At 42.9% G+C, this 57,378-nt stretch overlaps 3 protein-coding genes across 3 annotated transcripts; all 3 read right to left on the bottom strand.

The window, feature by feature from the left end:
- Window positions 1–4,951: 4,951 nt before the first annotated feature.
- On the bottom strand, window positions 4,952–5,890 carry LOC138768642 (olfactory receptor 5AP2-like). Its single transcript, XM_069946595.1, has one exon. It carries the CDS (start codon window positions 5,888–5,890, stop codon window positions 4,952–4,954), a length of 939 nt encoding a protein of 312 aa, XP_069802696.1.
- Window positions 5,891–21,707: 15,817 nt separating this feature from the next.
- LOC138768641 (olfactory receptor 5I1-like) lies at window positions 21,708–33,593 on the bottom strand. The gene is made up of 4 exons (XM_069946593.1): window positions 33,561–33,593; window positions 32,967–33,304; window positions 30,526–30,836; window positions 21,708–22,666 (listed from the first exon to the last, which is right to left on the bottom strand). Exons 1-4 carry the CDS (start codon window positions 33,591–33,593, stop codon window positions 21,708–21,710), a joined length of 1,641 nt encoding a protein of 546 aa, XP_069802694.1.
- A 10,376-nt stretch (window positions 33,594–43,969) lies between these two features.
- On the bottom strand, window positions 43,970–44,914 carry LOC138768640 (olfactory receptor 5I1-like). The gene has a single exon (XM_069946592.1). It carries the CDS (start codon window positions 44,912–44,914, stop codon window positions 43,970–43,972), a length of 945 nt encoding a protein of 314 aa, XP_069802693.1.
- Between the last annotated feature and the right edge of the window lie 12,464 nt (window positions 44,915–57,378).

Here is a 57,378-nt window from a genome sequence, read left to right as displayed (position 1 = left end):
TGATGAATGCCGCACTTATGTTCGGCACTTATCAGCAGACCGTGGCAGTAGGATATAAAAAAAAACCACCCTACGCCAAAAAGGAGGAGTTGCTGATTAGCAGCGCACTTTCGTGCGATGCTGATCAACACTCAGCGGCGATAGGGTGCGGAAAATAGAAAAAAAAAAAATTGGGAAAAAAAAATTTTTTTTTACTACATTCTGAACATCCCTGTAGTGGCTGATACGTGTATTACACTTATCAGCCGCTAGGGGGCAGCAGAGCGCAAGATCCGAAAATAGACGACGCTGGAGCCGGAAAAATACGAAAATAGACGACGCTGGAGCCGGAAAAAGCCGATCGGGACTCACGGAAGAAGCCGAAGATGAAGAGGACGCCGGGAACCCGGAAGACGCCGATCAGGACCCCGGGACAGGTGAGTAATGTACAAATACCTGCTCCGGACCCCTCAGCTACCTAGCTGAGGGGTCCGGAGCAGGTATTTATTACTTGTGGGGACTTTGATCGCCGTGAACGGCCGGCCGGCTGGCCGGCCGTTCACGGCGATCGGGACGGTGGTACCGTGACCACCATTACTTTTTACAGTAATGGCGGTCGGTGCCGTCCTCGGACAGCACCGACCGCCATTTTTTTCCGGGTCATCGGGCCACCTATGGCCCGGAAAGGTTCCGATCGCCGCTATGGGCTTATCAGCCAATAGCGGCGATCGTCGGCACGGGGGGGGTTAACAACCCTCCATGCCGACAGGGAGAGATGGCCTGCTATGTATTATAGCAGGCTATCTCCCCCGATCGGGACCCGGCCGGCCGCGGCGCCCGTTTAAAGGGATGACGTACCGGTACGTCATGGGTCCTTAAGTGACAGTGATCCATGACGTGCCGGTACGTCATGGGTCCTTAAGAGGTTAATGGATCTTCAATAAATTGTGAATTTTTTGGGGGAAGTAAGGGAATGTAGTCCTTTTCTTTGGTGTTACTATAAGAGTGGCTTATAAAATGTTATTCTCTTTAATATTTTAAGAATTTACAGTACAAGGGGGAAGGGGCCGTGCTTTGTATCAATAGTGCAGGAACAGGAACTCCAGGGCTTAAACAGCTCATTATTTCCTAACATAAACTTTTTACCTGACTCTTTTGACTTTCACTACAAAAGGTAAATCATAGACTGTTTACAGAACACACATTTGTTGAATCTTCTACTATCTATTTTAGTTAATTAGGTGAAGGCCTTACCACTTAAAGATTCTTAAAAGATGAGTTGACCTTGAGTACCGCCCATGAGGAACCAGTGAGTGTTTAGAATATAAAGTGAAGCATTAGATACTGCCCATTTGAAATAAATTTGAAATTGATGTAAATAACAAATGAGAAGCATCCTCTAGATAATGGACATCTCTTTGTAGAAGCTCTCCACTAGGATTAATAGTCTTAATTCTGAGAATTTTTTTGAAGAGTAGTGACTTACAAAAAAATTGAAAAATGTCCCACATTTGTTAGGCCAATGACAGAAATTAAAATAGAAATAAAGGGAAATACTTAAGAATCAATCATATATATTATTATTATTATTTTATTTTTTTTGCCAATATAATGCACCATCACTATTCCTACAATGTAATTAATTACATCTGTTTATTAGAAGCTGCATAACTGTATTGTGAGATTCTCTCTTCGCTTTGAAGATTTGGGCAGGTTCTGTTGGCTGAGAATGTGACCCCATTTTTAGAGAGAGAGAATTTTTTTTTTTTTTTTTTTGGGGGGTGGGGGCTGTGTCACCAAGAGATCAAATGATTCAGCAAGTAGGTAAGGTAATACTAGCTGATATGCCAGTAGCTAGAGGGCTTATTTCACATGTAAAGAACGGAAAATTTAATATTTACATATACAGTGATACCTTGGTTTAAGAGTAACTTAAGAGCGTTTTGGTTTAAGAGCTCACAGTTTTTCGAAATTGTGACTTGGTTTAAGAGCATTGCCTTGGTGTAAGAGCTCCCTGTACTGGGTGGGAGGGGGAGTGGGGGAGGGATATGGTCTGCATAGCGGGGTCTACAGCACTGTACTCTGACCCAAGAAGTCTCCCTCACCTTCCAAAGCATAGCAGATCCACTTCAGGCTGGGGCTTGCATCAGGGGACAGGACTGTAAAGGTAATCTCTTCATAGCTGTAACCCCTCTCTCCCTGGACAGAGAGCACTGTGTGTATGTGCCCACACATGTCCTGCTCAATCCTTCATGCTCCCTCCAGCCTCTGTCAGTCCTGATTGGTCCATGCTGGACACACACCCCTTCCCCATTGCAGTCATGTGACCACACAGACCTTTGACAGCAGCCCTCCTTCTCTATTCTAGTCTGTTGTACAACACTACTGCATTATGGGGATCTGCAGCTCCATCCTGTATCTACAAACTGCTGCTGTTTTTCAGGTTTATGCACATACTATACATTATACTCCACATGCTGGTTGCTATACTGTACAGTAACCTATAATATCACATATTCAGCTGTTTCTGAATGTTTGTTTCATCTGTTTTACATGTTATTCAGAATATAAAATCATTATTTTTGAGGTGTGGAACCAATTGTCTGCATTTCAATGATTTCTTATGGGAAAATTTGCTTTGGTTTAAGAGTGGATTTGGATTACAAGCGCAGTCGTGGAATGAATTATGCTCGTAATCCAAGGCACCACTGTAGTTAATTATCTATTATTTAGGGTGACAACCGTTGTTTAGAGGACACAAAAGGTAGGAACCATCTTGAAGTTGGTGTAAACATTGAAGAGTCTGAAGTTGATTGGCCAAGTTGTTAGAAGTCAGCCCTCCACTGATTCAATATTGATGGCCTTGAGGAAAGGCTATCAAGGTTTAAGATTGCATAACCCCTTTAAATGCTGCTAGATTAAATAGTATACTGTTTGATGCAAAAAAATAAATAAAAAACTAAACCCTTCTAGGAAGAGTCAGTACATGTACGTCTTTGTAGGAGGTTAGTTTCAGCACCAGGACATGTATTTACTGACCTGCTTCCGATGCTCACTGTGTTACACAAACTCCAAAACTGAACTGGTTCCTACAGAATTTCTGAGTTTAAAATAAAAAAAAAAAAAATCTTAAAATCACAAGGATTGGTAAAAGCATTTCAAAGTTCTCAATGCATAAAGTGACACATCTTATATTTCAAAAATTTGGCCATGTCATAAACGCCAAGGCTGGCTGTGTCCCTAAGAGGTTAATAAATTGTTAGCTTTTTTTTTTTTCCTGTTGCTGAATAATGGATTTTCTTTACTTGCATCTCCAGAATATGTACTTGATCATTTTACTTGCCTCTCCAGAATATGAAGATCAACAGTATGTATATATACCACATTCCCCTGTACTAGAATAGTATTAGAATTCTAAAAATGTTACCTTATTTTATGCCATGCAAAATTTTCATACAAATAGGATGTTTAACTGTTTCAGAGTCACACATCATACAGCATAAGACATGCACTTACAGTGCACTAGATACATGGAATTATATTGGGTTTATTAGACACTGGGGATACTGGAAGTCACCTTGGGCTTAATTTACACAAAGTCTATACTTTCTAAATAACAAACAGGGTATTATTCTAAGTATACACTAATATTCCTTTAATTACCCTAAAGACTAGAAGGTTACACTTACTATTTGAAATAGATATACTGAATTTTTTGTAAGACTTTAAAATGTACTCTTTTATTAAAAGGTTAACAAAGGATATATATATACTGTATATATATATATATATATATATATATATATATATATATATATATACACAGTATATATATATAATATATACACACAAATAACATTAAAAATAATCCTAATGAGAAGGATGAACCTAGTGCACTACTATCAGTTTATTATTATTCAGCACTACTTTTGTCAGCAGCATTTTTGAAGCATTGCAATACGCTATTCACTAGGTACTCCATTTCTTGACGCTCTGGGACTGAAGTTACCCGGGTCTTATGAATACCCCTGTGGAGTTGAGTACTGGGGTAATAACGCAGAGGTTACTGCATCTCTGGGACAGCTTCCACTAGTATCCTTGTAAAGTTTGTAAAAAAAAACACCAGAGAAAAGTCTTTATTTTAGAACTTTAGAAAAGTCCCCACAGCCCTCTTTCACCATTTTATTGGGGGGGGGGGGAGTTTGTAGATCTACCGGTCATTTAGATAGTTCACCAAATCTGACAGTCCTTTAAGATACCAGTATATTAAAAACAAAAATAGAGGGAAAAAAACTTTTGAAAAGTTCGGTTTGGTTCGATCCGGCGAACTTTCGTGAAGTTTGGATTTGACTTCTATGGAATCCCGGCGGAGTGTATAAACACAGTATACACTTCGACCAGGGTTCCTTGCGGTTCTCACTGAAAACTGACATGTCAGTTTTGTACGCCCGCTATTCATTGAATAGCGGGCGCACAAAATTGACAGTGCAGACAATGTAAAGTGTGGCTCCAGCCGCACTTTACGTTGTCAGCTATGTATAACTGGAATGTGGGCACACCCGAATGTGCATCGCATTTAAAAATAAATTAAGTTTATCCGTCCCACACTGCAGTACCTGCCGGCATGAACTTCACTGACACTGGCCGTTCATACAAAGTGTCTTAAAGTGTACCTACAACTGTGGCAGCAATTATTTTGGAAAAAAAAAACTTTTACTAATATGCATAACATTTGAATTCAGCACTAGAAAAAAAGTGTAGGGAAAAAGAGGCATTTGGAAGTATATTCTGGTGCCAAATTCAAAATGGATGCATAATAGAGAAATAACTATTGCGTACAGTGCTTCAGGATAGTGTGGAGGTACACTTCATGTATTAGCAATAATTCTTTTAGCCTCTTTATTATGATTAGTTTACGAAAACATTTAAAGGGATATATAGGGGTCTTTTTCTCCTACCATAACCAATTGCCTCAATGAGTCAATAACACCACCATCCTGTTTAGCATTTTTTTCACAGCAGTTTTGAATTCCTTATTCCTTAGACTGTAAATGAAAGGATTCAATAGCGGAGCGATAATCGTGTACATAACTCCCACCAGTTTGTCCTCATCTTTACCATAACTGGAACTTGGTCTCAAATACATAAAAATAACAGAACCATAAAAAATAGTAACAACTATCAAATGAGACGTACAAGTGGAAAATGCTTTCTTTCTTCCAAAGCTTGAGTGAATGTTGAAGATTGCTGATATGATCTTAATATAAGAAGCAATTGTCAATATTAGTGACCCTACTGTCATCCCACCCCCAAAAATGAAGACGATAAGCTCATTGAGCCAAGTGTCCTTACAGGCAAGTTTCAGTAATACAGGAACATCACAAAAAAAGCTATTTAGTTTATGAGAGCCACAGAAAGGCAAAGAGAATGTAAATAACGTGTGGATTAAAGCATTGGTTGCCCCAATGGCCCATGACCCTGCGATGAGCTGAATACAGGCTATTTTTCTCATAATGACGGTATAAAGCAATGGATGACATATGGCATTATACCGGTCGTAAGCCATGGCTGCAAGAATATAGAACTCAGTCCCAGCCAACAGTAGGACAAAATACAACTGAGCCGCACAACCATAGAAGGGTATGGATTTATTTTCCGACAGTAAATTCACCAACATTTTCGGAGCTGTGGTTGAAACGTAAAAAATTTCTAAAAAGGAAAAATTGGTAAGAAAGAAATACATTGGATTTTGAAGAGCTGGGCTGAAATTATACGCAAGAATTATGGAAACATTTCCAATCAACGTGATAATATAAAAAAGAAAAAAAGCAACAAAAAGAAAAACTTTTAGTTTCTGGTTCTCAGAAAGTCCAACTAATGTAAAGTCTGTGCTTAGCGTCTGATTCGGCATTTTAAATTCTTTCCTGTGTTAAGAAAAACATAACGTTATAAGTAGTAGAAATAATAATAATAATAATAATAATAATAATAATGATAATAATAATAATAATAATAATAATAATAATAATAGAAAAACACATAACTTGTACTCACTTATATTAGTCCCTGTCCCAATTACAAATTCACCTATGTATATGTTTTGGAGTGGGAAGCAAGCCTACCCAAACACAGGGAGAACATACAGACTCCTTGCAGATGTTGGTGGTATGTGAACCCAGGGCCGATTCTGGGGTTTCTGCATCCCCCCCCCCCCCCGCAGCCAGCCGCTCACCTGTCCCACGTCGCAGCCGGACCGCGCTCTCCGCTGTCTCCACATCCCGTCAGGTCCCGCGATGTCACCCTGCAGCTGTCACGGACCTCCAGGCTGTGGTGAGTGAGTGGGGTGATCGGGTCGCGCAGGGCGGCCCCGTGCGACCCGATCACCCCAGCGCGTCCCCCACCGACCCCGGGCACTCACCACAGCCTGGAGGTCCGTGACAGCTGCAGGGTGACATCGCGGGACCTGACGGGATGTGGAGAGCGCAGGCGACGGGACAGGTGAGCGGCCGCTGTCATTTTTGTTAAGTGATACTTAACAAAAATGACAGCAGGGGGGACATAATGCCGCCCCCTGCCGGACCGCAAAATCTGCCGCCTGAGGCGGAAGGCTCATTCCGCCTCATGGCAGAAGCGGGCCTGTGTGAACCCAACATCCTTACCACGTAAGCATCCGCACAAGATGAGTTGATCTTAGGTACCGACCATGAGGAACCAATGGGTGTTCACAAAGAAAAAAGAAGCCTTTCACAGAGGCTGACCACTTGGGTTAATATTCTAAATTCTGGGAATTTTATTATAAAGGGACTTATTGCATTTTATAGGCCAATGTCAAGGCAAAAACCTTCTATCAATGCGAAGAAGCTTTAGTGTAATAGTCCTCATTTCTATGTATCTCTAAATAAGCTAAGAGACTTCTCTCTCTCTGGAAATTTTGTGTGGAACAGTCCATGCAACATCTGCTGTCTGAGATGGTGACCCTATTTAGAGCATGGAAACACATGTGATTTTAGCTCTCATGGGCCAACTGAATGAAAGGATGCCGAGCGTAATACTATGGAGAAAAAAAAAAAAAAAAAAAAAAAAAAAAAAAAATTATATATATATATATATATATATATATATCTTCATTAAAAAAAATATCTGGTGTATAATTTCGGGTGACAACATTTGTCTAGTACATGGGTCTCCAAACTGCGGCCCTCCAGCTGTTGCAATACTATATTTACCATCATGCCCGGACAGCCAAATCCAAAGCTTTAGCTGTTTGAGCATGCTGGAAATTGAGGTTTTGCAACAGCTGGAGGGCCGCAGTTTGGAGACCCATGGGCTAGTATCTTTGCCTAGATACAATGGTACTTGGTTTTACAACTGGAAGAATGGAATATCTAAAATAGCTATAAGGTGGATTACAGTAGTGGAAAAATCAGCCTTTACCACTGATGGCCTATCCTCAGAATTGCCCTATTTACTTGTGCAGAACAGCAGGAAATACCTGGCAGCACTGTTTCAAAGAGTATGAAATTAGCAAGAAGCATCCCCATTGCTTGCATCTTCAGAATAATAAGATAATCAGCAAGTTACAAATACCACATTCACACGTATAACCATACTACCTTATTTTATGCCCTGCACCTGTCATAACAAAATTATGTTATATAAATGTTACAGAGTCATGCATCACATATAGCATAACACGTTCCCTTACGATGCACTAGACGCTTGGGCTTATATTAGGTTTATCAGACATTGGGGATCCTGGATATTCTCTCTGGGCTTAATCCACACAGCCACAACACTTTCTAAATGACAAATAAGGTATGCCCCTAAGTATACACTAATATTTCTATGTATTTTTTAAATTACCCTAAAGACTAGAATGTTACAATTAAAATTATAAACATAAATTGCATTTTTGTAAATTTACTCTTTACAGCAGAAGTTCCCAAACGCATTTCCCTACCACACCAGTCAGTCATTTCTAGCAATGTGCTCTAGAGCATATGGAGTCTGTTCAGTTTAGTACCTGCCTCCAGTCCTAACAAATGTCTCTGCCAGCACCTACCGCTGCAGTAGTTGTTATACTGTAGATAGGCCAAAAGCCACTTGTCAGCCTGTGGCCTTCATAGCACAGAGGACCAGCTTCAGAAGTACTACCTAGAAGCACCTGGGGTTAATTCAGATGGGGCTTCTGGCCGAGACCAGTGTTCATGACTGACATATTGACACGTTTCAACACAAACACATATCCTGTGATGGGAAACTGCAGCAACCTTTATGTGTAGAGATGAGCAAACCGAATTTCATAAACTGGCATTCAATTAAAACTTTGCCAAAAATAGGTTTGTTACAAAAAAAACTGTTGGCCGCTGCACAATTTCCCCCGATGTCCTCCTATGGCTCTCTAATGTCCCTCACCAACTTATTTTGTGTATATATACTCATCACAACATTTTTTTGGTTCCAATGTTGCTGCTGGAAACAAAAAACAGCAACACTGGAACAAAAACATGCTGTAAATATACACAAAAGAAACTGGCAGAGGAGAACACAATCAGCATAGACATATTGAAAGTAGGGATGAGCGAACCCAACCGTTACGAACCAGATTCATTACAAACTTTGGAAAAAGTTTGGTTCGGCACCGAACCGAACTTTGAGAAAGATCGTTACGAATCTGGTAAAGATAACAACAGCAATGCAAAATTGTACTTTTTTCAAAAAATAGACCAGGATACAAGGGATTATTACTGCTATAATCCCTTGTATCCTGGTTTTCTGTGAATATCAAGATGTGTGACGTCACCCCTGTTAGAGTGAGACCTTAAAGGGAACCTGTCACCCCGGCACGGCTCCCGACCCCCCGTTAGAGCCCCCTATACTCACCTAATCCCGCCGGGTCCCGCTTCTGGAGGTGGTCGGGTGACGGAGATCTCAGCCGCTGCAGCCTGACGCACGCGCTGAGAGATGAGTCCAACACCCATAGAGAATGACAGGAGAGTCCAGCGCTCCGTCATTCTCTATGAGCGTTGGACTCATCTCTCAGCGCGCGCGTGGGGCTGCAGCGGCTGAGATCTCCGTCACCCGACCACCTCCAGAAGCGGGACTAATCAAAAATGTAATGTGACAGCTGTCTGTGAGTATTAACCAAGACGCATGAAAGCAACTTCAGTGTTCAAGCTTATTCATATCTTTACAATAAGGTTAAAAAAAATAGGAGAACCCCATTAAGCCACAACAACAAAAAGTTTTGTTTTTGTTTTTTTTTAAGTCCAAAAAAAGTCCCATCACTGACCGAGAAACCAAAAAAGTCCAAAAAAAAGTCCCATCACTGTCCGAGGAACAAAAAAGTCCCATCTGCTGTCCCATCACTGCACAGTTGTGTAGAAAAATATATTGGCGACTCATTGGGATTCTTGGTGTCCAAGACCGTGCACCCCAGTGCTGAAGTCTGGTCCTTTAATTATGGGCGAGGGTGGTACACGTCTGTTACTGCCCATTGGGTCAACATTCCCCCAGAAGACCACCAGAAAGTTAGCCCATTCTTGCCACTGTCACCTCCCTGGTGCTTTAGGGGGCCAGTTCTGTAAAAGTTCTGCCTCCACCAGCTTGCAACCATCCACCGCTTTGACTGCAGTCCAACCTGCCCCGGTGTCTTACCAACAATGTCAGGCCTGGCGCTCTCAGACTGTCCTCCATTTTTGAGCCTGGGTGAATGGAGCCCCAGTGGGCAGGAGCTCCTCCGGACCATCAGGGAGGAGAAGGAGATATATGAATGGCTGAGCCAAGGTCAATTAATGGTGGGAAGTGTTGTAGCCCACAAAGAGAGGAACATTGTCTCTGCAGTGCAGCAGGGAGGGCTGAGTCATACACCTTGTATGGCACATTAGATAAACCTCATAGTGCACAGGTTTCTTTGAACATGTCGTGCCAATTGTTGATCTCTTTTGAGGACGTGATTCTGTGAGCAGGCCTCAAAGACATCATCCCACACGTCCGTGTTCTTGAAAGTGCGGTGAACAACATCATCAGCGAGGATTCCCAGGCCACCACTCCAAGGCTGAACATTCTCCTCCTCCTCCATGAATAGTCTGTTCTCAATCATACTGGCCTGGGTGCAATCAGGTACTCCCTCCTCCTTCTCAAATAGTCTGTTCTTAATCTTACTGGGCTGGGTGCAATCAAGTTGTGCCGCCTCCTCCAGTAGTTTCTTTTCAACCATACTGGGCTGGGTGAAGTGCTGCTGCCTCCTCCTCCGTCAATGGTCTGTTCTCCATTACACTGGGTCCAATACAGTACTATTATTGCTGCTGGTTCCACTGTCAAATGTCTGTTTTCCACCCTACTGGGTCCAAGGAACTTTGTGTCCTATGTCACATGTAATCACTTACACCTTGGCTAAATTTTTTTCACTATTTTTGCACTTTGATTTTTTTCCCCTTTCTTCATTGTAATAGCAACTGCACCTAAACAAAACTATACCCTATCAGACTCCCACTATTGTAGCTGCAATTATTCAGCTGTTATAGCAAGGTTCGTTTTAGGTTTGGTTTGTACGAATCCGAACTTCGCAAAAGTTCGGCGGATCAAACCGAATCTTACTTTTCAAAAGTTCGCTCATCCCTAATTAAAACCAATCAATGTCAGTGCTATTATTGTGGTGGTACAAACACCTCTAACCCCTCCTGTATGGTATTCTGTTGTTGCTATCACCAGTGTAATATGACGATCTCCTTAATATAACTGTACTGTTATTTATATGGTGTACAGAACCTGTGTAGAGCTGAGTGTGTTGATGGCGTAATGGTCGATTGAGGGGGTGGGGGCCCCAATCAAAAGTTTGCTATGGGGCCCAGCCATTTCTAGTTACGCCCCTGCTCCCCAGCTGTTGCAAAACTACAACTCCCATCATGCCTGGATATCCCAGACATCATGAGAGTTGTAGTTTTGCAGAAGCTGAAGAGGCAAGGTTCACTACCCCTGTCTAATAGTTCTGCACTGTAGAGAGGAGCTGGGGGGCACTCTGCTGCATTGCCAGGGTGACAAGGGTTAATGGGGGGGGCACGGACAGGGACATCTCTAAGGAGCACCGTAGGCAAAAGCCGGAGGAAGCATAATGCATGCGTCTGTGCACGACATGCCTCCGGCGCTCCATTCACTTTAGTGAAGGCAGTGCCGAATAAAGAGCTATCTGTACGTCAGAACACTGCAGGTAGTGTTCTGACGTGCGGTCTGTCTGTCGGTTCGGCGGCATCAGTTGTAGAACGGATCATCCGAACTGTCCCATTAAAAAAAATGGGATCAGTTCAGAGATGCGTTTCCCTCCGGTGATTCTCTACTGCGCCGGAGGGAAACGCAGACGGATGGATGCATGTATGTAAACTAGGCCTTATCAAAGACAATCCCATGTATCAATACAAAATACATGTGTAAATGCACTGAGAAGCCATTGAATAAGGAGCTACATTCCAGAGTTCAATAAACATAATTAATTTGTTAAAATTCTTGGATATGCCTGTAAGTTGTAGTTGATGTAGTTGGATCCAAGGCTATCACACCTGTGACTCTAGTTTTGTGGTATACCTGATTAAATGCCCCTGCGGTCTTGGATACGTTGGGGAGACCACACAGCGCATCCGGGACCGCATTTCCAAACACAAATCTACTATACGATGTAAAAACCTACTACTCCCCATCCCCGCTCACTTCCATACAATGGGCCACACTATAGCACAATTACGGTTTCAGGTTCTTGAACATGTGGAGCAACCTAGGAGAGGGGGTAACAGGGTGGAACTCCTGAAACGGAGAGAAGCCTTTTGGATACACATGCTCCAAACCATCGAACCACATGGCCTACACCGAGCGTATGATAGGGTTTACAACATCTAAAACAACTAGAAACGTATACTTCACATATCATATGTATCTTTTACAGGTTCGAATGATTGATATACTTTACCTTTGTTTACCATGCACTGACGTTATCTCTATTATATTTTTCTAGGGTTAGAATACATTCCCTTGATAGCATCCTTTATACTGATATGGTAACTATGGTAACCGTCTATGTCCAGTTTCTGCCTGTTATCTCCTATTGTCTCCTCCTATTGTCTTCTCCCTATGTGTATTTTTATCTTACCCCTGACTTCTTATTCCCCCCCCCCCCCCCCCCCGTTTTTTCTTCCTTCCCCTGTTTGATCTGTCCCCTCATTTTTATGTTCCTTGTCTCTATTTATCCTTGGTTTGTCTTACTCTCTTGGCCCTTCCCTACCTCCGACACTCTCATCCCACCGTTGTATACACACACCTTGCTCCCATCTATCTTCATTTATTTTTTTCGGGCCCCCATTCGAGTTTTGACATTTCCTCCTTATTCATTACACTCTCCTTCCTGTCTGTCTTTTCAGTATTCCTTTGCCCATACTTATTGCCCTCAGTTCGGCCACATACAGCGTCATACACTCCAGTTCCGCCTTCTTCCAGCGTCCACCGCGCTGTGTGCGATGACGTCACGCGCACGCTCACACGTGACATGACGCGCGCCCATGTGACCCCGGAAGTGCGGCTCTTATAGCACGGCCGCTCCAGCTCACACTCCACCTAGACCACAGACGTATCCACTACTACTGGTGAGTTTGGATTTATGCGCTTACATTTTCCAGCACCTGACTTTCATCTCCTTCCCCCGCCTATTTCCTCAGTGCTCTCCATACTCTACCCAGCACATCATGACACTTGTCCTAGCATTAGTCTTCTAGCTCCTTCCCTCTCTCATCTCATTTCCCCAGCGCTCTCCATACTCTATCTAGCACATCCTTACACTTCCTCCAGTACTGGTCTCACAGTTTCTTCCCCCGCTAATCTTTTTCTCCCCCCAGTGCTCCCCACATCCTGACATTTCTCCCCATACCTATATCCTACTCTGATTTCCAGCTATGTATACCGTGTTGTTCTAGCCTCTAGATTCATGTTGTGATCTATATCTTACCTGCCCAATTTGGTCACTTCTCTGGGGTTTATGTACCATCTCCTCTACATGTGCTAGTTACCATCAACTTACCCATGCCTCTCTATACCTATCTTATATTTGTTTTAACCTATATGCTGATCAGTTAGTATAATCCCTCATCTGGATGCAATGGGTTAACTGCCATCGACTTGCTCCTCCGCATCTTATTGTATATATATGTAAATATGTTCTTGTCCTATAATTTGTTAGACCTCCTATCTATTATTCTAATTTGATTCGTTTTATATACTCCCAGTATCATTTATACCTTGGATTTATACCGTGTTCATTCATTACAGAGATCTACTAGCCTGAAGAAGGTCCGGGAAGGGCCGAAAGCTCGCTTGATAGTTATGATCTCTACTGCTTAAATGTTTCACATTGGTCGGAGTATACAACTTCTGTTTATCACTGTATAATAAGCCATCACTTCTGCATTATCTTGTGTGCCGTGGATTTTACTTCTTATAAATAGACTTATGACATGCACCAATAGAGAGACCACATTAGGCATAAAATGAAACTTTTACTGAATTGGTTCAGAGGGGGGCCGGGTGCTATGTAGAGCCCGGGACAACTGACAGCTGCATTTAAATGTATTATTTCCCATTTTCCCGGTTTTTTAGTGGGGGTGATCTCCCGATCGCAGAGGGGGAATCCCTTCTGCTTACCGGGCTGGGGCTCAGCGTCGCACTGACGCTGATCCCGGATCAGCAATCCATTTATGTGATCTGCTGAAGACCAAAGCAATACAGCAATGATCTGATTGATCTGTATTAGGTATACTGCAGTCACTGCAGTAATACTTAAAGTCCCCCGGGGGACTAAAAGTTACTGTATACTGTAAAAAAAAGTTTTTTTTTATTACTAAAAAATCAACTCGCCTAATAAAAGTTTGAATCACCCAGCTTTTCCCATTTTATAAATAAAAATAAATAAATAAATATACATATTTGGTATTGCCACATTTGTAATCACCCAAACTATTAAATTATAACATTCAGGATATCGCATGTTAAACGGCGTAAGAGAAAAATTCACATATATGCAAGTAAGGTACCGATAAAAAGAACAGATCATGGCGCAAAAACTGACACCTCAATTAGCCCCATAGACCAAAGGATAAAAGCGTTATAAGGCTGGGAATAGAGCAATTATAAACTCACAGTTTTTTTTTTAAGGTTTTAATTTTTAAAAAGCTGTCAAATAAAAGAAAAGTGATATAAATTACATATCACTGTAATAGCACCGACTTGACGAACATATACAACATGTCAGTTTTACTATCAAACAAATGGCGTACACACAAACCCTCTAAAAAAGAAAACTGATTCTTTTTTTTTTTTTCAATTTCACTGCACAAATATTTTTTTTTCTGATTTCACAGCATACTTTATGGAAAAATTAAGTCTTCCATTTCAAAGTACAATTAGTGGCACAGCCAATAAAGGCTCATGTTGGTCAAACAGGTGAATAAATGCAAGTGCTATGGCCTTTTAAACACGAAGAGGAAAAAATGAAAACTCAAAAACGAAAATTAGTTTGGTCCTAAAGGATTTAAAAAAAAAAAAACACTGTGGTTTGACAATTAATGGTTTCTCCCAACCACTAACCATGAGTGAGGAAAAAAGTTTTTGTGTTATCATTAGTGATGAGCGAGCATGCTAGTCCGAGCTTGGTACTCGATCGAGTATTAGGGTACTCGATGGTACTCGTTACTTGGACGAGCATCTCGCAATACTCGAGAAAATCTCATCATCCGTTTCCTGTAAGTTTGGGCACTATTTCTCAGCCAATAAACATGCAGGAGACTCTTTGGTACATCCTGCGATCACGTGGGACCCATACATGTCGATAGCATCGATTGGTTGACCAGATCAGATGACCCTGTCATATACAAATTGCGGCCGGTAGTGCTCTCTTCAGACGTATGCTGTGAGAGATTAGGGACAGAGCTGCTGCTGTTCAGGGAGAGTGTTAGGGAGGGAATTAGCATTCCAGTAGGCAGGGTATATACCAGCAATACAACCAAACAGCCCTTGTAAGGGCTTCAAATCATTTTTAAATTGTATAACTACAGACTGCTGGCTGAGACTTGCAGAGCAGCTACCACGATTTCAGCAGCACACTGTGGTGATCGGCTGCTGGCAGAAAGGGGACATTAGGTGTTGCATACACACCCCTAAGAAGTGCTGAGTACTCTTTTATGATTTTGTGTCTGGTGCTGCTGCTGTCATAGATTGTATTGCTGTGATTTGTAGTACACCTGCATAGAACTTTACTGCTCATTGTCCTGTGTAACAGGTGCCATAGACCACAGCCCACCACTTACACACAGACCCTATAGACAGCCTCCAAATACTAGTGTGACACTGACCACCAGTATGTTTGCTGATTTCTGTATTTCTTACTCAAGGCATATCTAAGCTCACAAGTGATTGCACTGTGTAAGGGGTTGTCACACAGTGTATAGCTGCAACCACCAACAGATTGTAAACTACAGCCTCCCAAAAACTATTGCTACCTTACTCACTTTTATTGGTTCTCTGTGTCCTCACTGCCATGCTGTGTGTGGAATAATTTTTGGGAGGATCACCTGCTACCACTTCTACCTTGGTCACTCTGTCATCTCCGCCATGCTGTGTCTGGCATAATTTTTGGGAGGCTCACCTGCTTCCTCACTCACTTTTATTGGTTCTCTTTGTCCTCACTGCCATGCTGTGTCAGGCCTATTTTTTGGGAGGCTCACTTGTTACCTCACTCACTTTTATTGGTTCTCTGTGTTCTCACTGCCATGCTGTGTCAGGCCTAATTTTTGGAAGGCTCACTTGCTACCTCACTCACTTTTATTGGTTCTCTGTGTCCTCACTGCCATGCTGTGTCAGGAAAATTTTTTGGGTGGTTCATATGCTACCTCTGTTTTAATGGTTCCCTGTGTTCTCAACCCCATGCTGTGTCAGGCTAAATTTTGGGGTGCTTCATATGCTACCTCTGTTTTAATGGTGCCCTGTGTTCTCACCGCCATGCTATGTCAGGCAAAGTTTTTGGGTGGTTCATATGGTACCTCTGTTTTAACCAGGCTGTTGCCTATAATTTGGAATAATGGTATGATTAGGAAGCCTCAGAGACATCCATGCATGCTGCCCCTGTTGTTTCCTGTCCATTTCCGTGGTGTTTCCATCATTTTCTGAGGTTGACAGGTTTTAACACGACCTTCCCTCTACCGAACTTGGGTCCCCTGCAAAAATGCTCGAGTTTCCCATTAACTTCAATGGGGTTCGTTACTTGAAACAAGAACTCGAGTGTCGGGAAATATTCGTCTCGAGTAACGAGCACCCAAGCATTTCAGTACTCGCTCATTACTCATTCATATTCTGTGAAAAAGGACAAGAAAGTGGAAATTAGGCTGGGGTATATAAACTATTCAGCACAACTCAAATGTTGAGGTAATAGCAAATATATGTCATTTTATTTTTGTTACATGTTTTGTGTTAGCCACATTTATTTGGTTTTCATATCTGTTTTAATGTTATTGAATAAAATCACATTTTATTCCAACATTTTATTTTATTTTTTTGCTTTCGTATATCCATTTTCTTTGCTTCTGATTACATTATTTATAGGAGTTCTGTTCTTTTCCTATAATGCCTTAATGAGTCAATGGTGCCACTATTTTGCTCAATATTTTTTTCATTGCTATTTTAACTTCCTTATTTCTCAGACTGTAAATGAAAGGATTCAGTTGTGGAGCAATAATCGTGTACACAACAGATCTTGTCCTCATTCTTACCATAACTTGACTTTGGTGTCAGGTATACAAAAATGAGAGGACCGTAGATTATAGCAACAACTATCAAGTGAGAACTACAAGTGGAAAATGCTTTTTTCCTTCCAGAGGATGAATGAATGTTCAAAATTGTCGATATGATCTTAAGGTAAGATATCATTGTAAGTATAAGGGGCGTCACGATTATCCCACCCCCTACAGTGAACTCAATAAGCTCATTGAGCCAAGTATCTTTGCAGGACAGTTTCAGTAATGCAGGAACATCACAAAAAAAAAGCTATTGATTTTATGAGATCTACAAAAAGGCAAAGAGAATGTAAAAGCCGTGTGGACAATAGCACTGGTGGCTCCAATGACCCCCGACCAAGCGATGAACTGCATACAGACTTTTTCGTTCATTATGATGGTATAAAGCAATGGATGACATATAGCATTATATCGGTCATAAGCCATGGCTGCAAGAATATAGGATTCTGTTACACCGTTGGACACAATACATCTGCACCGCAAAACCATAGTACGCTATGGTTTGAATTTCTGACAAGAATTTTACCAACATTTGTGGTGTTGTAGATGAAATGTAAAAGATTTCCAGAAAGGAAAAGCTGCTAAGAAAGAAATACATTGGATTATGAACATTCGGGCTGAAATTATATGCAAGAATTATATGCCTCACAAGGGTTTTTTGCCTTCCTCTGGATCAACACAGGTTGAATTTGATGGACTTCTCAACTAATAATTGGCCTAATACCCCCAAATAAATAAAAAATTGTCCCTTTCCTCAACTAAATAGGAATGGCCGCCATTCCCATTAGAGGCTTGCCATGTTGCATATACAAAGCTCCTGTGCTGCCAGGACAGTAGAAACCCCCCACAAATGACCCCATTCTGGAAACTACACCCCATAAGGAATCTAACAAGGGGTGCAGCGGGGATATGGCCCCCTGGTGACGTGCACATTTGTGCTGTGAAAATAAAAAAAAGGGTATTTTTTATTTTCACAGCACATGTTCTACATATGTGCCTGTCACCAGTGGGGTCCATATGATCACTGCACCCCTTGTTAGATTCCTTGAAGGGTGTAGTTTCCAGAATGGGGTCACTTGTGGGGGGGTTCTACTGTCCTGGCAGCATAGGGGCTTTGTAATTGCGACATGGCCTCCGTCCTCCATTTCAGACTCTAAATGGCGCTCTGTCCCTTTGGTGGCTTGCCCTGTGCATAATGGCAAATTATGTCTACATGTGGAGTATTTTCGTACTCAGGGAAAATTACCCTACACCTTTTGCATTCATTTTCTTATTTTTTTTTTTAACTCAGTTTTATTAAAGTGTACATAATGGTATACACAAAGAAACGCATACCAATAGGTAAAACAAATCAGACAGCTATCCAAATCATACAACATTATACAACAAAAGATAGGTTACACTTTACAGATAGGTTAGGCAAACATAGGTAAGAAGTAAGTTCATGGGTCAACAGCTTCCTGTACTGTCATCATGACGATGATACAAAGCTCAGGTCTCAAGAGATCATCTAGAGGAGGTGTTTCGGCATCCCAGGGTGACACATTCAGATAAGGTCGGGTAGGTCTTGAGGGCAAACCATCGTCCGTGGCGACTGACACCACGCGTCCCAGATCTTGCGAAATTTGGTGGGGCATTTGCGGTGTTTATAAATAATTCGCTCGTACGCTAGAGCCGAGTTAACTAGTGCTATCCACGTTTCAACCGTGGGGGGCCGTCTGTCAATCCACCGTAGCGCGATCGCCTTCCTGGCAAGGAACAAAGTCTCCCTGAGGAAAATCACCCGGTGATGCGTCCACACCTCCTCGCACAAGGCACCAAACATGCATACCGTAGGATCAAGGGGCACCTGCATGGGACACATCTCCGTAAGTACCCGAACCACTCCCTGCCAGAATAACCGAATGTGGGGACAATCCCAGATCATGTGCCAGAAGTCAGCTGGGGCAAATTGACACTTAGGACACGATGGAGCCGGGATTCTGCCCATTCTATGAAGACGCACTGGCGTTAGGTAGCTCTGGTGTACTATATACAGTTGTGTGAGTCTATTATTTATAGAAGGAGACACATGCGTATGGGATTCTAACATGACATCATAGGTTTCATCGGACATAAATGGAATGTGGTCCCTCCATCTATCCACTGCAGGGAGTGGAGTATTGGCTGCCTTGTGCCGGATGAGGTGCGAATAAAGCAGGGAAACCAGTCCCCCAGGGCCCTGAGACCGAATTATGCCAATTAACGGGTATGAGGATATCGAGAGACCCTCCTCAGTGAACTGTGTCTGGAGCGCATGGCGCAACTGGAGATATCTATAAAAACTCGAGTTGGGCATGTCGCGAGTATCCTTCAGCGTATCGAAGGTCACCACCACCCCCCCTCGATATACGTCAGCCATATACAAAACCCCCCTGTCTCTCCAATACTGGGCGTCATGAAATGCAAGCAAATGGGGCAGGGCACTGTTGTCCCATAACGGGGTTTCCTCTGGGATGTCCGTATGGGATGTGATGTACTTGGCGGCCTCCCACACCCTTCGAGCAATTCATTTTCTTATTTAACCCCTTGTGGAAATAAAAAAAAAAAAAATCAAGGCTAGACCAACATTTAGTGTAAAACTTTTTTAATTTTTACACTAAATCATTGATCTTGTCTTGATTAATTCCTTTTCACAAGGGGTTAAAAGTTAAAAAAAATACAAAATGTGTAGAGCAATGAAAATACCCCACATGTGGACATAAAGCACCATGCGGGTGCAGGGTAAGCCTCCAAAGGGAAGGAGCGCCATTTGGCTTTTGGAGGCTGGATTTGGCTGGAATGGATTTTGAGGGGCCATGTTGCATTTAAAAGGCCTCTCTGTTGTCAAGACAGTTGAAACACCCCACAAGTGACCCTATTATGGAAACTAGACCCCTCAGGGAATGTAACAAGTGGTGTAGTGAGCATATGGACCACACTGGTGACGGGCACAAATGTGGATCAATGTGGCGTCAAAATGAAATATTACATTTTTTACACTATAATGTTGGTCTAGCCTAGAATTTTTAATTTTTACAAGGGGTTAAAAGAGAAAAAAACCACACAAAATGTGTAAAGCAATTTCACCTGAGTCCGTTAATACCCTACATGTGGACATAAAGCGCCATGTGGGCGCAGGGCAAGCCTCTGAAGGGAAGGAGCGCCATTCGGATTTTGGAGGCTGGATTCGGCCAGAATGGATGATGAACGCCATGTCACATTTACAGAGCCCTCGTGCTGCCAAGAGAGGGTAAAACCCCCACAAATGACACCATTCTGGAAGCTACACCCCTCAAGGAATCTAACAAGGGGTGCAGTAAGGATATGGACCCCTTGATGACGGGCACATTTGTGCCGTGAAAGTGAAAAAAATAAAAATTTTCCCTTCCACGTCACATTGTTATACATTTGTGCCCGTCACTTGTGGGGTCCATTTGCTCACTGCACCCCTTATTAGATTCCTTGAGGGGTGTAGTTTCCATAATGCGATAACTTGTGGGGGGCTTCCAGTGTTTTGGCAGCACAAGGGCTTTGTAAATGCGACATGGCCCTTGAAATCCATTCCAGTGAAATTCAGCTTCCAACAGACAATTGGCGCTCCTTCACTTTGGAGGCTCGTCCTGCGCCCGCTTGGCACTTTATGTCCACATGTGGGGTATTTTCTTACTCAGGAGAAACTGGGCTACACGATTGGTGTTTTTTTTATCCCTTTGTAAAAATGAAAAATTAAAGGCTAGAACTACATTTTAGTGTAAAAAAAAATTAATTTTTCCTTTTTCACGCCACATTGTTCTGAAAATCTGTTAAGCACCTGTGGGGTCCAGATGCTCACCGCAGCCACTTGTCACATTCCTTGAGGGGTGTTTTCTAGATGGTGTCCCTTTAGGGATGTTTTTTATGTTTTGGCACCCCAAAGCCTCTGCCAACCTGAAGTGGTACAGTCAAAAAGGACCAAATATAACGTAGGCATTGAAATTCACTACGCACTCCTTTATATCTGATAGCGCAATAGGGCCACATATGGGATATTTCTATAAACTGTAGAAACGGGGCAATAAATATTGGGTCGCATTTCTCTGGTAATAGGTTTACAATTATCAAAGATATTGGATTACAATAAAATCTCTGCACAGAAAAATACAATTTTTTGCTTTTATTTCTCTGAATCCCCTAAAGGGTTAAAAAAAAACTTTCTGGATGTGCTTTTTCAGTTTGGGGGGTGCAGTTTCTGAAATGGGGTGCTTTGTGGGGCTAACATACAGTCCCCTCAAATACACTTTAAACTTGAACAAGTCCCTAAAAAAATCTGATTTTGAAATTTTACTGAAATTTTGGAAAATGTTTTAAGCTTTCTAATGTCTAAAAAAAATGAAAGATTATTAAATGTCGCCAACATAAAGTAGACATGTTGCTAATGCTATTTAATTTACAATTTATGTGGCATAACCATTTTCTGTATAAGCAGAAGTTTCACAGTTGGAAAAATGCAATTTTTCACATTCTTCTTTTTTTTTTTCATAAAGATTCGTTATAAGTATTGACTCCAAATTACCAGAAATGTAAAGTACCATATGTCATGAGAAAACAATCTCAGAATCAGCCGGATAGGTAAAAGCACTCCCAAGTTATTAATGAATAAAGTGACATAGGGCATATTCATAAAATTTGCCTCAGTCCTTAAGGCCATTTCAGGCCCGGTCCTTAAGGGGTTAAATTGGGCACTAGAAAAAAAAGTGCAGGGAGGAACGAGCATTTGGAAATATTTTCTGGGGAAAAATTCAAAATTGATGCATATTAGAGAAATTACTATTGAGCACAGTGCTTCAGGATAAAATACTTGAGGTAAACTTTTTTTCTTTTTTCTCCTACCATAACCAAATGTCCTCAATGAGTCAATGGCGCCACAGGATTGTTTAGCATTTTTTTCACCGCAGTTTTGAATTCCTTATTCCTCAGACTGTAAATGAAAGGATTCAATAGCGGAGCGATAATCGTGTACATAACTCCCACCAGCTTGTCCTCATCTTTGCCATAACTGGAACTTGGTCTCAAATACATAAAAAAAACAGAACCATAAAAAATAGAAACAACTATCAAATGAGACGTACAAGTGGAAAATGCTTTCTTTCTTCCAAAGCTTGAGTGAATGTTGAAGATTGCTGATATTATCTTTATGTAAGAAGCAATTGTCAATATTAGTGACCCTACTGCCAGTCCACCCCCAATAATGAAGACAATAAGCTCATTGAGCCAAGTGTCCTTACAGGCAAGTTTCAGTAATACAGGAACATCACAAAAAAAGCTATTTAGTTTATGAGAGCCACAGAAAGGCAAAGAGAATGTAAATGAGGTGTGGATTAAAGCATTGGTTGCCCCAATGGCCCATGACCCTACGACAAGCTGAATACAGGCTATTTTTCTCATAATGACAGTATAAAGCAATGGATGACATATGGCATTATAACGGTCATAAGCCATGGCTGCAAGAATATAGAACTCAGTCCCTGCCAACAGTAGGACAAAATACAATTGAGCGGCACAACCATAGAAGCATATGGATTTGTTTTCCGACAGTAAGTTCACCAACATTTTTGGAGCTGTGGTTGAAACATAAAAAATTTCCAAAAAGGAAAAGTTGGTAAGAAAAAAATACATCGGATTTTGAAGAGCTGGGCTGAAATTATACGCAAGAATTATGGAAACATTTCCAATTATTGTGATGATATAAATGAGAAAAAAAACAACAAAAAGAAAAACTTTTAGTTTCTGGTTCTCAGAAAGTCCAACTAATGTAAAGTCTGTGCTTAGCGTCTGATTTGGGTTGGGCATTTTAAATTGCTTTCCTGTGTTGAGAAAACATTATATAAAGTTAAAAAGAGTAGGCAAAATAATAATAGGAAAAAAAAAACACATTGCTTGTACTCAGTCTGTATATCAGTCCCTGTCCGAATTACAAATTTACCTATCTGTATGTTTTGGCGTCGGGAGCAAGCTTACCCAAACATAGGGAGAACATACAGACTCCTTGCAAATGTTGGTGGTATGTGAACCCAGGGCCTGAGCACTGCTTTTGGTACCTCAACAGTTCATAGTGCCCAAGCCATTGAATTTTTTTTCCCGCCAACTTTTTAAATGGTAACTCATTGGCATTGTTGAAAAAACAGAATCTTCCAATATTTCTATTTGTTTCTACAGTAAGGTGAATGGCCTTACCACGTAACGATCCTCAGAAGATGAGTTAATCTTAGGTACCGACCATGAAGAACCAATGAGTGTTCACAAAGAAAAAAAAGGAAGCCTTTCACAGTGGCCATTTAAAATCAATACGAAATTGGTGCAAATAACAGATGTGCATCATCCTGTAGAAGATTGACTTCTCTTTTAGAGGCTGACCACTTGGGTTAATATTCTAAATTCTGTGAATTTTATTATAAAGCAACTTATTGCATTCTATAGGCCAATCTTAAGGCAAATACTTAATTTTTTTTGCTTGCCCATATAATGCACACCTATCACCACTAATCCTGCTGTGCCATCCGTTTCATCCCAGCTCTGCTGCATTTACATTTTTGATTCCTGTAGCAGGGTCATTAGACCTCTGATCAGGTACAATCGTGACTTTCAAATTGCAAACTTTATCCTCTCTGTTTCAAACCTTCTATCAATGCCAAGATGCTTTAGTGTAATAGTCCTCATTTCTATATATCTTTAAATAAGCTAAGAGACTTCTCTCTCCCCTTTCCTTTGGAAAATTTGTGTGGAACAGTCGATGCAACCTCTGCTGTCTAAACTGTGACCCTATTTAGAGCATGGAAACACATGTGATTTTCAGTTCTCATGGGCCAACAGAATAAAAGGATGCCAGGCATATTCAGATAAATAAATAAATAAATAAATAAATATTCATTAAAAAAAAATGTAGTGTATATCTATAATTTCGGGTGACAACATTTGTCTAGTACATAGGTCTCCAAACTGCGGCCCTCAAGCGGTTGCAATACTACATTTCCCATCATGCCTGGACAGCCAAATCCTAGGCTTTAGCCGTCTGGGCAAGATGGGAATAGCCCTATTTACTTGTACAGGACAGCAGGAAATACCTGGCAGCGCTGTTTCAAAGAGTATAAAATTTGCAAGTAGGATCTACATTGCTTGCATCTCCAGAATAAGAAGATCATCAGTATGTTACAAATACCACATTTACACGTATAACCATACTACCTTATTTTATGCCCTGCACCTGTCATAACAATATGATGTTATATAAATGTTACAGAGTCATGCATCACATATCGCATAACACGTTCCCTTACGATGCACTAGACGCTTGGGCTTATATTGGATTTATCAGACATTGGGGATCCTGGATATTCTCTCTGGGCTTAATCCACACAGCCAAAAAACTTTCTAAATAACGTATGCTCGTAAGTATAAACTAATATCTCAATGTATTTTTTAAATTACCCTAAAGACTAGAAAGTTACAATTACAATTATAAACAAGATACAGTATGTTACATTTTTGTAAGAACTTTAAATTTACTCTTAAAAGCAGAAGTTTCCAAACTTATTTGCCTACCACACCAGTCAGAAGAGATGAGCGAACTTCTCAATAGTTTGTTCCAACCGGATTTTGGATTTCTTCGGACTTCATAGTTTAAAGCATCTATATGATACGGGGGTAGTGTATTTGGTTGAATTTAGGGCTCTACATGTCAGTAACATCATTATCTTTTCAATATTTCAAAGTCATTTTCTTTTTTTTTAGACTTCAATTAGAGATGAGCGAACCTCGAGCATGCTCGATTCGATCCGAACCCGAACTCTGGGTCTATGCAGGAAAAAGATCACAAATGCAGTGAAGGAGCAGCAGTAGTCATTGGAGGCCAGTGGAGGTCCAGCAATAGTCATTTGAGGCCAGTACAGGAGCAGCATTAGTCAACATGGAGACCAGGCAGGATCAACAGTAGTCAAAATGGAGGCCAGGCAGGATCAACAGTAGTCAACATGAAGGGCAGGCAGGATCAACAGTAGTCAACATGAAGGCAAGACAGGATCAACAGTAGTCAAAATGGAGGCCAGGATGGGTCAACATGGAGGCCAGGCAGGATCAACAGTACAACAGTAGTCAATATGGAGGCCAGGCAGGATCAACAGAAGTTAACATGGAGGCCAGGCAGGATCAACAGTAGTCAAAATGGAGGCCAGGCAGGATCAACAGTAGTCAACATGAAGGCAAGACAGGATCAACAGCAGTCAAAATGGAGGCCAGGATGGGTCAACATGGAGGCCAGGCAGGATCAACAGTAGTCAACATGGAGGCCAGGCAGGATCAACAGAAGTTAACATGGAGGCCAGGCAGGATCAACAGTAGTCAAAATGGAGGCCAGGCTCGGTAAACATGGAGGCCAGGCAGGATCAACAGTAGTCAACATGAAGGCAAGACAGGATCAACAGTAGTCAAAATGGAGGCCAGGATGGGTCAACATGGAGGCCAGGCAGGATCAACAGTAGTCAACATGGAGGCCAGGCAGGATCAACAGTAGTCAAAATGGAGGCCAGGCTCGGTAAACATGGAGGCCAGGCAGGAGCAAAAGTAGTCAAAATGGAGGCCAGGCAGGATCAACAGTAGTCAACATGGAGGCCAGGCAGGATCAACAGTAGTCAACATGAAGGCCAGGCTGGATCAACAGTAGTCAACATGGAGGCCAGGCAGGATCAACAGTAGTGAACATGGAGGCCAGGCAGGAGCAAAAGTAGTCAAAATAGAGGCCAGGCAGGATCAACAGTAGTCAACATGGAGGCCAGTAAGGAGCAAAAGTAATCAACATGGAGGCCAGGCAGGATCAAGAGTAGTCAACATCGAGACCAGGCTGGATCAACAGTAGTCAACATGGAGGCCAGGCAGGAGCAAAAGTAGTCAAAATGGAGGCCAGGCAGGATCAACAGTAGTGAACATGGAGGCCAGGCTGGAGCAACAGTAATCAAAATGAAGGCCAGGCAGCATTAACAGTAGTCAACATGAAGGCCAGGCAGGATCAACAGTAGTCAACATGGAGGCCAGGCAGGATCAACAGTAGTCAACATGGAGGCCAGGCTGGATCAACAGTAGTGAACATGGAGGCCAGGCAGGATCAACAGTAGTGAACATGGAGGCCAGGCAGGAGCAAAAGTAGTCAAAATGGAGGCCAGGCAGGATCAACAGTAGTCAACATGGAGGCCAGTAAGGAGCAAAAGTAGTCAACATGGAGGCCAGGCAGGATCAAGAGTAGTCAAAATCGAGACCAGGCTGGATCAACAGTAGTCAACATGGAGGCCAGGCAGGAGCAAAAGTAGTCAAAATGGAGGCCAGGCAGGATCAACAGTAGTGAACATGGAGGCCAGGCAGGAGCAACAGTAATCAAAATGAAGGCCAGGCAGCATTAACAGTAGTCAACATGAAGGCCAGGCAGGATCAACAGTAGTCAACATGGAGGCCAGGCAGGATCAACAGTAGTCAACATGGAGGCCAGGGAGGATCAACAGTAGTCAACATGGAGGCCAGGCAGGATCCACAGTAGTGAACATGGAGGCCAAGCAGGAGCAAAAGTAGTCAAAATGGAGGCCAGGCAAGATCAACAGTAGTCAACATGGAGGCCAGGCATGAGCAACAGTAGTCAACATGGAGGCCAGGCAGGATCAACAGTAGTCAACATGGAGGCCAGGCAGGATCAACAGTAGTCAACATGGAGGCCTGGCAGGAGCAGCAGTAGTCAACATGGAGGTTAGGCAGGATCAACAGTGGTCAACATGGAGGCCAGGCAGGATCAACAGTAGTCAACATGGAGGCCAGGCAGGATCAACAGTGGTCAACATGGAGGCCAGGCAGGATCAACAGTAGTCAAAATTGAGGCTAGGCTGGATCAACAGTAGTCAAAATGGAGGCAAGGCAGGAGCAAAATTAGTCAACATGGAATCCATGCAGGATCAACAGTAGTCAACATGGAGGCCTGGCAGGAGCAGCAGTAGTCAACATGGAGGTTAGGCAGGATCAACAGTGGTCAACATGGAGGCCAGGCAGGATCAACAGTAGTCAACATGGAGGCCGGGGAGGATCAACAGTAGTCGCCATGGAGGCCAGGCAGGATCAACAGTAGTCAACATCGAGGCCAGGCAGGATCCACAGTAGTGAACATGGAGGCCAAGCAGGAGCAAAAGTAGTCAAAATAGAGGCCAGGCAAGATCAACAGTAGTCAACATGGAGGCCAGGCATGAGCAACAGTAGTCAACATGGAGGCCAGGCAGGATCAACAGTAGTCAACATGGAGGCCAGGCAGGATCAACAGTAGTCAACATGGAGGCCTGGCAGGAGCAGCAGTAGTCAACATGGAGGTTAGGCAGGATCAACAGTGGTCAACATGGAGGCCAGGCAGGATCAACAGTGGTCAACATGGAGGCCAGGCAGGATCAACAGTGGTCAACATGGAGGCCAGGCAGGATCAACAGTGGTCAACATGGAGGCCAGGCAGGATCAACAGTAGTCAAAATTGAGGCTAGGCTGGATCAACAGTAGTCAAAATGGAGGCCAGGCAGGAGCAAAATTAGTCAACATGGAATCCATGCAGGATCAACAGTAGTCAACATGGAGGCCTGGCAGGAGCAGCAGTAGTCAACATGGAGTTTAGGCAGGATCAACAGTGGTCAACATGGAGGCCAGGCAGGATCAACAGTAGTCAACATGGAGGCCAGGGAGGATCAACAGTAGTCGCCATGGAGGCCAGGCAGGATCAACAGTAGTCAACATGGAGGCCAGTGAAGGCCCAGCAGTAGCCAACACGGAGGCAAGGGCAGGAGCGGCAGTAGTCAACATGGAGGCCAGTGAAGGCCCAGCAGTGGTCAACATGGAGGCCAGTGAAGGCCCAGCAGTAGTCAACATGAAGGCCAGTGAAGGCCCAGCAGTAGCCAACATGAAGGCCAAGGCAGGAGCGGCAGTAGTCAACATAGAGGCCAGTGAAGGCCCAGCAGTAGTCAACATGGAGGCCAGGGCAGAAGCAGCAGTAGCCAACATGGAGGCCAGGGCAGGAGTAGCAGTTGTAATGGGGTGACATGAGCAGCGGAAGCAGAATAATGAGGTCCATGGACAGGCGAGAGGTAGCAGGGCAGCAGCTGCAGCAGCAGGAATGGAGGAATGACCAGTAAGGTCTAGTTCACATACAGTATACGCCATAATTGAAGCAGAAGAGATCCTACATGTCAGTGACAACACAACCAAATCCTACTCTCTGGTATCAGGAGCAGGTGTCACAAAGTCCTTATCTATCCATGTGGCGTTCATTTTGATGAAAGTCAGACGTTCCACACTATCACAGGACAATCTGGTTCTCCTGGGACTGACAATATGATTTGCTGTGCTGAAAATTCACTCGGATGACACACTGCTGGCCGGACAGGAGAGTATGTCCAAAGCAAATTCATCGAGTTGTGGTCATAGTGAGCGAATAGTGAAATATTTGAATATTCGATATTCGTACGAATATCTCACTGATATTTGACTATTCGATCGAATATTCGATCCCATTAACGTCTATCCGAACAATTATTCGATTATTGAAAAACATCTATTCGACCACTTGGAGGTTCACCAAGTCCACAACGACACCTCAGGGAAAGGGAAGGGAGATTAGAACGCTTATCGAATATTTATCGAATATCCGGCGTACTATTCGATAATATTCGATACTATCGAATACCTTACTATTCGATCAAATATCTATTCGATCGAACAGTATTCGCTCATCATTAGTGGCCAGACATGTTAGGAACTTGTGATACCAAACACACAGAGACAGTGAGCCCTAAGCACAGCCCCGCCCACTGCCCCTACCTACTTGCCACTATCTGCCCTAAGATGGCGGCGAGCAACTGGGCAGCGGTCCCTGCACTGGCTAGGCGGAACACAAATACAAGACAGACAAACACAATGAAGAATAGTCCACAATACGGGTCACAACAGTCGGGCAGCAAAAGTACAAAATCAAGATCCAAAAGCGTAGTCAGAAAACAGGCAATATGATCAGGGGCAGGCAGCAAGCAAGGGAGGTCAAAGATACAAAGCAGGAGTCAGGAGATACAAAGAAACAGAATCCACTAGCAGGCAGAGACTAAGTCAATAACCAGCAATGATATCCCAGACTGAGGTTAGTTATACAGGAGGCCAGGGTTCTGATCCAGAACATAATTGGACCATCCCCCTGATCTCCAAGCACAGACACCTGAGAACAAAACAGAAGACCTGTCAGTCACAGCAGAACCAAAACACAGATTAACCGATTAACCCATAGCTGCACCAGGACGTTATTGAACGTCCTCGTGCCGCTATGGGAGTTCAGAGGGGGGTCGCGCGGCGACCACCCTCTGAACTGCCGCGATCCCGGGTGCCGCGAGTAGCCCGGGCTCGCGGCTATTAGCGGGCACGGTCCGATCGCCGTGCCCGCTAATTAAGTACTTAGAAGCAGCTGTCAAAGTTGACAGCTGCTTCTAAATACTTGCTGTTATACATGCCTGGTGGTCTAGTGGGGGGATCGCCCCCCTGCGGCGCGATTGCGGGGGGGCGATCCCTGCATCCATCCCGGGCCGGGGTCTGCTCCGTAATGGCGCTGATCCCGGCTCGGCATTCTATTGCTTTTGGCTGCAGCAGCCAAAAGTAATAGAACACCGATCTCATGGATTCATGCAGTATAACTATACTGCATGGATCTCTATGAGAGATCAGAGTACATATACTAGAAGTCCCCCAGGGGGGCTTCTAGTATATGTGTAAAGTAAAAGAAAAATGTATTTTTAATAACACAAAACCCCCTCCCCTAATAAAAGTCTGAATCACCCCCCTTTCCCCATTTTATAAATAAAAATAAATTAATTAATTAATAAACAAACATGTTTGCTATCGCCGCGTACGTAATCGCCCAAACTATTAATTAATCACATTCCTGATCTCACACGGTAAACGGCGTCAGCACAAAAAAATCCCAAAGTGCAAAATTGCGCAATTTCTGTCGCATCAAATCCAGAATAATTGTAATAAAAAGCGATCAAAAAGTCATATATGCGCAATCAAGGTACCGATAGAAAGATCACATCATGGCGCAAAAAATGACACCTCACACAGACCCATAGACCAAAGGATAAAAGCGCTATAAGCCTGGGAATGGAGCCATTTTAAGTGACGTATATTTGTTAACAACGGTTTGAATTTTTTACAGGCCATCAGATACAATATAAGTTATACATGTTACATATCGTTTTAATCGTAACAACTTGAGGAACATATATAACAAGTCAGTTTTACCCCAGGGTGAATGGCGTAAAAACACATTTCCCCCAAATAAAAGAAATGCGTTTTTTTTTTCAATTTCACCACACTTTGAATTTTTTTCTGGTTTCCCGGCACATTTTAGGCAAAAATTACATCTGCCATAGCAAAGTACAATTAGTTGCGCAAAAAATAAGGGCTCACTTGGGTCTCTAGGTGGAAAAATGCAGGCGCTATGGCCTTATATACACGAGGAGGGAAAAACGAAAACGCAAAAATGAAAACTGGCTGTGTCCCCTAAGGGTTAACAGAACTCAGCAGGTGAAGTCGGGTGTGTCCCAAGGTGAGCAAATAACCAGTGTTCACACACTACAAAACAAAACACAGAAACAGAATGCAAGAAAATCAGTACCTTCTGGGCCGCACGGCACGAGCCAAGGGGCGCATAATGCTCCGCAAAGATACAGTCCTGACAATACATCTAATTCTCCCACCCAGTAGTCCAGTGGTTGCGGCATGTTAGGTGGCGACGTAGAGTCCAAAAACACATGGACTTGCTGTTTGAGGAGTGTCGCCATGTTCTGCCGCTGTGCGGGTGCTCCTGTTACCCCGGCCTGTGGCTGCATGAAAGCGTGCATCATGGACATGAGGCTCAGATTGGTGCCGCTGCTCATGCCACCCAAGCTACTAGAGGAGGATGTGGAGGAGGTAGCTGGTGTGGCCCTGGTGGGAATGACGTGAATGAGAGCGCCGTGTTCGAAAGGCTGCCACTAACTGTTCACCCAGCTCCTCTCTATAATAATTCATTTTTTCCTCCCGTTGGGAAGGGTGAATGCATTCACACAGCTTGTAGCAATAACGTGGGTCCAGTAGTGTGGCCAGCCAGAAGTCAACCCGTTGAGGAATCCTTTGCAAGCGTGGGTCAGCCCGAAAGCATATCAACATGTGCTTAGCCATTTTCACCAGGGAGTGGGAAGGAGTCCCCGCCTCCGTCTCCACAGCATACTGCCAATGGGTACTGCCTCCATCCTCCTCATAGGCCTGAAGATCCTCCTCTGGCCCCCCTCTGGTCTGGCAGGAAGGCTCATCTCCTTCTCCTCCACCTGTCTCCCGTAAGAGTTCCTGTGCATTCAGGTCCTCCTACTCCTCCTCCTCAACTTCCTCTCCCTCCTCCTCTGCCAAGCCTTCCTCCAACAACCCAGGCTGCGACAGCAGCAAGACCTGTTCCTCCTCGACACGTATCGAGTCGTATGAGCATCAGCTCCAGTACATGAAGCATGAGTATGGTGGCGCTCAGTCCTTTGTCTTGCACACTGACCTAGGTGTCCTCCTCAAATGATCATAGCAAGCGGCAGGTGTCACGCATGAGCTGCCACTGCCCGAGCTCCAGGTTACACAGGGGAGTCGCCATGTCCGCCTGCATCAAGAGGAAATCTGTCAAGGCCTTCCTCTGCTCAAGGAGCCGGTCCAGCATGTGGAGGGTGGAGTTCCACCGCGTGGCTACATCGCAAGTGAGACGATGGTTGGGAAGACCATTTCTCCGCTGCAGGTTGAGGAGGATGTTGTGAAAGCGACTTGAATGGCTGAAATGGTTACACAGCTTTTGAGCCATTGACAGCACAGTCTGTAAATGGGATGAAGACTTTAGAAAGTGTGTAACTATTATGTTTAAAACATGTGACATACACGGGGCGTGCCTCATACCTCCTCGACGCAGCACGGAGAGAATGTTGCTCCCATTGTCACTCACTACCATCCCAACTTTAAGATGGCGTGGAGTCAGCCATGAGAGGATTTCCATCTCGAGCAGGTGGTGCAGCTCTTCCCCTGTGTGTCTCCTTTCCCCCAGGCAGGCTAGGTGCAGCACAGCTTGACACCTCCATGCTACACCCAAGTGGTACAAGGGAGGAACACTGGCGGTTGAGGACTTATTGGAGGAGGTGGAGGAGGACCGCGACACAGGAACCCTGCTGTGACAACGGGGTGGTGTCATCGCCTTCCCTAGCCAAGTTACTGGGGGCCCGCCGGCCATATTATATTTACCCACTGAGCAGTAATGGACATATACTGCCCTTGCCCGTAATTACAGCTCCAGATGTCTGTGGTTAAATGTACATGTCTGCTCACTGAATGGCTCAGCGAGTGAGCAACCTTTTCGCGAACATACCTTTACATGGCCGACACAGCTATGTTGGAAAAGTTGTGTCAAAGTAACCACTTTAAACGGCAGAGCCTGGAGCACCAGCAACTTGGCCAGGTTGGTGTTCAGTTGACTGCTACGGGATTGCTGGGTGCATATGTCTGCCTCTGGTATAGGGACTCCATGATGACAGGCTGCCCACTGCTAGCAACACAGGGGCCACCAGCTGAAGAAGGGAGTGAAGCCACACTCCCTTCCACAGAGGAGGTCTGACTGTGTGAAAGGCCCCCCTGACTACTGCTGATTCCTGCCGTTGTTGGAACGCGGGTCTGACTGGGCCTGCTGTGACCCACTATCACCCCGTTTCTCCCAGGCGGAAAGGTGGTGGCGCTTCATATGGGCAGCCATGGCGCTGGTGCCAGGATGGCAACTCTTGCCTCTTTTAATGCGCCTGTCGCACAGGAGACAGATGACCACATAGATATCCTCCTGGCACTTTTTAAAAAAACTGCCATACAGGCGAGGTGTAGAGTCTAGTAACGACAGGCCGCGAGGATGGGCAGTCGCTTCCAAAACTAGGACCTGCAGTGGAGAAAGGTTCCCCAGTGGTCATCTGCTTATCCCGGCTACGCTTCTGACTTGTTATTTGACTACTGCTGCCTGTCTGCTTTTTAGTTGTGGCGGGCCTGCTGGCGGAGGGATTCCCGGTTGACGAATCTGTCGAATAAGCCAACTCCTGCTGTGGATCCCATGTAACATCCAATGTAGCATCATCCAGTTCCAGAATGATGCTATCATCCTCATCAGGCTCCTGCCCAGCCCTCTCTCGTCTACTGCCTACTGCTCTCCTGCCAAGCCTATCATGGGCCTGCTCTGATATCGCCTCTGACACAGCTATGCCCTCCACTTGATTGTCCCCTGACTCTTCCTCCACATGCTCATTGTCAACAAAAAGCAGCTGGCTGGTCATAGATGCCATCAGTTTCCTTGCAGGCGGCGGGTCAAAAGTTAGCGAGATGTTGCTGATGATGTCAGATGGAGGAGGTGGAATCTAAGATATGGGGGAGCTCACCATAATACTACATAACAAAGGGGTGCAGCTAAGTGTCCAAAAAAAAGCAGCCTTGTGGAAAATAAGAAAAAGAAAGCTGGACACTATAATACAGCGCACACCACTAAATCCAAAAATATGCAAAGTTTATTAGGACAAACAAGAAAAACACCACAAAAACAGCAATAAAATCAATTAAAAACCACAAAGGTATATGAGAAACTAAGCAGGAGGACAATATACTCTCCTACTTTACCAGGGAACCAAACATATTAGTAATGCTCCACATGATCAGATATAAAGCTCATAAAGTGCATAAGAGTAAAATGGCCGGCAGAGTGAAAAAAGGAAATCTATAAATACAAAGCAATATACCATATGGAGGGTCCAAAGTGTTGTAGTGCAAATGTGCAGATAAATCATATAATCATTGTAAACACCAATATGAACCTCTAACATAACAAAAAATATGCCACATGAAGTAAATTACATGGGAGCAGATACCCTGGTACAGACCCAACGCGTGTCGTCACACACAGATGGAGGAGGTGGGGGAATTTCTGCGGGCCTGTGCCAAGTCAGGGTCGTGTCCGAAATACCCACAGATACCCGGCTGTCTCACTACTCATCCTTGTGGACGTCGAAGTGTGAGCCAGCCACTCCAGGACTGTGGAATTAGACGTGTTGACACGACCCTGGTGTGACAAAGGAAGCTCAGGCCTGCCACTGGACCCTCTTTCTGCAATACTTCCTCTTCTGCCCCTTGAGCCCGACTCTCTGCCCTGCCCTCTGCCTAAAACCCTTTGTGAGGTTTCCTGCTGCTGCTGTGACATGACTTTATATTAAAATTATGATTTCTACACTTGGTAGATGAGAACAGTATTTTCTGTAATACAGTCTAGCAGGCGTCACACTTTAGTATATCTGTATAGCAGGTTTTTTTTTTTTTGTTTTACTCTACAGACATGCACAAGAGATATACTGTATATATTTGTGTCTCAGGAAAACAAGTATGTCATATACACTCTTGCAAGGGTGCTACTATAGTACTTGGATATCTGTATAGCACTTATTTTTTTGCTTTTTTTCTACAGACATGCACAAGAGATATATATTTGTGTCTCAGGAAAACACTTACTGTATGTCATATACACTCTCGCAAGGGTGGCACTGTAGTACTTGGATATCTGTATAGAACTTTTTTTAGAGTTTTATTCTACAGACATGCACGTGAGATATATATATTTGTGCCTCAGGAAAACATGTATGTCATATACACTCTTGCAAGAGTGCCACTATAGTACTTGGATATCTGTATAGCACTTTTTTTTGTTTGTTTTATTCTACAGACATGCACAAGAGATATATATTTATGTCTCAGGAAAACACGTATGTCATATTCACTCTCGCAAGGGTGCCACCATAGTACTTGGATATCTGTATAGCACTTTTTTTAAGAGTTTTATTCTATAGACATGCACGAGGTATGTATGTGTCTCAGGAAAACAGCTATGACATATACACTCTCACAAGGGTGCCACTGTAGTACTTGGATATCTGTAAAACACTTTTTTAGAGTTTTATTCTACAGACATGCTCAAGAGATATATATATATATTTGTGTCTCATGAAAACACGTATGTCATATACACTTGCAAAGGTGCCTCTGTAGTACTTGGCTATCTGTATAGCACTTTTTTTTAGAGTTTTATTCTACAGACATGCACAAGAGATATATATTTGTGTCTCAGGAAAACACATATGTCATGTACACTCTCGCGAGAGTGCCACTATAGCACTTGGATATCTGTATAGCACTTTTTTTAGAGTTTTATTCTACAGATATGCACGAAGTATATATTTGTGTCTCAGGAAAACACTTATGCCATATACACTCTCGCAAGGGTGCCACTGTAGTACTTGGATATCTGTATATGCACCTGGGGTTAATTCACAGGGGACTTGAGGCCGAGACCAGTGTTCATGACTGACATATTTACGCGCTTCAACACAAACATGAATCATGTAATGGGAAATTGCAGCGACCTTTATGTGTAGAGATTTCACAAACTGACATTCATTAAAAACTTTGCCAAAAATAGCTCTGTAACCAAAACAATATTTTTGCAAAGTTTATATGGAGTATAGATGGTGGCTGCACAATTTAATCCAGATAAAATAATAACAAAAAAAAAAAAGTCTATGCTTACCTGTGCATCCTCCTATGACCCTCTAATGTCCCCCACCAACTTATTTTGTGTATATTTACTCATCACAAAATTCAACACTGGAACAAAAACATGCTGTAAATATACACAAAAGAAACTAGCAGAGGAGAACGCAATCAACATAGACATATTGAAAGCAATAAATGTCAGAACATCGTATTCCGAGTCAAATATAGCCACAGTGACAGAACAATCAGGTACAAGCTGGAAAAGGATTGTGCATGGCACCAGCTTGAATTGGAGGAGATTGTCGTATTACACTGGAGATAGTGAACAATAGAGCAACGCCATACCACACAAGAGGGATGAGAGATGTTTTTTTCCACCTTAATAATAGCACTGACATTTATTGCTTTCAATATTTGTATGCTGACTGCTTTCTCCCCAACCAATTGGTTTTGTTCCAATTTTGCTTTTGGAAACAAAAACAGCGACATTGAGACAAAAGCATGCTGTCATAAGTAAATATACACAAAAGAAGCTGGCAGGGGACAAAGCAATCAGCGTCTATGCAAAGCTAGCATACAGAAAAAGAACTGTATGCAATGGCTTATATCAGTTATATTACAGATGTAGCCAGGGTTAACATGATCCATGACACAACAATTGTGTCAGGGAGATACTGTATGTTAAGTCAATTAGAAAGTCAAGTTAAGTGCATTATTGTGATCAAGTTAACCCAGGCTACAACTCATGTTAAAGGGGTACTCCAGCAAAAATATTTTTTCTTTCAAATCAACTGGTTTCAGAAAGTTAAATAGATTTGTAATTTACTTCTATTTAAAAATCTCAAGTCTTCCCATACTTATAAGCTACTATATATCCTGCAGGAAGTGTTGTTTATTTACATTCAGAAACAGTGCTCTCTACTGACATCTCTGGCGGAGTCAGGAACTGTCCAGAGCAGCAGCAAGTCCCCATAGAAAACCTTTCCTGCTCAGGACAGTTCCTGACTCCGCCAGAGATGTCAGTAGAGAGCACTGTTTCTGAATGTAAATAAACAACATTTCCTGCAGGACATACAACAGGGTATAAGTATGGGAAGACTTGAGATTTTTAAATAGAAGTAAATTACAAATCTATTTAACTTTCTGATACCAGTTGATTTGAAAGAAAAAAAAATTCCCTGGACAACCCCTTTAAGCTTGGCTACTTCTGTGTTTTAGGGGGTTAAGTTTTTCTTTTTTATGTATACCACTGCTTTGCTGTCACTATTATTCTGCCCTGCGGTACAGATAATAAAATGTGGAGTATTTAGAAGGTGGCACCAGTGTACATGTAGCATGTGGCCATGTTGTGCCTTGTTTAGTTCTGTGCAGGATACTGTGTAGGATTATTTTAGTAGTCCCCACTGTACACAATCACCTTATGAGGAAAAAATTAAAAAATAAAGGTTGAATTGACACATCTTGCCCTTTGTGGGTATATAAAGATTTAACAGTCAGATCCAATGGACAGTTGGCTGTACTGAGAGGCATTGTGTCAGAAACCAGACAGCAGGATAAGACAAGACAGTGAGCCCTGACACTGAACCCAGCCCACTGTCCCTACCTACTTGCCACAATCCACCCTAAGATGGCGGCGAGCAACTGGGCGGCGGTCCCTGCACTAGCTAGATGGGACATAAAGACAAGAAAGACAAATAAAACACAATAAAGAATAGTCCACAGTCGGGGTCACAACAATCGGGCAGATAGAGTACAAAATCAAAAAAACCAATGGCGTAGTCAAAGTCCAGGCAATATGGTCAGGGCAGGAAGCAAGCAAGGGAGGTCAAGAAATAAAGCAAAGATCAGAGAATACAAATACACCGAAAATACAAGCGGGCAGAGACTATGTCAATAACCAGCAATGATGGCACAGACTGAGGTTAGTATATAGGAGGCGAGGGTCCTGGTCCAGAACGTAATTGGACCATCCCCCTGATCTCCAAGCACAGACACCTGAGAACAGAACCACTGGCAGGAATACTTGTCAGTCACAGCAGAACCAAAACACAGATTAACCATGACATGGCCAGACAGAATTCAGCAAGTGAATTCGGGTGTGTCTCCCAACCAATGTGAGCATATAAACCAGTGTTCACACACTGCAAACAAAAACACAGAAACAGAATACAAGAAATTCAGCGCCTTGTCAGCCGCACAGCACGAGCCGAGGAGCGCATAATGCTCCGCAAAGATACCATCCTGACACATTGTCTCCATGTATGCTGCTTGTGACTTGGACAACATACAATTCCTTGGGCTAAAATAACTTTTTATTATTTATCTAATTGGTAATTATATCATTTTATTTTTTCTAAATATGAATAACTATTTTGCATGTAAAAGGCAAAGGCAGTCTGTATCTTTATAAATAGACTTAGGGCATGCACCAATAGAGAGACCACATTAGGCAAAAAATGAAACTTTTACTAAATTGGTTAAAATGACCACTTACAACAATAAATAACAAAACATATGTACAAATACCTAGCTATAGATGAGTAGGTTTGGCCACTGTTTGAAGGCAAGGGTAGGGATAGTGCTCAATGACTCTAAATAGCCGTTAATCTGACCTTGCCCTTTGGGGTGTTCCCCCTTCTTAACACAGTGGCTGCAACCATTGGCCGCAATCCTTCACTATTGCTAGGTGCAAGGGAAAAAATAAACACCCAACAGTAATAATGCCAAAACAAAGAACAATAATCAGATTAAAACATATATACAAAAAGATTCCACTTGAATAATGTGCCTACTCGTTTTCCCTGCAAGGATATTTTATGTTCATCAAGGAAATATGGGAAATAATAGAACAGTAGGTAGTATATTGTGGAAGTAATAGGAGAGAACAGTTGGTATATTGGGTGTTTATTATTGTAATCTTGCACCTAGCAAGAGGGAGGGATCTCTACTGTGGTTGGGGCCACCCTGATAAGGGGGTGGAACACCCCAAAAGGCAGGGTCATATTGATGGCTATTTAGAGTAGTTGAGCACTATCCCTACCCTTGTCTTCCAACAGAAGCCAAACCTACTCATCTATAGCTAGGTATTTGTACATATGTTTTGTTATTTATTGTCATAAGAGGTATTTTTAACCAATTTAAGGGTGGGTTTATACTGAGGAATTCTCGTGGATAATGTCCGCGGAATTCCGCTGTCTGTCCACGCGCACGGCCGCGCTCCTTTCCGCCGGCTCCATGGACACCATTCTATGGTCCGGCTTATTCCGCTATCCGCCAAAAGAAGTGACATGTCACTTATTTCGGCGGATAGCAGAATACGCCGGCCCATAGAATGGTGTCTATGGAGCCGGGGGAAAGGCGCACGGACAGACAGCGGAATTCCGCGGATATTATCCATGAGAATTCCTCAATGTGAGCCCACCCTAATAAAGTTGTTTTATGCTTAATGTGGTCTCTCCATTGGTGCAAGTCAATATGAATCTCTTTGACCACAGGACACTGCCTATCTTTAGGGCTGCACGTGAACTCCTCAATGTATCTTCGTAAGTGGCCTTTCCCTTATGTGTTGGCGGTAGACATCAATCACAAGGAGTCAGGGGGAAACCGTAAAACTTTTACTGAAAGTTCTTTAGGATGCAACACAGATTCACAGTATTAGGCTATGTTCACACTGCGTATGATTCCGTCCGCAGTTTGTATGCCGCCATACATGTGCAGCTGAAACTACGGGCATGGGAAAAATCGACATGCGGCCGGATGCGTACGCACCGCGAACATACGCCCGTAGTACAGTTATGCTTCCCTAGCTTGTTTCGAAGCGATCTGAAGCAGGTCATTTACTTGGAAATCTTCGCCCAGCCCAAGAAAACTCACAGAACCTTTTGGATCGAAAAATCAAGTTCAATTTGACTGAAATAAGTACTTCGTACGGGACCGCATGAAAATCCACGGCCGTGAGTTCGAACATTTCCGTCCTCAAACAATGGTCTTGTTCATTTTTCACGGCGCCGTATACGATCCGGTCGTAAGTTCATACGTAGTGTGAACTGTGCGGCCGTATATCGTACGCATCAACCTCAAAACTACGTGCGTATATTCGCGGTTTGCTCTACGAGTGGAAAGATACGTAGTGTGAACATAGCCTTACAGATCACAGTCCTTGTCTGCAAAGCGGAGTAGCTTAGGGCCTGTCTAGTATTTCCCCTTTAAGATAGAGAACTTCTGCTATGTGCAATGAGAGTTCAAGGGCACTTTGAGGTTACTGATAGTGATGAGCGAGTACTAAAATGCTCAGGTGCTCGTTACTCGAAATGAATATCTCCCGATACTCGAGTGCTCGTTTCGAGTAACGAACCCCATTGAAGTCAATGGGAGAATCGAGCATTTTTGCAGGAGACTCAAGTTCGGTAGAGGGAAGGTCGTGTGAAAACCTGTCAACCTCAGAAATTGATGGAAACACAACGGAAATGGACCAGAAACAGCAGGGGCAGCATGTATGCATGTCACTGAGGCTGCCTAATGGCACCATTATGCCTAATTCTGTGCAACAGCCTGGTTAAAACAGAGGTAGGCATATGGACCACCCAAAAACTGGCAGGGCATGGCAGTGAGAACACAGGGAACCATTAAAACAGAGGTATCATATGATGAACCACCGCAAAATTTAGCCTGACACAGCATGGCGGTGAGGACAGAGTGACCAAGGTAGAAGCAGTAGCCAGAGAGCCTTCCAAAAATTATACCATACACAGCATGGCAGTGTGCACACAGAGAACCATTAAAAGTGAGTGAGGAAGCAAGTAAGCCTTCCAAAAATTATACCAGACACAGCATAGCATTGAGCACACAGAGAACCATTAAAAGTGAGTGAGTGAGTAAGCAAGTGAGCCTCCCCAAAATTAGGTCAGACACAGCATGGCATTGAGCACACAGAGAACCATTAAAAGTGAGTGAGGAAGCAAGTGAGCCTCCCAAAAATTAGGCCAGACACAGCATTGCATTGAGCACACAGAGAACCATTAAAAGTGAGTGAGGTAGCAAGTGAGCTTCCCAAAAATTAGGCCAGACACTGCATGGCATTGAGCACACAGAGAACCATTAAAAGTGAGTGAGGAAGCAAGTGAGCCTCCCAAAAATTAGGCCAGACACTGCATGGCATTGAGCACACAGAGAACCATTAAAAGTGAGTGAGGAAGCAAGTGAGCCCACCCAAAAATTGGAGTGAATCCAGGGGCTGGGATTTTTAGTGAACACAAACCCGGGTGCTGACAGCTAGCTGGCTAGGCCAGCTGTCAGTCACCATCAAGGGTACACCTGATGCCTCTCGACCGGGAGAGGGTGAGGCTGGTTGGCGGGAGCGCAATCGGTGGCCCCCCGGCAACCAGTCCCGCTCCTCCGCAGACATCATCCAAGGAAGGTTAACGGTACTGGTGAAAGGCCTTGTCCATCCTGCCTTCAAAAAGGCTACTACACCATCCAATGAAGGATAGAAGCTACTGGTAAAAGGCCTGGTCAATCCTGCCTTCAAAACGGCTAAAACATCCAAGGAAGGTAGAAGGTGCTGTTCAACAGTTTGAGCACTGCCTGTTGGCGCTTACCTACCGCAGTGCTGCTGCGCCTAAAACTAAAATAGCCATATTATGGCCAGATTAAGCCTCACACCCTCATGCAGTTGTGCGTGAGAGGCATCTCTTTGGAGGTAGGGACAAAGAATAACAATACAGTCTTCTTAGGAGGCCCCGAAATTTGAACGAATACACTTTCAATCCTCTAAAGAGTCTCTAAGACAGGGCAAGTGCGGTAGCCTGTCTAGTAAAAAGACCTGGTCAATCCTGCCTTCAAAAAGGCTACAACAACATCCACAGATTGTCTGGTACAAAATGGACAACACAAGGATGCTAAATTAGGATCTACCATTTTCACTGTCTGTTCCTTTGAACAGTGGCGTGTATCTTGGAGAAACCATAGATGACCAGACAGCCCTGCAAAATAGCACTAAAATTGAAGTTGATTTGATTTCAAAATTTAAATTGAAGATTAGAAAAAAAAGACCATAAAATGGCCATTACCGGCCTTTAGATGAGGCAGGCGTGGAACCTCACAAAAATTAGGCCTAACACAGTAGAGTAAGAGTACCAAGGGGCTCCAAAAAGGGAACACAGGGAACCATTCAAACACAGGTAGCATGTGGACCACCCAAAAACTTAGCCTGACACCACTGACCCAGACCAAGATGGACAATATAATCATCCAATTAAAAGTATTACTAATGATTATGGCTAGATTTAGCCTCACACCCTCATGCAGTTGTGCGTGAGATGAATATCTTTGGAGGTAGGGACGAAAAATTACAATACAGTCTTCTTAAGAGGCCCCAGAATTTTAATGACTACACTTTCAATCCTTTAAAGAATCTCTAAGAGAGGACAAGTGTGGTAGCCTTTGTATTAAAAAGAGCTGGTCAATCCTGCCTTCAAAAAGGCTACAACATCCAAGGAAGGTAGACGGTACTGGTGAAAGGCTTGGTCAATCCTGCCTTCAAAAAGGCTACAACAACATCCAAGGAAGGTAGAAGGTACTGGTGAAAGGACGGCAGAGGACACCCATAAGATGACATCCACACATAATATGGTTTGAAATGGACAAGATAAGGATGCTAAATTAAATTTGACTTTGAATTTGACTGTAGCAGTTAGGGTAACATTCCCTGCACCATGTGACTCCCCACTTCTCCTCCCACTGCTATTTTGAGTTTCAATTTGACTTTGAATTTGACTGTAGCAGTTGGGGTAACTTTTCCTGGTTGACTTGCTGAAATGCGCACAGATGCGGTGCACCTTGGTGAGCAAGTCAGCCAAATTGGGGTAGGTTTTAAGGAACCGCAGCAACACTGGGTTGAAGACATGGGCCAGGCATGGTGCATGTGTGAGGCTGCCGAGTTGCAGAGCCGCCACCAGGTTCAGTCCCTTGTCACACACAACCAAGCTCACTGCTAACTACACAGATAGCAGTGAGCTTGGATATGGCTTCAATAAGAAATAAAGAAATAATAAAATTAATAAACATAAGCGCTGTCATTTGACAGGTGGGTGCGCTTATTAGTGACTGATGATGCCACCAGCTGCACTGAAGACCCTCTCTGACAAAACGCTAGGGGCAGGGCAGCCCAGCACCTCCAAATCAATCTCAAAATCCAATCAGCTCTGGGGAGAAGTGCTGAGTCACATCCAAGCTCACTGCTAATTGCCCTGTGGCATATACTATATAGCTGCAGTTACTCACAAATTGTATACCATAACCTCCAGAAACTAGTGTGACCTGTCCTGTATATTTTCTTATTTCTTAGCTCACTGCTAATTGCCCTGTGAAAGATGGTGGTATATACTATATAATAGTAACAGCAGCCGATCACCACAGTGTGCTGGTTATATCGTGGTAGCAGCACTGCAAGTCCCAGCCAGCAGTCTCTAGTAATACTATTAAAAAATGATTTGAAGCCCTTAAAAGGTCTGTTTGTTTGTATTGTTAGTATATACCCTGCCTACTGGAACGCTAAATCCTACACTGACGCTCTCCCTGACCAGCAGCAACTCTGTCCCTAATCTCTTTCAGCATGCATGTGAGCCTCTACATAAATCCCATGAGTGCCGGTGCACACGGCAGGAAACCTACGCCAGCTGAGAGCTGGAGTAGGTTTTCTGCGTATCTTTGGGTGAAAACAATAATGAATCCAAGCCAGCAGCCAAGAGTATTAAAAAAAATATATGTTTTAAAAATTTTAACCCTTAGAAGGACTGTTGGGTTCTTCGTATCGGATTCCTGCCTAACCGTACACTAATTTCCTGCCTAACACTCTCCCTGAAAGACAGCAGCTCTCTCCCTAAGCTCATCCAGCCTGCATCTGACTCAAACACCGTGGGACCTGATTCTTATATGCCCAGGTCATCTGATCTGGCCAGCCAATTCACCGCTATCGACATGTAGGGTTCCCACGTGATGCTACGAGCTCCCAAAGACTCTCCTGCATGATGATTGGCTGAGAAAAAGCCGCCAAACATGTAGGAAGAGGAAGATGCCATTGTCTCGAGTATCATGAGATGCTTGTCCGATTATTATCGAGTACTAATACTCGAACGAGTACCAAGCTCGGACGAGCATGCTCGCTCATCTCTCATAATTTAAAAAGAGAAAACACTGTAGTTTGACAATAAATGGCTTCTCCCAACCACAAAGCATGAGTGGGAAAAAAAGTTTTTGTGTTTCATTTGTATTCTCTGAGAAAGGACAAGACAGAGAAAATTAAGCTGGGGTATATAAACTTTTCAGCACAACTTTACAGCCACATTTATTTGGTATTTGAATCTGTTTTAATGTTATTGAATAAAATCCGATTTTATTACAACACTTTTTTTTTTTTTGCTTTGGTATATCCATTTTCTTTGCTTGGTTTTACATTATATATGGGAGTTCTGTTCTTTTACTATAATGCCTTAATGAGTCAATGGTGCCACCATTCTGCTCAATATTTTTTTCATTGCTATTTTAACTTCCTTATTTCTCAGACTGTAAATGAAAGGATTCAGTAATGGAGCAATAATCGTGTACACAACAGAGATGATCTTGTCCTCATTCTTACCAGAATTCGACTTTGGTGTCAGGTATACAAAAATGAGAGAACCGTAGAATATAGCAACAACTATCAAGTGAGAACTACAAGTGGAAAATGCTTTTTGCCTTCCCGAGGATGAATGAATGTTCAAGATTGTCGATGTGATCTTAAGGTAAGATATCACTGTAAGTATAAGGGGCGTCACGATTATCCCACCCCCTACAGTGAACACAATAAGCTCATTGAGCCAAGTATCTTTGCAGGACAGCTTCAGTAATGCAGGAACATCGCAAAAAAAGCTATTGATTTTATGAGATCTACAAAAAGGCAAAGAGAATGTAAAAGCCGTGTGGACAATAGCACTGGCTGCCCCAATGACCCACGACCAAGCGATGAGCTGCATACAGACTTTTTTGCTCATTATGATAGTGTAAAGCAATGGATGACATATAGCATTATATCGGTCGTAAGCCATGGCTGCAAGAATATAGAACTCTGTTGCACCCAAAAGTAAAACACAGTACATCTGCACCGCACAACCATAGTACGTTATGGTTTGAATTTCTAACAAAAAGTTTACCAACATTTGTGGTGTTGTAGATGAAACGTAACAGATTTCTAGAAAGGAAAAGCTGCTAAGAAAGAAATACATTGGATTATGAAGATTTGGGCTGAAATTATACACAAGAATTATGGATATATTTCCAATCAGTGTGGTAATATATATGAGAAAGAAAACTACAAAAAGAATATATTTTATTTCCGGGTCCTCAGAAAGTCCCACTAATGTAAAGTCTCTGATTAGGGTTTGGTTGGCACCGGACATTGTAAATCCATAACTTTTTAGTACCTTAATTGTACTCTTCTCCACTGATCGTCCAATTAGTAAATCATCCAACTTTTTAGGAAACCTAGTGTGTCCTCTGCCGTCTGTGTTTCTCTATTGAAAATATTGTCCAGTTAATTAAAAGAGTTTACCACAGAGAGGTCTTCCGAAAATGAGTTGATCCCCAGGATATGAATTTGAATGTACCAGGCTTTTTATGTAATAAGCAAAACATCTGAAGCCTCCAGAAGTACTTCTCTCCCACCTACCCACCTACATAAGCAATGAAGCAAGCCATATTAAAAAAAAAAAAAAAAAAAAAAAAATTATGTAATAATGAAAATGTTAGGTATCTTAATTTTAGACCCCATTTCACTCTTGTTGGGGTTTTTGTACAAATAATCCTTGACATTTTTAACCCCTGACTTGAGATGCAAGGGTACCGCTGGACAACCCCTTTTAACCCCTTCAAAACCGAGCCCATTGATGCACGGATGTCCGGGTCAAATTCTAAGACTCATATCGCCTTTATTTTTCCACCTACAGGGCTTGTTGGGGTGTCATTTTTTGTGCCATGATCTCTAGTTTTTATTAATATCATATCAGTGTAACATAAAAATTATGATCGCTTCTTTTTAAAAAAAATCAGCAATCTAGGTGTTTTTTTTTTTCCGTTTACACCGTTCACCGTGCGGAAACAATAATGTAACATTTTAATAGATTGGACAATTCCGCACGCTATGATATATAATATGTTTGTTTATTTAATTTTTTAGATTTTCATTTTTTATAAAGGGCAAGGAGGTATATTAAACTTTTAAAATACTATTTTTTTTACAATTTTTTCTTTACTTTAGAATATGCAATTATTAGATTGCATATACTGATCTATGCTATGCAATAGCATAGCATAGATCAGTGTTATCGGCGATCTATGCATAGAGCTTACCTGAGAGTTTACCCCTGCCCTTTGGAACAAGCAATGGGTAGGAGGTTGTCCTGTCACTGAGTACCTTAAACGCCGCATTTGCTATAGATCGGGGCATTAAAGGGTTAAAGTGGCATAAAAGGGTTAAAGGGTAAACGAGAGGCAGCTTCAGGAATCGCAGCTGCCTCTCATTATCCTCAGCCCCGTACACTCTGATGTGTGCGGGACCGCTCTCACTGCAGCACTCCTGCACACATCAATCCCCCTCACAGTCAGGAACGTGTATATATACATTCCTACTGCACAGGGTATGTGCAGTAGGAACGTATATATACATGTTGCTGACGTGAAGGGGTTAATCTCTCTCTATGTCATGCTGCGTATTAGGTTTATCTTCTATTTCTATTATTAAATAAAAGTTATAGTTTGACAGATCAGCAAAAAAGTTTAAGGTATTCGCACACGTTATTAAAATTTTCTAAGCCTACAATTTTGGCCCATATCCTCATATGCCAATAATGTTGATCACGACTGTATATGTTGTATACTCACACACAAACACTCATACACACATAGATTTTTTTTCTTCCATTGCTTGAATGGACCCAGTGATCAGTCAGGGTTGGTTCAGGTGTTTGCAATTGATACGCTGCATAATCTACACTTATTATATGATGATAAACTACGCATAGAAAATGTGAGTCAAATCTGCAACTCTTCAGCTTGCACCCCCAGAGTATGTTATGAGAACCCCATCACATGGAGAAGCACAGTATCTGGATCCCTGTGTTACCTTATTTTATTTCATACAAACCTGCCATAGAAATATAGTGATATATAAAGGTTACAGAGTCAGGCATTACACATATTACAATACATTCACTTGCAATACACTCGATCCTTGGGCTTATATCAGGTTTGTCATAAACTGGGGAACCTGGAAGTCTCTCTGGGCTTAATTCACACTCAGACAACATTTTCTAAATAACAAGCAACAAATCAACCCTAATATCCCTGTGTATTCCTCTAATTACCCTAGAGTTAAACTTTGGAATTTGGAATAACATATATTACATTATTGTTGGACTTTTTTATTTAACTCAAATAAAGGAGTTGTCAACCACTAGAAAAACAGAGTTGTGTCCACCCCCACCACTACAGGCGCTCAGCCATTCACAGACTGATTTGGATGGGACAACACCGCGGCATGTGATTGGCTCAGCGGGCCTTATCTGTAGAAGATGCTGGGTTGGGACCGGAGATTAAGGACCCAGAGAGAGAGCAGGCATGTATGATTAAGAAACAGTATTGAAACAGCTAAAAACCTTTTAGCTGTTTTAATGCAGTTCGTCAAAGTTCAGTTCGGTGCGAACTTTAAGGCAAAGTTTGGCGAACCTGCCAAACATAACTTTTGAAAAGTTCTCTCATCACTGGTTATGAGCCCAATTCATTATGTGACACAGAGCCAGGAGAGGACCACACAGAGTAGTCTGTGGGGGAGATTTATCAAACATGATGTAAAGTGACACTGGCTCAGTTGCCCCTAGCAACCAATCAGATTCCACCTTTCATTCCTCACAGATTCTTTGGAAAATGAAAGGTGGAATCTGATCCAGTTCTACTTCACACCATGTTTTATAAATTTCCCCCTGTATCTTTATAAATAGAATAAGGAAATGCACAAATGGAAAGACTGCATTAAGCATAAATATAACTTTTATTAAATTGGTTAAAATGACCCCTTACAACAATAAATAACAAAGCATATGTGCAAATACCTAGCTATACAGGAATAGATTTGGCCACTGTTGGAAGGCAAAAGTTAGAAATAGTGCTCAACTACTCTAAATAGCCGCTAATCAGACCCTGCCTTTTGGGGTGTTCCACCTCCTTATCAGGGTCACCCCAACCACAGTGGTGATCCCTTCCTAGTGTTAGGTGCAAGAAGCAACACCCAACAGTGACAATGCCAAAACAAAGCCCAATTACCAGATTAAAATTAGGGATAGTCCGAATCTGCCGAGGTTCGGGTTCGTATGAACCCGAACGCTCGGCATCAGATTCCCGCTGTCTGCCCACTCCGTGCAGCGGGTGGATATAGCGGGAGGACCACGGGAAAACTGGGATACAGCCTATGGTTATCGCTGTATGCCAGTTTTCCAGGTGGTCCTCACGCTGTATCCATCCTCTCCTTGGAGAGGGCAGACAGCGTAAATCATTTCCGAGGGTTCGGTTTCGTACGAACCCGACCCGAACCAGGTTCGGACCATCCCTAATTATGTTCCTACAAATTTCCCCCCACAAAGTTATGTTGGGTTCATCAGAGAACCATGGAAGTAATTGAACAGTAGGTACTATATTGGGAACGTAATAGGAGAGAACAGTATGTAATTTTTTTTGTTATTAATAATACAGTGTGACCAATGTTTTCTCATAACATATGATATATTATACAAATGATATTTACAAGACAACATTGGTCATACTATCCCTAACCTTTGCCTTCCAACAGTGACCAAACCTACTCATCTATAGCTAGGTATTTGTACATATACTTTGTTATTTATTCTTGTAAGGGGCAATTTTAACCAATTTAATAAAAGTTATATGTTATGCTTTTTTTTACCACAGTTCACTGCCCATCTGTAGGGCTGTATGAGGAACCCCTCCTTGTATCTTCACAAGTGGCTTTTCTCTATATAGTCTCACCAGATGATTTGAAATAGTTGAAAGCAGCAAAGAGCGGACATGGCAGCAGTGGTGGAACAGTGAAGGTGAGAATATGTTACTGACATGTTCCTCACAGCCCTAGCAGCATAGTAAAATGACAATTTAGCCCGGACAACCCCTTTAAGTACCTGCAGTATAGGGTTCCCTGCTCTGCCATAGTATTTAAATATAGCCCAAGAAGTCCAACAGCATCACTTGGTGGTTTTAAAACCTTCAAAAATTTATTTGCCATCTGGTATAACAAAGATCACTTATGGCCAAAACGTTGTGATAGGCTATGAACTCACATAGTAAGAGACCGGCCAAAGAGTAGCTGGGAGGGGTCTGTCAGGTATTTCCCCTTTAAGGTAGAGTACCTCTGCTTTATGCACTGAGAGTTCAAGGGTACTTCAAGGTTTAAGATGCACAGAATTACAGTCTCTGACTTGGTTACTGATAGAATAAGACTTTTTGGACTTTAGGAGAAGCAGGGAAAATACTTAAGGAGCACTGTCTAGGAAGTATTGGTCTCTGCTTTCAAGGGTTTATACATTTTTTTGGTGGCTGCAGTTCTCTAGTGAAGAGAAAACCAGTACTCATGGATAATCTGACTGTGCTGTGAACACCCCTTGCTGTCAAAACCAGTAGGGTACATCCAAGGACCAACATGGCAGCTGGTAGAAGCCAAAGTTGACTTTATACAAACAAGACAGGCAAAAGCAGGGGACCTTATCAGCGAGGTGCAACTTCTGGAACTCCAAAACTTGTAGTACCTCGGCACTTTGCAAGACTTGAAGACAATGACCCTTGCTGCATGGACAGGCCGGATCCTTTAATGGTAGCCACAGCTGATAGGACGAGAGAGGGGAGGGAATCTAGACAGACCAGCTCCAACAGGAAGGTGACAGACTTGAATGTGCTGAATACAGACTTAACAGTCAACCCTTTGAGGCAACTTCAGCTTATGCTTCATGTCCATGAATAGACGCCACAATACAGTACACAGAAATTCAGTTTTTGTCCATACTCATCACACAGGACACCCACTAAGACTAGAAATAAAGAAAAGGACAGTCCTGCCCTACATATACACACTTCAGCAGCACACAAAATAGGGTTCTGGGACATTGCACTCCTTATATATGCCCTCGAATATATGGTGAGTATAACCCCCTCTTAGCCTTTTGCTAAAACACTAAAGAATTTAACCTGATACAGAAAATTGTATTGTAATAAGATGTTAAATTTTAATAAATGTTTATTATGGTATTGGACTATGTTCACACAATGTATCTTTATGACAAGAATAGCCATCGTTGCCAAGTGAAACAGCGCCCATTCTTGTCATAAAGAAAAAACAATAGGTTGCATTGAAATCAACGCAAAACAAAGGCCTTTGTTCACACAGTATATTGAACAACGGCCATTGTTCTATTAGGTCGTGGAAATAATTGACCTGTCAATTATTTCCAGCCATTTTTTCCAAACAGCAGCTGGAAATATTTGTCAATTCACACACAGTGTGACTGTCTTGCAGATGTGGTGTGACTGGGAATCAAAGCTTAATTGATTCTCAGTTACACACAAAATGGCGGCCGGATTGCGCTGACTTTAAAATAATAGTCATCCGGCCGATATTGCAAAATGGCCAAATGAATATGTAAAACAGTGTCTGTTGTTTGACACTGCAAACAACGGTCTCTGTTTTTACATTTTTGTTTGTTTTTGTTTTTACATTTTGTTTTTACATTTCTAGGCTATGTTCACACTACGTATGAGACCGGCCGTTCTGTGACCCCATACTTAAGTACCGGCCGGGTGATCTTTCCGGCCGCGGAGCCCGCATCAGAGCTTCCCATAGCCCACAGTGAAGCAAGCGGCCGGAGCCACTTGCTTCACTGTGTGAACTGACAGGTCTTTCTGCGTCCGGAATTCACTGAATTCCGGCCGCAGAAAACTGACATGTCAGTTTTTTTCCGGCCCCGCATGGGATCCCAGCCGGAACGCGTACGATGTGTGTACGCTCCGGCCGGGATCCCATTGAAGGTAAGCCTATGTCACACACTGCAAAATTACGGCTGTAGTTCTGAGGCGAGAACTACGGCCGTAGTTTTACGTAGTGCGAACATAGCCTTAATATGGAAAAAAATGGGCTATTCCACCTCCTACAGTGAACACAATAAGCTCATTGAGCCAAGTATTTTTGCAGAACAGCTTCAGTAATGCAGGAACATCACAAAAAAAGCTATTGATATTATGAGATCTACAAAAAGGCATAGAGAATGTAAAAACCGTGTGGACAATAGCACTGGTTGCCCCAATGACCCACGACCAAGTGATGAGCTGAATACAGACTTTTCTGCTCATTATGATAGTATAAAGCAATGGATGACATATAGCATTATATCGGTCGTAAGCCATGGCTGCAAGAATATAGGATTCTGTTACACCGAATATTTGGACACAATACATCTGCACCGCACAACCATAGTACGTTATGGTTTGAATTTCTGACAAGAAGTTTACCAACATTTGAGGTGTTGTAGATGAAACGTAACAGACTTCTAAAAAGGAAAAGCTGCTAAGAAAGAAATACATTGGATTATGAAGATTCGGGCTGAAATTATATGCAAGAATTATGGATATATTTCCAATCAATGTGGTAATATATATGAGAAAGAAAACTACAAAAAGAAAATGTTTTATTTCCGAGTCCTCAGAAAGTCCCACTAATGTAAAGTCTCTGATTAGGGTTTGGTTGGCAGCGGACATTGTAAATCCTTTGCTTGTAGATGTCGGACATTAGCAGTAGATGTTCAGATGATAACTTTTTAGTACCTTAATTGTTCTCTTCTCCACTGATCATCCAATGAGTAAATCATCCAACTTTTTAGCAAAACTGGTGACTCCTTTGCCTTCTGTTTCTCTCTATTGAAAGGATTGTCCATTTTATTTAAAGAGCAACCACAGAGAGGTCTACTGAAAATGAATTGATACCCAGGACCCCTATCATAAGCTGATAAGTCTTCACAATGTAGAAATGATTCTTTATTTACTAGGCCATTAGTGTAATAAGCAGAAGAGCTGGAGCCTCCAGAAGAACTTCTCTCCCACCTACAAAGGCAACAAAGTAATTTCTATTAAAAGACATTTTAAAAAAAGTTAATGTAATAAAGACAAAATAAATGAAGAAAAAAAAAAAAGCATGCATGAATTGTTACGATGCGGCCGTAACACAGAGTCACGCCATTCTGTGCCATGATGTCAGCTGCAGAGGACGTTTCTTGTTCCAGGCTCTGCTGGCCTCTTCTTCAGACACAGTGCTGTCCCTAAGGTGAGCGGCACAGCCTGAAGGAAGAGATGCCCTGTGAAGCTGACGTCACTCCACAGAATGGAGACGCTGGAAAGCAGCCATGAATGATGTCAAACTTCTGGCGACTAAGCTCTCTTTTAAAGTAAGCTGGCCCGGAGTACTCCTTGTAGAACCTCTAAGGATAAAGTGGAAGGAGGAATATGTATGGGAGCGTCCTATGAAAGTAAATTTAAAATGTTTCTAAACAAACACCAACAACTGCGAATTGAACTCAAAACATCCATAGTCATGCCTAAAAGTGAATTTTAAAAAACTGCATGGGTAGAGGCCAAGGAGGATGCAACTTTTTAAAACAGGTATAAAATAGCAATCGTATAATGCCATAATATTCATAGACAAACAAAAATGATGGTGTGAAGCTGTTTTGGGGAATGGAGGCCTTAAATACGTGACAGGAACAATGAAATCAAAAGAACTAGGTTTTAAGTGGTTATCCAGCGTTAGAAAAACATGTCCTTTCTTCCAGAGACTTCAATGGAACTGAGTTGCAGAACTCTTGTCTCCAAAACTGGAGACAAGAGAGTTGCTAGAAAACTCCTTTAGGTTAAACGAAACTGGTCGTGCTGCGTATTCGGTTTATCCTCCATTTCTCATTTTAAATGAAAGATGGAGATTATAAACTATGCATAGAAAGTCTGAGTCAAATCTGCAACTCCTCAGCTTGCACCCCCAGAGTATGTAATGAGAACCCCATCACATGGAGAAGCACAGTAGCTGAATCCCTCTGTTACCTTATTTTATTCCATACAAACCTGCCATAGAAATATAGTGATATATAAACATTACAGAGTCAGGCATTACACATGGTACAATGCATTCACTTGCAATACACTTGATCCTTGAGCTTAGATCAGGTTTGTCATAAACTGGAAGTCTCTCTGGGCTTAATTCACACTCAGACAACATTTTCTAAATAACAAGCAACCAATCCACCCTAGTATCCCTGTGTATTCCTATAATTACCCTAAAAACTAGCAGGTTACACTTACAATTTGGAATAACATGTATGAATGTTTTGTTGGACCTTTTTATTTAACTCAAATAAAAAAGTTGTCAATCACTGGAAAGAAAGAGCTGCGTCCACCCCCACCCTAAAAAATTGCACCACCCCTGTGTAAGCCATTGTGTAAGAGTGCAACGATTTGAAGTAAGTCCTCTAGTTTAATGACCCTATTGTTTCTGTCATTTAGGATCATTTACAGTTAAAATGTTTTAAATATGTATCAACTAAATGTTTCTCTCTGTCTTCTATTTGAAACTCTATATCACACTCACAGCTGCAGACATGGGCAGAAAGCTGATAAAACAAATGATTCCTGTCTATTAGCTAATAGCTGTTTGCCAAGTTAAAATTTAAAGGCTACCTGTTAGTGATGAGCGAACTTGCTCGTCCGAGCTTGGTACTCGTTCGAGCATTAGGTGAACCTGTGATCACGTGGGACCCATACATGTCGATTGCAGTGATTGGCTGGCCAGATCAGATGACCCTGTCATAAAAATCTCGGCCTTAGGTTCGCACAGGGCGCCATCTATCCTTTCTTTTGCCCCCCCCCCCCCCGCCTCTGTTGATACCCCCTAAGGCTATGTTCACACTACGTAAAAGTACGATCGGCAACAACAGCTGTACTTTGTACGGTGTGGAACTGCCTTTTCTTGAATGGGATCCCGGCCGGAGCGTATACACATCGTATACGCTCTGGCCAGGATCCTGTAAGGGGCCGCAAATAACTGACATGTCAGTTTTCTGCGGTCGCAATTCAGTGAATTGCGGCCGCAAAAAGACCTGTCAGTTCACACAATGAAGCGAGCGGCTCTGGCCGCTTGCTTCATTATGTGCTGTGGGACGTTCGGGATGATCCACGCAGAGATTGGCCGTTCTGTGACCCGGCCAGGGTCATGGAACAGCCGGTCTCTTAGGTTGTGTGAACATAGCCTAATACTGACTAACTAAATCTTACAGCTTCCCACCCCTCCAGACAAACCCCACATTAAAACCACAAACGAGATGGGAGGCTGTAGTATTTAGATATGATAGACTAAATCCTACTATAACGAACATCACCCCCCCCCCCCTCCCCCTGACTGTTATATATGTGACCTTTTCATCACTTTTAGGATTTTTTGGGGATGTGATTTCACTAAAAATCTGAAAATTTTGACTTTTTTGCAATTACACTATTTACTAGGTATGCTGCGGGTATTAGTTATGCACTGTTTCAGCTATGAAGTATGCTGGGGCAGTAGTTATGCACTGTTTCAGCGGTTGGGGTATGCTGGGGCAGTAGTTATGCACTGTTTCAGCTGTTGAAGTATGCTGGGGCAGTAGTTATGCACTGTTTTAGCTGTTTGCGTATGCTGAGGGTAGTAGTTATGCACTGTTTTAGCTGTAAGGGTATTCTGGGGGGTAGTAGTTATGCACTGTTTTAGCTGTAAGGGTATTCTGGGGGGTAGTAGTTATGCACTGTTTCAGCTGTCGAGGTATGCTAGGGTAACCGTTATGCACTGTTTCCGCGGTTGGGGTATGCTGGGGGTAGTAGTTATGCACAGCCTCCAAAAAAAAAAAAAAAATTGTGTGACCTGACCACCAGTATATTTTCTTATTTCTGCCTTTCTTACTGAGGGCATACCCAAGCTCACTGCAAATTGCCCTGTGTATGGGGGTGTCATACAGTGTATAGCTGCAGTCAGCAACAGATTGTATACCACAGCCTCCAAAAAAATAGTGTGACCACCAGTATATTTTCTTATTTATGCATTTCTCACTGCTCATTGCCCTATGTAAGTGCTGCTATACACCATATATCAGCACTTACACATATACTCTATATCACCACATATATCAGCATATCTATCACTACATATATCTCTATACATATCAACGCATATATCACCATACATATCAACGCATATATCACCATACATATCAACGCATATATCACCATACATATCAATGCATATATCACCATACATATCAACGCATATATAACCACTTCCTGGTTGTCCTCCGGCAGCACAACATGGGTTAACTGGATCTCATCCACCCGGATAGAAGAGTAATTATTCCTAGCAATACAAACAGAATAATTAATTAGCCAAGCAGAATGAAACCTGCCCCTTAAGGCTTAGCTAGGAACTCAGAAGTACGTATTTTTTTCTCTTATTACGGATAGAAGGGCTGCCCATTGGGGCAGACCTCAAAAAAATGAGATTTTTTATTTGAATTAATATTCATTTCCTGTCTTTCAGCTACCTTAGGGGGTTATGTTGGTTTGCCTCGGTTGGCTTGGTCTTTTCCCTCTGCCCGGGTGCCGGGTCAAGGAATCGGCATTGTGGTATGTTGCTGAGGAACGATTACTCAGTTCCGAATCCCATGGTCGCCATGGTGATGCCATGCCTCTGCCGTTGCCCACCACTCAGGGGCGTTATCTCGCTGTTGCGAGCGCTTGCGCCCCCCGGACCACTTAGCGAGGCTCACCCGACTTCCTATACGCTTGCTTGGCAGTATCACAGGAAGAGATGCACATTCCGCCTCCTCCAAGATGGCCGCCGCGGCGTCTCCGGGCGTCTGACGTCACTAGAACACGCCGAAAGTAACGTATCGCCGCTACACCGAACGGACGTCTGGGGGACTGCACTTCGCCGGGCAGCAGATCCCTCAGACATGCAACGTAAGTACACACCTGCCGCAGGTGAATTCTTGCTGGCAGCAGCTGCATTGCATTTTATGTTCTGGCAACTATGTGTATTCAGGGGTTGAAGATACAGTACTTATAATGTTTATTTACATCTGCTTTTTTGCAGATGTCGAGTCCTCCCCCCAAGAGGAAGCGCGAAGCAAGGCATACTTTATGTACTTCTTGTCAGCAGCCATTGCCAGAGTCATGTGATCAGGATATCTGTGCAACATGTGTGGCTTATGAGCAACGCCCTCAGTCAGAGACTAAACAGTTTCTCTCATGGTTTAAAGGGCAACTATTGGAGACCTTTACCGAGGTTAGAACATCTATGCAACAGGGCCATCACTCACGCATACAACCTGCTCAATCATCTCCTGGTTCCTCTGGCATCAGTTCATCCCCATGCGTTTTTACCAAGGTGGCAGTGGTCCTGGCGGCAGCTCTGAGATTGAAGGGAATTTTCGCCACACCTTATTTAGACGATTGGCTCCTCAGAGCACCTTCAAAGGAATTATTATCCCAACATCTGAAGATTACTCTGCAGTGTCTGACCGACCACGGGTTCTTTATCAACCACAAAAAGTCATCTCTGATTCCATCATCAAGAATTCAATTTCTGGGTTACATCATAGATACCCAGAAAATGACTCTTCAACTTTCAGAAGAAAGAATTTCGAAAAATTTACATGCGGTACGTTTTCTGGAAGTGAACAAAGTCTGCAAAGTGAGAAAAGTAATGAAGATCCTAGGTCTTCTAACATCTTCTATAGAAGCGGTTCCTTGGGCACTGGCTCACTTCAGAGTGCTACAGGAACACATCCTCCACTTCTGGAACAAGTCTACACTGGGGTTAGATCGCCAAATGCCCATTTTCCCATCTCTCAAAATCAGCCTCCTCTGGTGGCGTACCTCTCCTCACCTACGTCAGGGCAGATCTCTTCTTCATCATCTTCCGAGAATAATCACTACGGATGCGTTCGATTGGGGCTGGGGTGCCCATGTAGAGACGGAATGGGCTTAACGCAAATGGTCTCCAGAAGAGAAGCACCTATCATCCAATTTGAAAGAGCTGAGAGCCGTGAGACTAGCCCTAGTCCATTTCGAACACCTCCTGAAGAATCAGTTTGTCCAAACACAGTCAGACAACATATCAGCTGTTTATTATATAAACAAGCAGGGGGGACGAGGAGCCCTCAACTAGAGAAAGAATGTGCGAGGATAATGACATGGGCAGAGAACAATGTACAAGGAATCTCAGCCATCCATATCAAGGGGTCCCTAAACATCCAGGCGGATTGGCTGAGCAGACATCTGATGCTTCCAGGGGAGTGGGAGTTAAACAACAGAACTTTCAACCAGATCACCAAGAGGTGGGGTACACCAACAATAGATGTGATGGCGACTTACAGGAACACCAAGCTACCTCGGTTCTGCTCGCTTTTCAGGGAAGGCAATCCGGTGGCCATCGACAGACTTTCGATCAGCTGGGAAAGGGAGTTTGTGTATGCGTTCCCACCTCTTCCAATGATTCCGAGAATTCTGAGGAAGATCCAACAAGAGAAGGTGAACGCCATCCTCATCCTACCACACTGGCCCGACGAGCGTGGTTATCGAGAGGAGAATTCTGGAAAATACCTCACTACAAAGATCTTTTACTGCAAGCAGGCATGACATATCCAGAAGTGAACAACCTTCAGTTAACAGCATGGAGGATGAGAGGTCCTCATTAAGGCAAAGAGGCCTATCGGATGAAGTAGTAAACACAATCTTAGCATCC

Source organism: Dendropsophus ebraccatus, chromosome 12 (genome assembly GCF_027789765.1).
Source record: "Dendropsophus ebraccatus isolate aDenEbr1 chromosome 12, aDenEbr1.pat, whole genome shotgun sequence".
In the NCBI taxonomy this organism is placed as follows: domain Eukaryota; kingdom Metazoa; phylum Chordata; class Amphibia; order Anura; family Hylidae; genus Dendropsophus; species Dendropsophus ebraccatus.
This window is presented reverse-complemented; position numbering and strand designations above follow the sequence as displayed.

What these genes read in the sequence shown, in the direction of transcription:
- LOC138768641 (XM_069946593.1), bottom strand. Translation starts at nt 33,593, where the DNA reads ATGTGGAGCATTACTAATATGTTTGGTTCCCTG. An exon ending in CTAATATGTTTGGTTCCCTG is followed by an intron (nt 33,305 to 33,560) that starts GTAAAGTAGGAG and finishes CCCATATCTTAG; the next exon opens with ATTCCACCTCCTCCATCTGA. An exon ending in TTGGCTTATTCGACAGATTC is followed by an intron (nt 30,837 to 32,966) that starts GTCAACCGGGAA and finishes CATTCCCACCAG; the next exon opens with GGCCACACCAGCTACCTCCT.
- LOC138768640 (XM_069946592.1), bottom strand. Translation starts at nt 44,914, where the DNA reads ATGTCCGGTGCCAACCAAACCCTAATCAGAGACTTTACATTAGTGGGA.
- LOC138768642 (XM_069946595.1), bottom strand. Translation starts at nt 5,890, where the DNA reads ATGCCGAATCAGACGCTAAGCACAGACTTTACATTAGTTGGACTTTCT.